The sequence below is a fragment of the Vigna unguiculata genome, chromosome 7 (genome assembly GCF_004118075.2).
Source record: "Vigna unguiculata cultivar IT97K-499-35 chromosome 7, ASM411807v1, whole genome shotgun sequence".
Taxonomy (NCBI): domain Eukaryota; kingdom Viridiplantae; phylum Streptophyta; class Magnoliopsida; order Fabales; family Fabaceae; genus Vigna; species Vigna unguiculata.
This window is the reverse complement of record NC_040285.1, coordinates 2,042,715-2,114,803: the sequence shown is the minus strand read 5'-3', so window position 1 is coordinate 2,114,803 and position 72,089 is coordinate 2,042,715. Positions and strand designations below refer to the sequence as shown.

At 30.3% G+C, this 72,089-nt stretch overlaps 4 protein-coding genes across 10 annotated transcripts in view; 2 read left to right on the top strand and 2 right to left on the bottom strand.

Moving 5' to 3' along the window:
* Nucleotides 1–1,889, bottom strand: part of LOC114191577 (activator of 90 kDa heat shock protein ATPase homolog) — a 2,652-nt gene extending 763 nt beyond the window's left edge. The window contains exon 1 of the mRNA XM_028080827.1: nucleotides 788–1,889. Within this exon, the coding sequence (XP_027936628.1) occupies nucleotides 788–1,666 (879 nt within the window). The 5' untranslated portion in view covers nucleotides 1,667–1,889. The remainder of the gene's footprint in view (nucleotides 1–787) is intronic.
* Nucleotides 1,890–4,132: 2,243 nt separating this feature from the next.
* Nucleotides 4,133–7,668, top strand: LOC114192500 (probable protein kinase At2g41970). 2 transcript variants are annotated; one of them, XM_028082240.1, is made up of 8 exons: nucleotides 4,133–4,280; nucleotides 4,853–4,962; nucleotides 5,285–5,538; nucleotides 5,637–5,763; nucleotides 5,851–6,124; nucleotides 6,606–6,738; nucleotides 6,864–6,950; nucleotides 7,216–7,667. In XM_028082240.1, the coding sequence occupies exons 2-8, from the start codon at nucleotides 4,866–4,868 to the stop codon at nucleotides 7,357–7,359; spliced, it is 1,116 nt and encodes a 371-aa protein (XP_027938041.1). In that variant the 5' UTR covers nucleotides 4,133–4,280; nucleotides 4,853–4,865; the 3' UTR covers nucleotides 7,360–7,667. The 2 variants fall into 2 exon arrangements, with proteins under 2 accessions (XP_027938041.1, XP_027938042.1); XM_028082241.1 differs by having other exon boundaries at nucleotides 4,139–4,294; nucleotides 7,216–7,668.
* Nucleotides 7,669–27,312: 19,644 nt separating this feature from the next.
* On the top strand, nucleotides 27,313–35,052 carry LOC114190853. 2 transcript variants are annotated; one of them, XM_028079905.1, is made up of 8 exons: nucleotides 27,313–27,670; nucleotides 28,524–28,892; nucleotides 28,968–29,221; nucleotides 30,587–30,728; nucleotides 30,864–31,235; nucleotides 31,330–31,461; nucleotides 32,273–32,401; nucleotides 32,502–35,052. In XM_028079905.1, exons 1-8 carry the CDS (start codon nucleotides 27,578–27,580, stop codon nucleotides 34,728–34,730), a joined length of 3,720 nt encoding a protein of 1,239 aa, XP_027935706.1. In that variant the 5' UTR covers nucleotides 27,313–27,577; the 3' UTR covers nucleotides 34,731–35,052. The 2 variants fall into 2 exon arrangements, with proteins under 2 accessions (XP_027935706.1, XP_027935705.1); XM_028079904.1 differs by having other exon boundaries at nucleotides 27,314–27,670; nucleotides 28,968–29,227.
* A 1,486-nt stretch (nucleotides 35,053–36,538) lies between these two features.
* LOC114190972 (kinesin-like protein KIN-7K, chloroplastic) lies at nucleotides 36,539–56,221 on the bottom strand. Of its 5 annotated transcripts, XM_028080074.1 has the most exons (25): nucleotides 56,093–56,221; nucleotides 55,901–55,979; nucleotides 53,421–53,688; nucleotides 53,236–53,333; nucleotides 51,075–51,164; nucleotides 50,227–50,279; nucleotides 48,983–49,048; nucleotides 48,845–48,898; nucleotides 48,639–48,698; nucleotides 46,388–46,466; nucleotides 45,576–45,643; nucleotides 45,155–45,217; nucleotides 44,894–44,998; nucleotides 43,332–43,436; nucleotides 43,091–43,198; nucleotides 42,107–42,250; nucleotides 41,615–41,797; nucleotides 41,306–41,464; nucleotides 39,667–39,894; nucleotides 38,832–38,972; nucleotides 38,602–38,724; nucleotides 38,472–38,522; nucleotides 38,101–38,148; nucleotides 37,814–38,014; nucleotides 36,539–37,213 (listed from the first exon to the last, which is right to left on the bottom strand). In XM_028080074.1, the coding sequence occupies exons 3-25, from the start codon at nucleotides 53,657–53,659 to the stop codon at nucleotides 36,692–36,694; spliced, it is 2,988 nt and encodes a 995-aa protein (XP_027935875.1). In that variant the 5' UTR covers nucleotides 53,660–53,688; nucleotides 55,901–55,979; nucleotides 56,093–56,221; the 3' UTR covers nucleotides 36,539–36,691. The 5 variants fall into 5 exon arrangements, with proteins under 5 accessions (XP_027935875.1, XP_027935876.1, XP_027935874.1 ...); XM_028080075.1 differs by lacking the exons at nucleotides 55,901–55,979; nucleotides 56,093–56,221 and adding an exon at nucleotides 53,802–54,253 and having other exon boundaries at nucleotides 38,611–38,724; XM_028080073.1 differs by lacking the exons at nucleotides 55,901–55,979; nucleotides 56,093–56,221 and adding an exon at nucleotides 53,802–54,252.
* Between the last annotated feature and the right edge of the window lie 15,868 nt (nucleotides 56,222–72,089).

Sequence of the window (72,089 nt, the reverse complement as noted above, 5' to 3'; positions counted from 1 at the left end):
TTCATTAGATCTCATGTCCAAATATGACAAGAGTTTATCATAAGCAATAAAAATCTAGCATCATAAGCTCAATCTTCTCCAAAGAGTAATGATATCTAAACGTCCCTCTATTACAAAGACTTCATTAAAACACATCATTTTCCTCCATTGGTCTCCTCTCATCCCATCACGTCATCATCATAATACCTACACACCTCTCAATTCTTTCTCTATTTCTTTGTCTGATAGCATTTCAGCGTCCATCCCTCATTTTCTTTTTTTTTTCCTTATAATAAAGAGAGCTATTTTGGTAAGAGATTTTGTAAAATTCATTGACACTTTTGAAATATCCTGCCCAGATTCATAAGAAAGCTCATCAAAATCGAATTTAATTGGACTTCTAATATAGTTATTTTAAATATCATATCTCACTGATGTCAGACCAATCACCATTAAACTGGCTGTGGCAGGCAGAAAAACTGTAGAAAAGGTTACTCAACGGGTGGATCAAAATTGAACTCACTAGAAAAGCATTTTTAGGATTCCCTACATATATTCTAATTCAGAGACATTTGTACATGACAGGAATTAGAACCTTAATTCCAAGTGATATGAATATCTAATCCCTTCCCCTAAGTCTACCTTCCGAAGGTTTTAACTATCAAACTTAGCTTTAGAATATGTTCTTATACCATTCTTACTATAAAATTCTGATTCCACGAAAATTAAATCACACTCTAAAACCAATCCTAAAAAAATAAAAAACAACCCTAAACTCAAATAAATCCACTTATTTCATAAAACTTACCGTGGATTGAATCCCATCAAGCCAGCTCCCGAACCTCCACCTCTGCACGATCAACTTCCCTTCCTGCAACTCCAAATTTCTTCCAGTCACAGACCCATCGAAAATACTAAATTCGCCCCCAACCTCCTTGCTAATCTTCGCATTGCTGTGTGTGAAACCCCTCCACCTATTCTCATCCATCAAAATCTCAAACAAATCCTTCGCCCTACAATTAAACCTCTCTGTCAAACTGATCGTTTTAAACCCCTTCTTCCCTTCACTCTTCTCATTCTTCTTCGAATCATTCTCATTATTACCATTAATATTAACATTACCATTACTATTAACACTACTAACGCTCTTCTGTAGCACCGCTTTCTTCGCTTCAAGGTCATCCTTCACGGGCCCACCCTTCGCCATGCTCTCCACCCAAACCCTAACCTTCTCCAAAATCACCGGTTTCACCTTCTCCACCACCACCTGCTTCAACCTCTTCCCAACCTCTCCGCTATCCTTCACCGTAACCCTAACCTCGGGATCCTCGTCGGCGTTCTCATCGGAGATGTATGGGATCTCGACGCCGCCATCGACCTTCTGCAGGAGCTTCCCGTCGGCGCCACGCACCTCGCCCTCCCACGCGAGCGTCACGCCGATCTCGTACCCGGGAATCACCTTCCCCTTGCGCACGTTAACGTAGGCCTCGCCGTCGAGTTTGTCCACCTTCTTGACGGTGACGGAGACGTCACCGTCAGCGACGTTGACGTTGGTGAAAAGCTTTCGGAAGAAGGTTCTGGACCATTCGAGACAGTTGGTCTCAGCCCAGTGCCAGTTGTGAACGTTGGTGCCGTCAACGCGGTCCGCCACGATCCAACGTTTATCACCCTCGCCGAACTTCGCCATCGTAACGGATGTACAAATAACGGAGTGTTGTTGCGTTGAAGGGAGGAGAACGGTGGTTTTAATAATAACGGTGGTGTTGGGTTCGGATCTAGAGGGTTCGGGTGTTGGAAGGATCTAGAATGCGATGGTGTTGAATGTGTTGAATTCCACCGAAGTGGGAAAAAAAAAAGGAAGAAAGGTAGAAATGAAAACTGAGATTGTTAAGACAGAAGAAGGATCTAGAAGACAGCGGAGACACGGGTTTGCAGTTAGAGGCCAGACAAGCCGCCAAAGGCCCACAACTTTCGGCCATCCACGTAAAAATACGAAAAAATGTATGTGATTTATAATATTTAAAATTTAAACAAAATATATATTTTTTAACATTAAATAAACCATGAGTGATGAATTAAATAATTAAAATTTTAATTTAACACATAATTTAATTTAAAATTTTTTAGATAGGTTAAAAGCTCAATCTAACACATTTCTTTAAGTTTTAGGTGAGTCAAAAAATTTATTTATTCTAAAATTTAGGTTAATTAGTTTTTTTATTTATTTTTATTATTATGATATTTTTTAATTTTTCGTATTATTTTCATTTTTCTTATTTTTTTAAAGATAAATTTGTATAGTCTTTGTCATGATAACAATGTTTCAAAAATAATATTTGACATAAACCATAAATAATATGCAAGTAACAAATGAGATTATATTGACTCAATTTTAGAAAGACTAAGACCAATTTGAAAACGTTGAAAATAGTAAGATGAAATTAAAAAAAAAAAACTAATCATCACAATATTAAAATAATTAAGGTTATTTAATTTTTTTTCTTCTTTCAATCTAGTGTAATCCAAACTTGTGATGCTCAAAATTGATTGATCTAAAAGCTATTTTGAGTATATATATTATTTATTTATAGATAATATATAAATACACACGTCGATTTGTCATTTATACAGATGATCACTTTCATAATTTCAACTTGTATCTTCAATAAGTCAAGATATACTCAAATCTTCGTAAATATTTATAAGTTATTTCTTTATTTCCTCTAAAAAAAGTTAATCTTTTCATTTCAGTATTTATGAAACGAACACATGTTTCTATTTTTTTAATATAAATTTTATAACTATATTTTGAATGGCAATAACCATAATTTTTTCAAAATATTTATTTAGTTTTTCATTCTTTTAGACTTCTAATTTAGAAAAAAAAACATTAAAGTTAAAATTATATTTATTTTCATTAGAAAAAGGCAGTTTCACTAGTTAGATTAATTCTTCAATATTTTAAATTTTTTGAAAGTATTCTAAAATAATAATTTATAATTTTAATTTATATAAATATAACTAATTTTGGTTACATTAACTCATTATTTATTAATAGTTTGATAAAAATAATATATTTTATCGAAAACGTTATTGACATTACTAGATTTATATATCACTAGGTTATTTTTTAAACCTCGACCTAATTTAATTCAATTATTTTGAGTTGATTTTATTTATGATTATTAAATCCAATTCAATCCATTTTTATATAGGTTGGGTGGGTGATGGTTTAGTATACCCAATTTGAATCATAATATATGACTTTTCTTATTACTACTAGAATTTTTTATGTTTAGGAAGATTTTTCTTGTAAATTTATTATAAAATTTTATAAAAAAAAACTCTTTTTTATATTTTTTTTATGAATTTTAATTGACAGATAATTTTTTGTAAATAATTATTTCATACAAATTTATAAAATTCATTCACAAGTATATTTTACAGAATTTTTTGCAAAAAATATTTTGTACAAAATATTTTTCAAAAAAATTAATAGCAAATTCTTGCAAACCCATTATTCATAATAAAATTTGCAAATATTTCTTAAAAAAAGTTTTAAAAAGAATTAGCAAAATATATATATATATATATATATATATATATATATATATATATATATATATTTATATTAATTCGTGTATGCTTATTTCTTTAACCATTTATAATCTTTTATTTCAAATTTAAAAGATAGAGTATGTGTACATGTACCTAAAACTTCAAAAGTAAATACTGTACCTTTTATTAAAAGAAATAAATATATATTTATCGTCACAAATTTCTTTTCGTTTTTTTAACATTATTATTGACTTGATCTAAAAGGAAAGAAATTAGCATGGATAAAGTAAGTCAATAGAAATTATAGTTTTATATCTATGTAAGAAATATGTTATGTTGCATTGCATGAAAATGAGGATATTACCTTTTGATTTGTGGTGTGATGGGAAAAAATCATAGAGTTGTGCATTAAAATAGTAACAAACGAACTAAGTGCATCGTGGTGGTATATACACAAACTTCGGAATGTTAAGGTTAAAGACAACACTTGGTTCAAGTTATGGTTTTTTTGGCTAAGAGCCGACTATTTCGGGAGACATACCAACATGTCCTTTTTGTTCAGAGTGGAGATTCATTTGATTTGGAAGAAGTTGAAAGAAAAACAACATATTATGTTTTTTTTTTCTTCTTCTTCCCACCCACCTTTTCATTGTACATAATTTTCTCTATATAATCCTCTAGGTTTCATCATCGACCCATATTGTCTCCTTGGCATTTCTGGCTTGTCCAAGAACAAGTCAGAGGTAATGCCTTTGGTGTATGCTTTCTTCATCTTTTTTCTTTCTATAGATTTTAATTTTGTTTACGTTTTTTGCATGTTTTTTTTTTGCATGAACGCTTATGTAATGTTACAATGATAAGATAGATCTATAACAACATAATTTCTCCATCTTTCCCTTATACTTTTTTCACATGTTCTTGATAATTGAGAATCTTGCTTTTCTCATTTAGATCAATATATTTCAATGTTATGATCAGAACCTAAACAAGGAGCAAAAGTTTCAAATAAAAAAGACATAAATTAACATTCTAAGACGTGGTTTATATTTGAAATTGTTAAACACCATTTTTTTCTTTATGAAACCACACCTTTTACTCTTCTTGAATCTTACGTACGAGGAATTATGACAATTTGTGATATTATTTTACAGTAACACTCAATTCCAGGTATCTTGAATTTGAATTTCAAAGACAATAGCTCCCTCCTTTAACATAAACTATTTGGAAAATGAAAATTTGGGCTACAATAATTCCATATAATTGATTACACATGATTTAATTTCAGTGGCTTATTGAGAAACATTGTTTTTGGCAGACTATTTTAAGCTATGTCGTGTTGTGGAGGTGCTGAAGAGGATTTTGGCATTCCACCTGCAAACCAAAACAATGCATCACTCGACAAGGGTAGTGTATATGGTGGTGGAGGTATCACATTTATTACACCCTTTATAACATAAACAAGTTTTTTTTATAATAAAATTTTTACAATAATAAGTATAAGAAAATAATTGTTCTCGAAACTTGTTTGAGGTTGTTATTGGCACTCACATATTGATTAGTTTTTTTTTTCTTTCACAATTTATCTTAAAATAAACTATAATGTTATAATTTGATATCTTAATTGTTTAATATTATTATTTATCTTGATGAAATAATAACATATATTTCATAGTTTATGGATGATTCATAAACCTATGGCTTACTAATTATTTACATTATAGTGAGTTATTAACCTCTTTGAATATAGGAGGAGATAGAGGAGAGCCAAGGGGCAATATAGTCAAAAGTGGTGCTCCAAAGAAAGAATTACCAATTGAGATACCAGCCATCTCATTGGATGAGTTAAATCAATTAACAGACAACTTTGGTACAAATGCTTTGATAGGAGAAGGTTCATATGGAAGGGTTTACTTTGCAAAGATGAATGATGATAACGAAGTGGCAATCAAAAAGCTAGATACTACTTCTTCTCCAGAACCTGACTCTGATTTTGCAGCACAAGTAGGCCTTTTTTCATTCTAAATTTTGAAATTCAACGAGACATTGTTTTGGGTAGTGAAATTTTGGTAGTTTACATCATGTCATTATTGATCATGCAGTTATCAGTTGTTTCAAGATTGAAAAGTGACCATTTTGTGGAATTGTTGGGATATTGTTTAGAGGAAAATAACAGAATTTTGGTTTATCAATATGCGAGTTTGGGTTCTTTGCACGACATATTACATGGTAGGCCAAACAATACTAATAAAGAGGTCTTGTATTGGTGAAAACTTCTCTCTACCTTAATTAAACACTATGATTCTGGTGTTGTAGGAAGAAAAGGAGTACAAGGTGCTGAACCCGGTCCAGTTTTAAATTGGAGCCAAAGAGTAAAAATTGCATTTGGTGCAGCAAAAGGACTTGAGTTTCTTCATGAAAAGTGTCAACCTTCTATAGTTCATCGCGATGTTAGATCTAGCAATGTCTTACTCTTTAATGACTATGAATCCAAGATTGCAGATTTCAACTTGACAAACCAATCTTCTGACACTGCAGCTCGATTACACTCAACAAGAGTCTTAGGAACATTTGGTTATCATGCTCCAGAGTATGTTTCTACTCTTGGCCTTTCGTTTTATAAAATATTTAGTTATGTTAAGCCATGCATGTTAAATATTTTATAAGACACTAGTATTTTGACACCATACTTTTTTTATTATCATGTGAGAGTATCCTTTGTTATTCTAGAAATATAAAAGTTAACTTTTGTTAAGACTATTTTACTCTTATAAGAGTTGTCAGATGGTAATCAAATGGTGTCAAAAAACCTTTTTCCTATTTTATATAACATTAAGAACATTGAATATAGTCTTATAACATGAAGTAAGCTTAAGTAATCTTAATGCAATAAAAGAAAGTTATATAAACTCTAGTGAAAGTATTATTAAGTTTTATATAGATATCATAAATCATAAGTAGAACACAGTAACTTCTTAATCAATATTTAGGTTTGTGGTATTTTAAGTGAAACTCATCTTTTGTGTTAAAAATAATTTCACGTTTCCAAAAGGAATTAATTTCACTTTCAGGTATGCAATGACAGGACAAATAACCCAAAAAAGTGATGTTTATAGTTTTGGGGTTGTGCTTTTGGAACTTTTAACTGGAAGAAAACCTGTTGACCATACAATGCCTAAAGGGCAACAAAGTCTTGTAACTTGGGTATGTCTTGTTCTTCAACATATAATTATGGTTTGATGAATATACCCCTAATTTATTTATTTGACTTTGAATTTTATTTCCATTATTACATATTCTTATAGTGATGTGATTCTCAATTATTATAGGCAACTCCAAGATTGAGTGAGGACAAAGTGAAACAATGCGTGGATCCTAAATTGAATAACGAATACCCTCCTAAGGCAATTGCGAAGGTTAGCTCTTTTGTTCTTTCTCTTCATCAACAAAAAAGTTGAAAACAATAATAAATAGTTTGTTTCTAGCATTCATCCAATACAAATAATATTTTTCTATGATTTTGTAGTTTTCAAAAAATTTAAACTAATAATAAAGAGTTTGTTTCTAACATTCATCCAATACAAAGTTATTGATTAAGTGTTTTAAGTTGTCTTCAATCAAGTGTACTCCATGTTCAATATAATATGAGGTTTCTAACTAATGGTTAATATGGTTATGTAGTTAGCAGCGGTTGCAGCACTTTGTGTGCAATACGAGGCTGATTTCAGGCCAAACATGACAATTGTTGTCAAAGCTCTCCAACCACTTCTCAATTCTAAACCGACTGGTCCTGATCCTAACTCTAACTCTAACCCTAACGCTTAGCATTCTAACCATACTCAATTGAGTCTTGGAGACTAATCAAAATTTTGTGCTACTTGATACACGATGAAGCTAATCATAATCCAGTTTCCCTACTTCAAAGGTTGTACTAAGGCTAAAACAATATTGATTTTGTCTTATTGATCTCTTGTACAATTGGAAACATAGTATTGTGATCATAATGCATGAAAAAAAACCATAGGTTTTCTTTTGAGAAAAAAAAAATCAAAGTTACAACAATGGACAAATGAAGATCCTTAAAAAGGAAATCGAGAACTCAATTTATGTTCATTTTAGTCATGATAACTATTACATATTATGTGCGGGTTTTAATAATGAAGGTTTTATTTATGAATATAAAAAGAAGGACAATTTTATTATTTAAGGGTAATATATTTTCTTTTATAATTTAATTTTAAAAAATAGAAAATTATATTGATGATTTTTTTCAATTGATCTTCAAAAGTTGAAGTCTATGTTGTATATCGATTTTGGTATTTAGGAGTAACTAAACAAGGTATACAACCTTGTGAGGAAACAAGACATTTAATTTCATAAATATATTTTTTCTATCTTGTGTCAAACACAAAAACAGTTGTTGTATCTTGTTTTATTTGATATGAGTGGAAATGAGATAGTAAATAAAGAGAAGTTCTTTTAAGAACATATGGTATGAAATTAGAAGGAGGAGAGATATCTCAAGAGGTCCTTAGTCTAAATATGATCAAAAAAAAAAGAAACATAAAAAGGCTAACAAAGGAAACACGATTAGAGAAAGGAAAAATAAAGTTTAAAGAAGAAATTAATAAACATATATTATTTTGTAAATTAATATGAATTCATTGTATTTAAGTATGTATGAATTTTTTTCTCCTAGAATGTGTTAACACATAAGGGATTAAAGATGCAAATCTTTATTTGAAATATCTTATCTAAAACTTCCAATGATTTTGATCATAATAAATAATATAAAATTTTTACTATCTAACAAAGTTTGTTAATGTGAAATAATAGATAAAAGTTCACATGCGAGTAATACTAAACAAAGTTCTAAGATAAAAATACTACACGAAATCTAATAAAAACTTTGAATGTAAACATCAGACCTAATTTAACAAGACTAGACAAGTATGAAGATGTGCTAAATGCTAGTTATCAATATTAGATGAGTTTCAAGATGCATTAGATGCAAGCTATCAATATAGCATGAATCTCAAGGTGAGTTAGATGAAATCCAGACATTTATAATTTCACAAGATAGCATTCAAATGTAATATCTTTACATACATTCTACATACATGATTGTCTTATCCCTAAAAAGAATGACACTCTACAAATAAATTTTTAATGGATGCATATGTGAAGTTTGTATGCACACTTTAGTGTTGTTATAATATGTCAAAAGTAGTTATAAAGAAAAAAAGTATCCTTCACTAGATAAAACGATTTCAATGATGAAAAATGTTAGCACAAAGTGTGATATATACTCTAAAAGACTTTGACATAAATGACAAACAAAGGGATTGTGTCACCAATTTTACTTTTGTGGCATCTATACATAAATGGAACCCCATGTGCAAAACAAAATTATTGAAAGTGTTGAAAAACAAACTTCAAATGAACTATACATGTCTTATATGATTCATATTTCCAACTTGTAAGTGTTGTAAAAGTTCATATTCTAAACAACATAGAAAGAGATTGTTCTATGTAAATTTTTCGTAAAGCAAGGAGAGTCACCATTTCATATCTTCTATGTTAAGAGTGAATCTTGTATTCTAAACAATCTTTGTTGTATAGCTCGGAGAAGTTTGAAATACTTGACTTTGACGAATATTATATACTTAGATATTTAATCTTAGAGAAAATTATAACATATAGTTAGAAGTGGTTTGTTGTACTCAACAATTTATAATTGTCAATTAAAAAACTTATAATAATTTATTAATTAATGAAATCCTTTATACCATGAAGATTTATGTGTCATTAATTTTAATTAACTTCTTTTATTAATTTTAAAAATCTAAACTATTTTCAAATATAAGATTTTTTTATTGTTTTTGTTGATTTTTTTTAAATTACGTGTTGGACGACATGAAAGTTTATTTAAAAGCTTGCCTTATATTAATTTTTATTAATAAACTCTACCCTAATCAAATTAATAGCCTCAACTAGTATAACTTTATTGGCTTGAGTTTTAGTTAGAACAATAAAAATAGAAAATCAAAGAAACCTTTCTAAAAGAAAGTCATTTTTAATTTATCCTATATAATCTTTACGGTAATTATTTTCATGATCACAATTTCCTCTACGACCCTCCATGAAAACCTAATGAAGCCTCCAAAGTAGTGTTAAGCATGATTATAAATTTTGAAATTTTAACTATGTCGACATGACAAAATTTATTAATAATTTGTTATCATATTAAAATTTATTATAAAAAAAACCTAATGAAGCCTCGTAAATGGATCGAATGAGCTTGGCACCAATATTAAAACCTATTTTACACAAGCTAAACTAATTTTATGAGAGCTAAACTAATACAAAAAGATATATTATGCATTTTTTTTATTAATTTGCAATTGTACGTTACCAAAAACATAATTTACCCCATATATATATATATATATATATATATATATATATATATATATATATAATATAGTGATGATATTTTCTCCTTAAATGTTAGGACATTCTTATAATTTCATAACTATAATTTACAATTTTCATGAGAACATAATTAATGTTCGGCTAATAGGATTCATCAATTGAGCTTGATGAGCAACAATTGTGTTTATATATAGACACATCATATTTTGAAACTAAATACACAAGTGAATGGGAAAGAATACATAATCTATTTAAATATAGACACATATTATTGGAAACTAAATACACACTTCAATTGAGTGAATATGAAAGAATATTTTTAATCTATTTAAATAGAAGCAAACCTATTGCATCATCTTTCTATGTATTGAGTCATGATTTATTCCTCACCTTTTATGTCTTTACTTCAACATTATGTAATAATTGAATTATTGATTTTATTTTTCTCTTTAATGAATCTATTTTGATGTAGAAATAGGATGAGATCTTTTTCAATATGTATTATGTTTGTATTTTGCACCACACCTCTCATCCTTCCTTTCAAACTCTCCAAACCAACTTTCTATCTCCTAAATATTAGAGAGAGCTGAACCCAAAACCACTTTCACCCTCCTTTCCAACTTTTACCACTCGATCAACTTTATAATGATTTTATGAAGTGGATAAACTCTTATATTTTAAGCATTGTGTTCTTTCATATTAGAGAGTCATGAATAAATTCATATTTTAGTCATTGTCGTTCTTCGATGACACTACTTTTAAGCTTCCAAATTCTTAAAACAATAAATTTATCGATCTTTCTATTTATACATGGTTCATCTTACACAATTTTTAACCAAATTGAGACTTTTCATTTCTCTCGAATTCTAAAATTCAATATATGACTAAAAGTTTTTACATTAATTTTTGGTATCTCTATATATATAGGCACGTAAATTTAAGAAAACTTGAGAACGGTACAAGCACTGGCGGAACTAGGATGTGACAGGGGGGAGCCGTGGCTCCCCCATTTTTTTTTTTGAATTTTTTTTATATATATTTATATATTTTTTAAAATTATATTATATATTATTTATATTAAAATTATATTATGGAAAATTATAATAAAAGATAAAATAAAAAATTTTAATAGAGACATTAATTTATAAAAGAGATTAGAATTTTGTTCTGACTATAAGATCTTTCCATCATGTAAATTATCATGAAAGTCTGTGAAGAGAGATAAATACAAAGGTTGGGAAATAGAGGTTGGAAACACATAGATTGAGATTCATGTATACATTCTTGCATGATCTATCACAAATCAAGGTTAGTATCTTATTATGATTTATGTATGTTAGTTTATGATTCTTTTTAGGATGTTTCTTCCAAATTAAGTTTATCCCAAATTAATATAACCCCTAATTATGATTTTAGGGATTCTTTTATGAAATTGGTATGAACCCTAATTATAATTTTTCCTAAATTATTATAATCCTTAATTATGAAATTTAGAGATTTTGTGTTTTTCGCTACCTATGGTATTTTATTTTTTAAGTTTTGAATTTATACAGTATTGCTTATTTAATTAAAGTAGTATGAGTTTTGTTATGTTTTGCATTGTGATAATTGTGATTTGTGAATATAAATTTTATTTTTTCTAAATAGGTAAGAGGTGATAAATTTATATTAGAAAGATTATGATAAAAAGTAAAAAAATTGATTCCTTTTTTTCAAAGAGAAAGGTTTGTGATGAAGATGAAAAAGAAATGCATTTACGTTAACTAAGCTTGAGAAATTTAATAAGAACCAAGAATTTAAGACAATTTAAAACAAATATCTAAAGTTATCATAGTTACATATAATGAATTTAACAATTCAATAGAACGTGATCTGGAAAAAACGACATCAAATCTGACAATACCACAAAATCAAATTGATGAGATACGAATGCCTTATCTAAAATGGTATTCATAAATTGGTATCATGATATAATAGCGAATGATAATAATATTTTTTTGAATTCTACTATTATATGTGTTTGTTATAAGAAGAGGAAATGAAGAGAAAAAAATGAATAGTTTTTCTTCTAAAAAAAATTATATATAACAAATCTAATTTGGCCTCCCTACAATTTTAGTCCAAGTTCCGCCACTGGGTACAAGAGAGGCTCGAACCTAAAAACATAAACTAATTTATAAAAGAAAACCCAAAGTCAAAAAACATAGAGACATAACTAATTTCTAAAAAAAAACTCAAAGTTCAAAAACATAAATTAATTTTTCTTAAAAACTATCTTTCAAATGTGCTCCAAGCCATGATGATCTTCATATCCTTTAAAGTTTCAGTTGCTTGTAGTATCAAAAGTCTTGAATAGATTTGATATTTCAATCTCATGGTCTTTACCCTTGTCATAGGTCTTTTAAACAGTAAAAGTTTATCTTTTGAAGTTCTTTTTATTTTGAATCTAAGGATAATCCTTCGTCACAAATTCTACGATCTGTTTGATGCTTTCCTCGTCCCCTTTTCTCCTCCTTAAGTTGGTGAAAGTAGATCAAGTAAGAGCTGAACTTCTTTAGACAAGTAGACTGATTTTCATGACTTTGATATGATTTTTCCTTCTCTTTCGTAGTTATGATATTCCACTTTAACTACCGAAGAGTTCTTTCTTTTCTCTGTTCCTTTCTGCGATTTTTGTGGAATAATATATGTACTAGTTCACCACTTTCTGATAGATTTTCTTCCTCTACTGTGCACAAGAAGGTGCTCTTTTCTTTCGCATTCTGTTGTTATATTTTCCTTTCAAGATAAGAAGGATTGAACCATTGCTCATCCAAACAGTCACACATTGCAATTGATAATAACTCGTTGATGAAATATGCAAAGAACTTTGTTAGCCACTGCTATAATATTCTGTTTTGTGTTCATCATTTTTTAAGTATTCAAGGTTTCCAATGTAATTATTATTGACCAAGTGTTATTTTTATATATAACTCACAATGATTTTAAATACTTAAATATTTTAAAAACATGTGGTCAAGAAGACTATAACTTTAACACAAGTAGTTTTTTTAATGAAAATTAATTTTATTCATTCCATTACTATTCTTTGGTCAACACTCAAAACTTTCTCATCTCATAAATAAACACTTACAAGTGTCATTATATGTTGTTAGATTATTACCTACCTTTTTTCTTAAATCATTCTCATCTCAATGCTATTTAATGAAGGAACAAAAAGAATCTAAGCACAATTAGTTTTCTACATATTTGAATTTTCATGCATGTTGATGGCATATAAACCACTGTTTCCACATCAATTGCTTGTGTGGTTGTGTGGAATTCTAAATTGTGATCTATGGAAGGGGAACTTCTATTATGATTGCAGGCAAATTTCGTCCAAATTATTTTCCTTTTTTACTTTCTGTACAATATTTATGTTCATTAAAAATTTGCATTCCTTTTCTCATATTATTTATATTGTATTTGTTTATATTCATTCATGGATTTAAGTATCTTCTTGTTGTTCATGTATTTTTACTTTGTTTTTCCCTTTTGGAAGGAATTAGATTCATCTTCATTGAATCGAAACAATGTAGAATGGTTCCAAACCAAACCAAGATCTCAATCTAAACTATAATCTGACAACACTTCCAATTGATGAGAGTATGGGTAGTGCAGTATCTTTGGGCATGAAGATTTAAGAGAGCCTATCTGCTTCAAAGATAATCAACATTTGGTTGATCATAAGTCAATTATTGAAATAACAAATGACTAAGTGTTGTAATGAGTTAAAACCAGTAGATGAAAATGACATTTCAGCAGAACCAACACCAGATAATTTTGAATGTTGAACGAGGATAGTTTTGAGTTTGATTTAAGTTTGTACTTTTGGAAATACAGCCATTTTGATTAGTTGTGTTTTAAAATAGGTTTTTTCATTAATTTCGCATAAATAAATATCAAAATTTTAGAATTTTTGTTTTCTATTTCATATGTTTTAGAAATTATGTGTACTAAAAAAGTGCTGACAAATAAAATTAAGATGATTTAAAATATTAAATAAAAACATCAATAAAGAAGGAATTGTATTGTAGGCGTAAAAAAAAATACTTAAAATAGATTTTCATTCTGTCATACAATACTAGGGATTTAAAATCTCTGGCAACTATTTCATCTAAATATTCTCTACTACTTTGAGTATTTGGATCTTATTCTTCACTTTAAATTATGTTTATGTTTGCATGATTAAAATAATTTAAAAATTATATTTTAGTTTACCATTTTCCTTACTTATTAATTGTATTTGAGTTTTAAAGAAGAATTTATCATCTTTATTTATATCAATATACAATTCTTAAAATTTATATTATATATAATTCTCAATATTTGTCATTTTTTAAATATCTATAATATATTATATTATGAGTTGGTAATATTTATATTCTTAATATTTGTAGTATTTACTTATTCTTCTTTAAATTTTGTATGAATTATATATTATCATAAAATTATAAATATTATCGACTCATAATATACTATATTATTGATATTTAAAAAATACAAATAGACACACTATCACTCATAATATAATATATTATAGATAAATTATAAAGATTATCGAGTCAAAATATAATATATTATATATATTAAAAAATGTAGATACACAAACACGATCACTCATAATATAATTTATTGTATCTATTAAAAAAATATCGATATATTTGAGACTTTGATACATTTTAGTCTTCAAACTTAAAAAATGAGTAGATATAGTCCTTTCAACCAAATTACGTTACATTTTTTTGTGTCAAACACGTTGTATGCTAGCATTGAGTTGTCTACACCGTTTGACACATTATCGCTTTAATATCAGGTGAAAAACGTGTTTGACATGTAAAAAAAAATATAATTGCATTAAAAAAACTAGGGAAAAATATGTTTTTGTCCCTCAAGTTTGACCCAAATTTGAAAATGGTTCATAGTCAAAACTTGATCACTGTTTGGTCCCTAGTCGAAACTTGGTCACTGTTTGATCTATGTACTTTCAAAATCATTGTTTTTTGTCCATATTTTTGGACGACGTTAAAAATAACAAACGGCATAGCACATGTTATTTAATTTTTTATATAAAAAATAAAACTAGCGTCAGCTTAGCCGACGCTTTTCACAAAAACTGGAAAAAAATATGTTTTTAGTCCCTGAAGTTTGAACTTAATTTAGAAATGGTACCTGGTTGAAAGTTGGTCAATGTTTAGTCCCTACATATTGAATAATAATTATATAATAACAATAATACTATACTAATAATAATATTATACAATAATAATATATAATTAAATATTAATTATTATATTAGTGACATTTTTCAACTATAAATAGATATATTATATCTTTTACTTTTATTTAAAAAATCATAAAAAATCAATACTTATTAATCTTTAATTTATGATAATGTAAAAGGAAATGCACAAATTTTATCCTTACTGACATGAATAACCTCTTCTTTGTGATTTTTAATAGAATCACATGAAAAACCAACATTAAACCATGTGATTATATATATATATATATATATATATATATATATATATATATATATATATATATATATATATATATATATATATATATATATATATTTTCCTTATAAATCCTAAAGTTAAGAATGATTATGAACTATTAATGTAAAGTATTTTATTTATAATAAAATAGTGGTTGATATAAAATTTAAAATAATTGGAAAAATAAAGTAAAAAGTAACTAATATGAATGGTGGTTTGTGATTAATATAAAAAATTATTTACGTTGTCATTACATAGTTTATGTATTAATACTCTACCTTTTTCAAATTTTATAATAAATATTAATGTATTTTGAAATCAATGCATTACATAATATCCATTAAATATTTAATTAATTATTAAAACAATAAATCTTAAAAGCTATTAAAATCTCATTTATTACTTATAAATAATTTTATATCATCATTTGATTATAAGTAAAAACATTTAAACGCTAATTTATTTTTATGATCATTTATTATCATAGTTAAATTATGAACAATAACTTTTATAGCATTGTAAGAACTATTATTTATGCTTTAATTATGATAATAAATATCTGATATTCATAATCTAAATAAAATTCATAGTAATCTATAGGTATATATAAAGGATTTTTCTTTTTTATGTTTATGTTTGCTTTTTAATTTACCTTTTAAATATATATGTTTTTAATTAAAATAATTATTTTATAACTTTTATCTTTAATTTTATTTCAATTTAACCTTTTTGTTGTTTGATATTTTTTTAAATTCAACTATTTTTTTTAAATTATGAAACTATCTTCAAAATAAATAATATTTTACTTTTAAAAATGATTAAATTTTAAAAAAGGTCAAATAAGAAGAAAAAAAACTATTAAATTAAAAAAATAATAATTAAAACAAATACTTAAGAGTAAAATTGGAAAAATGTGTTTTCACCAAAATTTATAATATATATATATATATATATATATATATATATATATATATATATATATATATATATATAAAATTTTATTATAATTATATCATTCTATAAAGAGGGATTCTCATTTTGACGTATATTTTCCTTTTCCAATTTTAAAAAATTAAAAAATTATCTATATTTATTTTTACAATTATAATAATAAGAATAATAATTTTATTATTCTTTATTATCATAAAAAAAGACGAGGGTAAAAACATGCATATATCTTTATATAATAAAATTACTATTATTATATAGATAAATAATTTTAAAAAAAATTATTGTAAAAGGTTTTTTATTTATTTTGAAAGTAGTTTTATAATTAAAAAATATTAAGTTCAAAAAAATTCAATAAAAAAGGTCAAATTTACATAAACTTAAAAATAAAAATGATAAAATAATTATTTTAATTTAAAAATATAAGTGAAATTAAAAAAAACAAATATAAACATAAAAAAGGAAAATTCCTTTACATATAACTTGATTACCATTTAATTATATGGTAGTACTTATCAGGTATTTATTATAATAATTAAAGTATAAATAATAATTTTTAGTGTAACATCCCAATTTCAGCAGCTTAAAACTAATAAATATAGGGAGTTTCATCATAGTTCCAAAATAGATAATCCAGTGTACCAAATATATTAATACAGTCTTACAAAAGGTATGACTATAAAAATATATCACTTATACACTTAAACTAAACTAATAAACTCTATACTAGTGACCACTGCTAAAGCTCCCACTGCAAACCTCCTCTTCAACACTAACACGATGGCTCTTCATCCTCCAGAAGTGCCTTTGACACTGCAACCGCATCTGCTCCCACCGAATAGGTGATCATCGCAAAAGGAAAACGTACAACACGAGACAAACACACAACAAACAAGGGTAAGCTAATCTGATTAAAAGAATCATACAGTTCAATTATAAACAGAAATCATGCAATCTTTCTCATTTTCACAAGAATCACATAGACCACCACAACCACAATGCAAATATATTACTCTAGACTCGATATCCGGATTATATAAGCGACATTGGATCTCTGGGTGGCTTGCACCTGTGACGGTTCCCAAACTCTGCAGAGTTGGACACAAGGAGTTATCACCCGACCGCTCACAGGGTAAGTCCCCTTCGCGTCTAAGACTTGATCAAGTCCAAAGACTAGGACCTCCTGCTACTCCTCACGACATAATCCATTATGCTCTATCTGAGCGTGAATGATTATTGGAGTTTCAGGATACCAACCCATACGGAGTCCTTATGTCCTTACATACACTAAAACATTCCTCTTAGAATTTCCCTTGAAATCCTAATTCAACCACATCTTCTCATATTCCAACTTCATGCAATTTCACTCCACATATTACCAGTCATAACAATTCATGCATATCATAACTAAGTTCACATTTTAACATTTAAACATAGCTTCATCCATTAGAAACAGAGAAATAACACTCAGTTGCAGAGGTTCTCGCCCAAGCTAGAAGGTCTCGCCCAGGCGAAAAGGGCTCTCTCGCTTAAGCGAGTCATTCTCGCCTAAGCGAGGCTCGAAACAGAGAACAACCCAAACTCTGGGCGAATTCTCGCTCAGGCTAAGCTGTCTCGCTTAGACGAGAGTGACTCTCGCTCAAGCGAGACTGGCTCGCCTAGGCGAGATCTCGCGCAGAAATAGGAGATGAATTTCTGGTGTTTTCGCTCAGGCGAGAGCTGCTCGCTTAGGCGAAAATACCAGATTCCCAATCTGTTCTCACATGCAACAGTAAAGAAATCTAGCACAATCCAAGCATACACTCAATTACACAGTTCAAGCACTCATACAACAATCAATCATGCAATTCAAAGTCATCAGAATGATTTCTATACGAAATTCAAGTAAAACAGTTAGCTTCCCTTACCTGTTATCTTGTTTAGACAACTTTATAAACATCAACGCCTTAAAAACGTCAACACCTCTAACTCCACAGGATGCTCTATCTACACATAGAAACATCACAAGAACGATCAGGACATACCGTTATGATCACTGATCAACAGAGACTCATACTGATGATTAAAACGTCGCATGTAAGCGGAAGAGGGCCTGCATGCAACAGAAAACAGAAAAAGACTAAAATAAAGAGTGAAAACTCAACTTACGCGAACGGAGAAACTGATCGGTCCAATTTGAAGAGCTCGACGAGAGGATCAATCCTACGGTCTCGGTTCTTCAATCAGATGACCAGAGAGACAGAACCTCTAGAGAGAAGTCAGAGAACTCTAGAAAAGTGGTTTCTAGAGAGATGGTGTGTTTTAAAATAATGAAACTCGTTTATAACAATTCTATTTATACTAAAACCTTTTAATATTAAAATAATCGAGTCTCACTATTTTTAAACCACTATCACTTTTAAAACGCCATTTTCTAGGGTCTTACATTTACAATCCTATAAAAGTTATTATTCATAATTTAACTATGATAATAAGTGATGACATAAAATAAATTAGAGTTTAAATGTTTTTACTTATAATTAAATGATGATATAAAATTATTTATAAGTAATAAATGAGATTTTAAGAGTTTTTAAATTTTTATTGTTTTAATAATTAATTGAATATTTAATGGATATTATGTAATGCATTGATTTCAAAATACATCCATATTTATTATGAAATTTGAAAAACAGAGAATATTAATACATAAACTATGTAATGACAACGTACATAATTTTTTATATTAATCACACACCACTATTCATATCAGTTACTTTTTACTTTTATTTTTCCAATTATTTTAAAATTTATATCAACCACTATGTTATTAATAAAATAAAATAATTTACGTTAATAGTGCATAATCATACTTAAATTTAACCGTCATATTATATTTATAAGATTTATAAGGAAAAAAATTTATATAAATATATATTTATTTCAATCACATGGTTTAGTGTTCGTTTTTCATATGCGATTCTATTAAAAATCACAAAAAAGAGGTTATTCATGTTAGTAAAGATAAAATTTGTGCATTTCCTATTGATTTTTAATGAATTTTTTAAACAAAAATAAAAGATATAATATATCTATATCTAGTTGAAAAATGTCACCTACATTATAATTAATAATTTAGTAGCAGATATTTCGAAATATTAAAATCTCCTTTTTCTTTTTTCTTTTGTTAAATATGATTTTAGTCTTCAAATTTTAATATGAAAATAATGTTTAAAATTTTGATATATTTTTTTTCCACATTTTAACCACGAATAAATATAGTCTTTTTTTTCTTTTGACATGTGGGATGTGTTTTTTATTTGACACAGAAACAAAAATGTGTTAAACGATGTAAATAATTCAAATATTAATATACATAGTTTCTGACACGTCAAAAAATTTAACATATTTGGATTAATAATATATTCATTAATTTTGTAAGTTTGAACTAAAATATATCAATGTTTCGCAAATATACTAATTATAATTCCATATCAAAGTTTAGAGACTTAAAAGAAATTTAACTCAAATAAATTCACGATTAGGGACATTAAAATAAGTTAAATATTAATATTTATCATATATTAAAAATTATAATTAAATTAATTTTTTATTCTTTAATTTTAATTAAAAATTAAAATTAGTTTATTTTTAAAATCTTTCTCCAATTTAGTTTTTAACTTTAAAAATACAAGAATTTAGTTATTTTAATTCAATTTTATTAAGTTTATTTAAAATTTAAGATACCTTTAATATATTTCCATTTAAAATTTAAAATACTGTTAGTTTTTTTTATAATAATTTTTTACAAAATAAAAAAATTTGGTTACCTTAATTCCAAAATAATGAACCCAATGTTATCAAAACCAATATTCTCTTCGTAATAAAAAAAAATCATATTGAAGATTTGATGATAACATTAACATGAAAATAAATGCAGAAAAATAATTAATTAATTAATATTTTACATTTTATATTTTTATTGATCTTAATGATGTGAAATTATTGAATATGTAGGAGAATTTGTTAATGTTTCAACCGACAATATCGTTAGGATCAACCACCGTATCTTGGAGGTATTATCTGTTTTGAAGTGTGAAGTTTTGTCACAATTTTTCTTTAAGATGCATATCAAAATATAGAAAAAAAAAAAGATATTTAAACCACCTTATGCGTTGACAATTATGCAACGTAGAACTATTAAACATGATAAGAAATATACATATATATATATATATATATATATATAAATTAAATTAATATTATAAACTTTAAAGTAAATACAAAATCTTTTAAAATATACAACGGCTTGATAAATATTAGCGTTATTTCTTTCTTAAAACTATTACAACTTTTAAATTAAATTATTGCATTTATGTTGAAAAGAGAGATAAACATTTTAGAATATATAATGAATAAAAAGATGTTATAAAAAGATATTCTGACAGCTTTGTGTGAGTTCATCTTCCTTTTCCCAATGTAAGAGGTTTAAATTTAAGACTTTCACATGTTCATTTAAAAATATATTTAATGCTAAAAATTAATTTAATGAATAAATTTAATAGCCATGTAACCGTAATAAAAAATAAATTTTATAAAAATACATGGAGGTTCAATCAGAAGGAAGTAAGAGTATGTAATGTGTAGAAATTCTTTTGTAAAATGAATGCAGTTTTTGTGGACCTGCTGAGAATTAAAATTCAATAAAAGATCTTTGAATTAGAATGCCACATCTCTCCATAGAAATATTCATTCTACCTACTCTAATAATTGTTTTGACAAAAAATAAATATACAACTTGTTACTTTTTTTTTTTTTTACAAGGAGTAGTTTTGCAAAACCAAAGAACATTTTCTCTTGTTTTTATCAAACAATTTATAACTTTTAAAAAAGTTGTAGATGGATACAGGTCTATAGATAAGTCATATGATCCTAAGACCGAATTTTGAAGCATTAACTTTTTCTATAAACTAAAATTTTGATCAAGTTTGTGCATTAGGTTTTACTATTTATCATATTAATATTTAATTTAATAAAAAATTCATCATTTAAAAAGTAAATAATTAATAATTTATGTATTTAAAAAATATATTACAACATTATAGTTAAAATCGATATATAATTGTGAAATTATATTTAGATTTTAAGTATTAAAACAATTTCTAACTTATACTAATGAAATAGGTATATGTTTATCTATATAAATACTACATAAACTACTGATATATATATATATATATATATATATATATATATATATATATATATATATATATATATATATATATATATATATATATATATATATATATATATATATATATATATATATACCAATAAAATATATTATATAACAATGTATTCAAAAATTAAAAATATTTTTCTAATTTTATTTACCTACTAATAAATATACACACTAATATAAACTAATTATTTTAAACTCAATATACAATATAATAAAGAAAAATAATAAAGATTTATAATTTTATATTTTTTATAATTTAAAATTTATTTCCACTAAAATTTTCATATCTTATAGGAAAACTTAGTCATCAAGTAATCAAATAAATCCTTATGTTTTTATGTATACATATATGGCAATATATTACATTATTTTCTTAAGAAAACCAACCAATAATTTTTTTTTATATATAATGAATATAGATAAATAAAATTCTAGTTGAACTTAGATTATACATCATTAATAAGTTTAACTGGTCTATATATGTAAAATGTTTAACTTATAAATTAAAATTTTCAATTAACATAACCAATATATAAGGTAGAAGATTTAGCTTATATGTTGAATATTGAATAATAACATCCATATTTGATATTTGATATGTTCAAGTCATACTATAAATCAGAGAGAAGAATCTTATGTTTAAATTATTTACTTTTCTTAAAGAAAATCTAGGGTATTAACTTGTATGAATCCATGATACCGTAGAGAATAGGGTGTGTATATTATATGTTTCTCTTTTTCATGGAAATAAAATAATAGAAAACCTAGTTGTGATAACAATATTGAAGTAAGCACAATAATAAACATTGAGTTAATAGTGAATATTTTCAATTCCTAATTAATGTTTATAATAGAGTTTATAGAAGATAGAGGATTGATAAAAGTTCTATTTATAGAAGACAAAAATTACATGTCACTAATGTTAGTAATGTTGCTTCATCTTCTAGAATATAATAGAAAGAAATTATTTATAAGTTATCGAGGTAGACAAAAATATGAGTAGAGACGAATAGGAGGACTTATCTCTCACTTATCTATATATATTTTCTTTTTTATTCTCTATCATGTAACATAAAAAAGAAAAAAAAATAAGAAGGTTTTTTTTTTTTTTGCCTCACTAAAATTAAACCTATTGGGTTCAAAAGTATAAAATTGAAATGTAAGAAAAAAAGGAAGAAACTACTTAGTTATAGAAGACTATATACACAAATGACATACATGTATTATTATGTATTGTAAAAAGTTTAGCATGACTTCATATATAAGAACAAAAAATTCATCAAAACAAATAAGATTATGAATAAACATCGTGTGAAAGTTTATAAAAGGTAGACAATCTAGTCATTAGATGTGCTAGATAATAATAATAAAGTGTTTTAGTTAGCTAGATGATAGACCATTATATAATTTTAATACTGACACATTTTAGTATATGATTTTTGTGCTCTTCATAAAATGATTAAGATTTTAAAGTTAAAAGATTACAATTCTCTATCTTAAACTCTAAACAATAAAAGAACTCATGCTTCTTTATTCTTAAACAAATGTATGATTTTCCAAGGTAAAAGAGCTCTTGACCAATTAGAAACAAAAATAAATAGAAACAAAGTTCCAATAAAAGGAATCCACGGACCATATTCTTCTCCAATATAAGTTTTGCTCACGTCTCGAATGAATTCAAGAACATATTCAAATAAATTCTGACCGAAAGTGGGAATGGTTTGCAGATTTAGAATAACTAGAATGGCTGAAACCAATAAGATAGCAATTACAACCCAAGAAGTAATAAGTACTTGGACATGTACTAGGAAACCCCCTATTTGCCAATAGAAATGTTGACCTTCAAACAATGTTTGAATTTTAATCTTATCAAATACTCTATAAATACATATGCATAGCATTATTTAAGTTGGTATGAAAGAGTGAATTTTTTTAATGTAATAAATTGAAGTTAGTTTGGTTATGGTTAACTAGTTTTATTATAAGTATAGTTAAAATTTAAATACTAAACTAGAAAATGGTGCAATTTAGCTTTTAAAAAAAGTTCATTTATTTTATAACAATTTAGTTTAGTGTAGTATTAACTAATCTTAATTTCAATCTATTTGAACGACTAGAATTCCAATTATTTGTTTCACAATACTTACATTTTTTGTTTATAGCTTAATCTTTTAGTCATTTTATCTCAACTTTATACTAGTTGACTATAAGGATATTGTCTACATACAAAAATAAGAACAACATTATCTCTAAAGTTATTACGTTTTGAACCTTTTATCTCTCCAACTGTACTAAAGATATATCAAATGAGATAAACAAACTTTTTTGTTGGTTTTACCATCATCTCTCCTCATCAAGTGTAAATTGATAGTTGAAGCTCAAGTTTGTATGTTTAAACCTTTTCAGTGTCATTTAACTCCTTTAGATGATCCAATCCATAGCTAGGAGACTTCACTTCAATTTGAGTTTTCTTTTTGTTTTTCTCTAGATTTTTACACATTATAGTCATTTGAGTTTTATTAATGTGGTATCTCTACTTATGAAATATCTAAATTATCTAGGTTTCAACCTCCACAACTTATATCTTTACATTCCTTCAACATATCCAATGAAGGTACAATTATTTATTCATGCTTCCAATTTATCATTCTTAAGATGTGCAAATGTTGATGAAGCCAACATCTTAAAATTAGCATAAACCATTGCATTCCACTTCACATCTACATGAGAGTTTTAAAATTTAAAGCAAATGATGGATACCTATCTATCCAATACATGACAATATTTTTAGCTTCACCCTAAAAGGATTAACCTATATCTTACTCCTTCAAAATAGTTATATTTATCCTTTAATGAAGACCATTTTGTTGAGGTGTATTAGAAATCGTTTTATGCATCTTTTTCTTTTTTCCTTATATAATACAAAATTCAATTCATTGTTAAGTGTAAGCACTTTAAGTTTGGTTTCCTACTAATTCTTGATTACTTATGCCATTGCTTAAATACGTGAAAAGCTTATGTCCTACTTTTCAATATATAAATCCATACTCTTGTTCAGTAATCATTTGTGATATTAAGGAAATAAAACTTTTCACTCAAAGTCTAAGCTTGTGTTAGATTCCAAGATTTGCATGAACATATTCGAACAATATATTATATTATTATACATATATGTACAACTTCAAGCTAACCTATGAGACTTTCCTAATATGCATTGATAAAAAAACTCCAACTTCTCTATATTATTTTCTCTTAACATGTTTTGATTACACAACTCCACCATCTGGAATGTAAAAACTATTCCCTGTCAACCCTCAATAATTATAGATGGTCCTTTTAAATTATTTTTAGTACAATTTTCAATCTTAGTTATCAAATCCAATATATTAAACTTACTATAATAGACAACAATTTTTTTTTTTAAGTTCTAAAGGATACCTCACATCTTACAATAACATCTCTTGGTTGCAAAACATTTTCATTCTGATAAACTTCATACCCTACACTTCTTTTAGTTTTAAAGGATCAAATACCTATTTTATATGACACATGTGGTAAGTGTAACCTAAGTTTGTGACCAACTCATGTATATATAAAAATGAGGTTACCAACACTTTAGCAGACTCGTAATTATCATATGTAACTACAACATTTGCATATTCTCTTTGAAAACGGAAATTCCTTTACCTTTCATTTCTTTCCTTTTACATGTAATCTTTCTTGTAGTGACGTCTCTTATGAAAATTGTAACACACTGATACCTCTTTTCTACCATATTGTTTGATGAATGTTTGGACTTCTTCCTTCTTGTTCCCCTTGTTTTATTATTCTTTGACATTGAGACAATTAAACTTGGCCCATTTTCATATGTCTTATAACCTTGAAACTTTTAAAACCCTAACGATAAGATGTCTTTAAAATGCTCAAACATCTAGTGCAAAACATTAAGAAACAATAAAACCTGATCTCTATCTAACATCATCTAAATGTTTTCAAGACCATCAGAAATCTTATTAAAACATATTAGTTGGTCCACCATTGTGCTTTGCTATGTCCTTCTAAAATAATATAACTACTATTTCAAACAAAGTCTATGTGCAAAAGATTTTGTCATATGCAATGATTCAAGTTTCTTCCACATTATTGATTCAATACTCTTCTCTTTTGCAACTTTCCTAAATGCCTTATCTCCAAGACATATAATTATATCACTTATGGGTTTGTTGATCATGTAAATTTTCTTCTTCTGAGAAAAAAATGTTCACATGTTCGTCTACCCCCTTTGTCATTGCAATACATCCTTGTTGTATCAAGATAACTTTCATCTTGATTTTCTATAATTTGAAGTCATTCTCATCAGAGAATTTCTCAATATAAAACTTGGTGGTCATGTCTTGAAAAGAAACACAAGAACACAAGAAAGAGCTGAGCTATTGAAGATTCTATACACAAAGAACATATACTGTACAATGTTCTTCAGATACATGATATAGTACTGATACAATAGAAAAAATGTTTAAACAATTAAAATAAACATCATCTAGGAGTTCACATAGAGGTATATAATTTAACTATTAGGTGTGTTCTACTATAACGACAAACACACAGTAACTAAATAGACATGTTATAATCCATTTTTAATGCTACTAAACCCATTCTAATAAACAATCTTCTATACTCATGATCAAATGACCATGACTTTAGAGAACCAAAACATCACAAAATCATTGTTATTCGACAACATTGATTTTATATGTTGAGGTGGATATATATACAAGGTCTATCTCCCTCTAGTTTTAGTAAATGAAGACAATTCTCTTCTAACATATCATACTTTACCATTACCAAGTTCACATTGTTGTCACCTTTGTAAATAAAATTATCTATCAAATCAATATAAGTTCCATCTTCTTCAAACAGGTAGAAATTACATATCACTTGTTGACACTCATTTGTAAGATTTGTTAATATGATGATTTTTTTGAAAATAATAAATAGACACAAAATTGAATTTAAAATGGAGAAAAGAATTAAGATTAAATATTTTATATTGGCACAAAATATAACTTATCTAAAATTTACTTTCTAGATCCTTCTTCTTTTTTTAATTGATTTACTTTCTTTTACCTAAGTTATTTTACAAGCAATATAAAAACTACAAATAATTGTTAGATAAATAAAACTGACTATTATTCTTTAACCTAAAAATCTTTTCCAACCTACTAGAATCGTGCCATTAGGTTAACCTTGTCGCTTCCATGGAAAAACAATAATATATAGTTTAATGCTAAAGAAAATACATTCATTTTGACACAATAATAATAAATATCTTAGGATAGAAAAAAAAAATTATAACAGTATTATATTATAATTAATATTAATTGAGATTTGGTGGCATTTGTTTTGTATGAGAAGTGAATGAAGAAAGCAAAGAAAGAGGCCTGGTTAAGTTTTAAAGGTGTGAAGCCTAGTGCTATTGGTACCACACCACACTTTCATTCATTTCATTACCATTACCGTTTTGCAATTCTCATCCTCCTCCAAGTGTGTTTCTTCTCTCTTTCTCTACAATTTTTATATATATTTATATATATATATATATATATATATGTGTATATATATATATATATATCTCACACACATATACACACATGACACAGCACAAACACAGGTCTCACATAACACCAAATCTCATCACCATCATCATCATCATCGTGGTCACAATCATCATCAACCATAACCCCCTCTCTCTCTAAATCTCTTCCAATTCGCTCTCCCTCGATCTGTGAATTGTTAATCCGTTTCGGATAAACGAAATTCAATCGACCAGGTCGGATCCTAAGGGAATGAGAGCGTGGTTAGTGGATGAATCTTGTAGAGTCTGAACGGGAAAATGCCTGCGTTACCGAACGGGAATCACCAATTCTGTGCGAATGGATTCTGGTCGAAGAATCGAGACGATGTTGGCTACAATCAACTCCTCAAGGTACTGGATCCAATTTTTATTTTATTTTATTTTTATGTTAATGTTCTTTTTAATTGGTTTCGAGGTTTTTGTTTGTTTTGTTAATTGGTGCTGGATCACTGTTTTGATATTGGTTGAGTTGTGAGTGTGGTGTTGTTAATGGGGAATGGCTAGACCGTGTATTGGATCTTGCGGGCGAAACATTTCGGTGATTGAATTTATTTTTTTGGGGTTGGGATGTGTTATGACTGTTGGATGCAATTGTTTTGTTTTTTCTGATTCGGTTGTTGGTGTTTGACGAGTGGAAATTTGTTTTGATTCTTTATTCACATCACTGTGTGTGAGCGTCTCTTTGCTTTGTGGAGGTATATAAAAAAATTAAAATGATGTTATGTTACTTGTGTTTGATGTTTCGAGTTGAGCAATATTCTAATATGTGCCACTTTGTAAACATGCATTGGCTTGGCCGTGGTTGAGATTCCTGATACTTTTTAAACTGATGAAATGACGTATGAATGAGTGTACGCAATCACTGAAATTGTGGGAACAAAGGGAGGAAGCAATGAGTGTCCACTAGAACTAGATACTCTTGTTTTGATAATTTCTTTTAACTTATTCATCGGAGAAGGTAGAAAGAATTGAGTTTCTTACACAAGTTCATTTGTACTTATGAGAGGAACTCAATTTTACTTTCTTGTTTTTTCTTAACAGAAATTCTCATGGAGAAATTTATTCAAACACGACCTTAATTAAAGAGGGAATTTGGCCTGAGGATTTTTTGTGCATGTTATCAGTTTTATTTTCTTTATTTTATTTTAGGGTTAAATTGCAATTTGTAATGATCTGGATGTGTTTTTGCTTTCTTGTGATGTAGTTTTGGTGTGAGCTGTCACCGCAAGCTCGGCTGGAGCTCTTGAGGATAGACAAGCAAACCCTTTTTGAGCATGCACGAAAAAATATGTACTGCTCCAGGTGCAATGGGTTACTTCTTGAAGGATTTCTACAGATTATTACATATGGGAAATCTTTGCAGCAAGAGGGAGCAGTCGTTCATTTTCCTTGTAGCAGAGCTGGAGGTTTGAAAAATCAAAACAATGGTGGATCATCCATCTGTAATGTGGTCCAGGATGAAATCCAAGATCCAAGTGTCCATCCTTGGGGTGGTTTGACCACAACGCGTGAGGGTGCACTAACACTCCTGGACTGCTACTTGTATTCAAAGTCTCTGAAAGGACTGCAAATTGTAAGTGTTGTTACTTTGTATTTTGTTCTCATGCAGTCCTTTTCCCTATCTGGTAGATTAACTTTTCTTCATTAGGTATTTGATGGAGCACGGGCTAGGGAGCGGGAAAGAGAACTTCTTTATCCGGACGCGTGTGGTGGGGGCGGCCGTGGTTGGATAAGCCAAGGAATTGTGAGTTATGGTAGAGGGCATGGGACAAGGGAAACATGTGCCTTGCACACTGCCAGACTCTCATGTGATACACTAGTGGATTTTTGGGCAGCACTAGGAGATGAGACAAGGCAATCTCTTCTAAGGATGAAGGAAGAGGATTTTATCGAGAGACTAATGTACAGGTGTTTTTGTTTACTCCTCATTCTGTGTTAGACTTAGATAAGTGATAGCTTGTTATCAGTGGATTAATAGTAAAAATTCTTGTATTAGAGGTAGTGATACAGTTGGAAGTGAGATACAAGTGATGAAAATATGATACATGCATCAGAAAGGGCTTAAATATCCTGAACATGGCATCTTCATCACAATCAAATATTGTGTTCGCCCGAAAATTCGGGGAAGAAATTCTTGCCATTGGTACGCAATTGATTTGTAACGGATTAGCTGTCTGCTAGATGTTAAAAGGTTGAATTGTGAAACACTATCCCAGACATGGAGTTGAGTTAGGATAGATTAGAAGCTTAGATCAAATTGGTCCTCGAGCTCACCATCAAGGGGGCAGCCAGTGGCTGGATCAGTGTTTCATTAGTTATCTAAGCCTGTCTCCATTTGAAGGTTTTGTCCTGAATCTTGATTAGGACAGATTAGTCAATAGACAATTGTAAAATGAAGCCATTACCGCCAATGATTATAGTGCAAGCTAGAATTTTGAGCTTGACTTCAAGAACTCTCAATGAAGAATGATTTAGATTGTTTTAAGGAAAGCCATCATTTATGATATAACTGAAGGTATTCAGTTGGATTCTAGGGATTTTCTGGACTGTATAAATGAGTGATTGGGTAAGAAATGTGACTTTGTTAAACACTTACAAATCTAGAAAAGTATTAAGTAAACTCTAGTGGGTTAGGTGAGGAAACCTTGACCTTAAAATCAAGGGGGATTAATTGGGGATTGATTCTTTAGAATATATTGGAGCTTGGATGACAAAATATGCTTGTAATATTCCTCTAGTTTTAGTATAAGTTGACGTGTAGGCCAGGATAGTGTGTCATCTAACAGCCTTTTTGCACCGTCTCTCTTGTATGTCTAAACTTCCTACTCTTCCTGAATTCTTATAATTCTAACCAACTTTTCATCATGATGTTAGTGTTTCTATGACCAATCAGTTCGGAATTCATGCCTTTCTTCCATTGTTCCTCATACCTAAGTTGACTACGTGCATACGAATGAGTGGATTTCTTTTTTTCCTAATAACCTGTCTTCGACATCCATAATTTAATCAGAATATTAATAATTCCTTAGAAAACTTGTCACCTCATGGGTTCTTCATGCTATTAGACTTAGAAAAAAATAAAATTTTTATTCTTGAGTGAGCTCTTTCCCATCTGTTCTCTCATACTAATTAAAATACATATTAGCAATGCTTCCTTAATCCTGGATTGAGTTTATTTTAAGCTATTTATGATGCATGCTTTAGGGCTTTGTCTGTGTAGCAAGTCATATATTAGATTTGACTAAAAGGTTACTCTCTGTCTGGCAGGTTTGATAGCAAGAGATTTTGCAGAGATTGTAGAAGAAATGTTATTCGAGAATTTAAGGAACTAAAAGAATTGAAGCGCATGCGAAGAGAACCTCGATGCACTAACTGGTTTTGTGTTGCTGATACTGCTTTTCAGTACGAGGTGAGACTTCTATATTTATGTGTCGTGAATTCTGTTATATTTGGGATTTCAATGAGAGTTTATACCGACATTCTTTTGAAAATGTTAGTTTTCAAGTTATTTGAGGGCTAAACTCAATACATTTGTTCTTGTCAGGTATCTGATGACTCAATTCAAGCTGATTGGCGCCAGACATTTGCTGATACTGTGGGATTGTATCATCACTTTGAGTGGGCTGTGGGGACAACTGAAGGAAAATCTGACATTTTGGAATTTGAAAATGTTGGAATGAATGGATGTGTACAAGTTAGTGGCCTAGATCTTGGTGGTTTGAGTGCATGCTTCATCACCCTCCGAGCATGGAAGCTAGATGGACGCTGTACTGAACATTCTGTTAAAGCTCATGCCTTAAAGGGTCAAAGGTGTGTACATTGCAGGCTTATTGTTGGGGATGGCTATGTTACAATTACAAAAGGGGAAAGTATTAGAAGATTTTTTGAACATGCCGAAGAGGCAGAAGAAGAAGAGGTAATTAAGGATTCACTAGGGAAGCTCATTTTAAAATCATGTATGAGGGATTGTGTCAAAGTTCATTTGTTAATTATGCAACATTTGTCTCTAGGATGACGATCTCATTGATGAAGATGGAAACGAGCTTGATGGAGAATGCTCCCGACCCCAAAAACATGCAAAGAGTCCTGAACTTGCTCGAGAATTTCTTCTAGATGCCGCTACTGTTATATTTAAAGAGCAGGCATGTTTTGCTTTATTGTTGCTGCTTAATAGTCTGTCTTGATTTCTCCTGCTTGTGATATCTTTATATTAATTACTTAAGGATAATATGGTGTTTTTAGTCGTCTGGCACATAATAGTATGATTGGTGCAGGGAGGTGGGGGGAATTAGAAGTCAATATGACAAATGAATGAAATGTCTGTATTGGTGGAGTAATAGGATGGTGTTAAGTGTGTTTAACTTACTATTGGACTCTTATCTTTTTGTCTCCATAACGTGGAAAAAAAGTTAATGCTTTCCATACACAATGTTTTCTTTTCTTCTTAATTTTATGGTCTGATATTTTAGCTTAAGTAACAAACGTATATAGTGACAGAAAATTTGAGTATTCACTAGTTAATGTTCCGGAGATTTTCTTCTATAACTCCCGGTAGAAGTGGAGAATTGTGGAATAGTGAACGTTGAAGTCCCATTGATTTTGCTTTGCTGTGCATAAGTATTGTTTGGCTAAATTTCCCATGGAGATAATTTGGTACCCCAACTCTAAATATAGAAAATGAACTTGCCATTTAATGAGATAAATGTTTAGATTAATTAATTACAACGAAAGGATGTGTGGTAGGGTTTTGAGGGATCTTGGGTTTAAAATCTGTGATGGCAATGCTTGAAATTTAGCAGTCTACCCGAGAAGGCTATTTGGAACTGTGAAAGTATATTCTTTGGTTGTTTGGATTATTTTGCAATTTGCGGTGACTTTGGTTGTCAAACATGTGCTGTATGTGTGTGTTTCTGTCTATCTTGTTTAATTGCTAACCAGGGCTTATCCTTTCAGGTTGAAAAGGCTTTCAGAGAAGGAACAGCACGTCAAAATGCACACAGCATATTCGTTTGTCTTGCTTTGAAACTGCTGGAAGAACGAGTTCATGTAGCATGCAAAGAAATCATTACATTAGAAAAACAGGTCTTAATTATTATGCTTTTATTAGGAACAGGCTTTGATAAACTGAACTACATTTTGAGATTTTTACTTCCAAAATCGTAAACACACAATATCTTTGCAGATGAAACTTCTTGAAGAAGAAGAAAAGGAAAAACGTGAAGAAGAAGAACGAAAGGAGAGGAAAAGGACAAAAGACAGGGAGAAAAAACTTAGGAGAAAGGAAAGACTTAAAGGAAAGGAGAAAGATCCAGAAAGGAAGTATTCTGAATCAATTGATGTTCCTGGATCTCCTGAACTCTCAAAGGAAGAATTGTCTCCTGCTGCTGATGTAGAGCAAAATAATTCTATTATAGGCAGTAATTCACTCATTGTAACAGGGGATGATTATCCTAAAATCCAAGATGAAGACTTCACTCGAGAGGGTAGTAATTTGAGAGTACAAGACTGCTCTTACGATGACTGTGAGGGCGACATTGAAAATGTGCAACACCACTCTTACGATGATTGTGATGGAGATATTGCAACTGCACAAGACAGGAATGATACTTCTACCGTTGAGCAATCAAAGTTTTATTGTCAAAGACTTAGATATAGGAAAGAATTTCGACTGGATCCGACAACAAAGTGGTCTGACAGACGCTCTAATACAGTTGTTTCAGAAAATGGTGTGGTGGTTGGAAGATCAGAGCCAGTACACTGTGAAGATAATTTTGGGATGCATTTCAGAGGAGTCAATGGATTGAACAGGCAATCTAGAATAAGTGCTGCAAAATCCAATGGTCGAAATATTGGCCATAAGTGTAGTGAGAGGTTTTATAGTTCCAACAGCTGGGTGAACGACAGATATGATTTTCATTCATGCAGTTGTAATAATAGAATGAATAGGGTTAGTTGGGAGACAAAACTTGTTAGTAAGTCTGAATCCACAGTAGATTCATCTAAGCAATTTTACCGTGGTAGCAAGTATAATCATGTAGACTTCATGTCCGAGAGTAATGGAAGAACCAAAAGCAGGGTCATCTCTGGGAACTATTCTAGTAGGGATTTGCCTCACTCAAAGAAAGTTTGGGAGCCTATGGAGTCCCACAAGAAGTATGCTCGTAGTAATTCAGACTCTAATGTTACTCTGGGGTCCACAGGTCAAGTATTTCAGTTCGATATGGTAAGGTCATCTATCGATGAAATTGGTGGTACAGGTGAAGTTGATTATGTGGATTGTAGTTTGAAAAGAAGCGGAGTGGATGAAGGCTATCAGAATGATCTTGATGCTGAAGCTGGAGGATCTTGCAGTTCCACCGAAATTACGTCTGAGGAACCTGGAACATCTCTGATGGGTGGGTCTTCTTTGAATAATTCTTCTGATCCCAATCAAGGTAGCACTTCTAGTTCTGATAACTGTTCATCATGCCTAAGTGAGGGTGATAACAATACCACCTCTTCAAACCGTGAGAATACAGAATCCTCAACATCTGATTCAGAAGATGCCAGCCAACAATATGAAGTAAGAGAAAGTTCAACCTGCATTGACAATGGATTGTCTGGTTCTCATGAAGCTGGAATGGAGAAAATTCATAATGCAAATGATGAGGGCTTGACCAGCATGTCAGCATTTGGTCCATCCTTGGATGCAGCAAGAGGTGATGTATTGGGGAATCCTGTGGTTAGAATGGCCCATAATTTTGATAATTGTTTTTCCCCTCTTAATGTGTGTTCTCAATCTCAAAGCATGCTCCCTCCAGTGCCAAACCAAAACATACAATTTCCAGTGTTTCAGACTCCTTCGGCAGTGGGCTATTACCATCACAATCCAGTTTCATGGCCAGCTGCTCCCACAAATGGGTTGGTGCCTATCCCGCACCCAAACCCCTACTTATATAGTGGCCCTTTTGGATACGGCTTAAACGAAGATCCAAGATTCTGCTTGCAATATGGTGGCTTACAGCAACCAACACCCTTATTTAACCCTGTTTCTGTTCCAGTTTATCAGGCAGTTGCCAGAGCTAAAGGCTTAAATAATGAGGAAGCGGCGATTCGAATGTCTAAGCCAACATCGATGATGCAAGAACATCTTAATCTATCTGCAGTGGGAAGGGTTTCACAAAAAGCAGCAATGAATGGTAATTCTGGTAACTCACAAGACACTGGTTTCTCCCTGTTTCATTTTGGTGGCCCTGCAGACCTTTCAAGTAGTCATAAATTGGCTAATGCATCTTCAAATGACGGCGACAATGTAGGAGATTTCAACACAAAGAGTTGTGTAGATCAAGTTCACAATGAAAACGAGACGACTGTGATGGAGGAGTACAACTTGTTTGCGGCAAGTAAATCCTTGAGGTTTTCAATTTTCTAAAAGGAAATTTGAACTACAAGAAGGTGGCCGTTGAGGAATTCACTGAACAATAAGCTTCCTTCAGCAACTTCTTTTTAGCCCATAGTTTTATTAGTCGATTGTTACCAAATTTGTGCTTTTCTTTGATGTAGAGAAAGATTGCGAGTGCTGGTTTCTTCAAGGGTTTTTTCGCCCTTGCTTGAGATCACAAAATTTCCCCTTCCCCAAATACCTTTCAACCAAACCTGCTTCATAATGGAAGCTGTAATGGGAATTTTGAGTGGACATCATGAATGTTGATTCGACTTTGTTAAATGCTCTTTCTGTATCATCTTTGCTTTTATATTTTAAACTTTCCCCTCTTTTAACTATCTATTGGACGGATCATGTTTTCTAAATCATCTTTTTAAATTTTACAAATTATTTTTAACTAACCCAGAAAAATTTATCCTACACTATACATCTCATTGTAAATGGCTATAAAATCGACTCTTTTTTTTTTTTTTTTCATCCAGAAGCTCTTTCACTTGAACATAATCAACACTTGAACACTATACATCTCTACATCTTCACCTTTTTACTCTTTACAAACTTTTTTTTTTATAATTTAGTCAAGGAAGAGAGTGAAAAAAATTGTGATCATGTAAGAAAATGTTAATAATGCACTCTTCTATTAATCAAAGTGTAGTAAAAATCCCATTTTCTTTTCACAAATCTAACTTTATATATAGTGATTGTCTCTATGATTTTATAGTTTATAAGATAATTTTAATTAATGGGTAATTGTTTATATATATGACAATGTTTATGCAAATTTAATGGCATATTCTCCATTAGCAACATTGAGCTCATCAACAACACTATTTCTTATATCGTCATAGTCACTTCCAATGAGGAGACATTTCATCGCAGTTCTTGCGAAACTTGACGCAAACCACAACACCAAAGAGATAAAGGGTGAAAAGTAGTTCAGAAGAACGCAAATCCACCAAGTAAAATTAGTTTTAAGCACACGTCAACACCGATCTATGTTATATCACCACTTCCGTCTTATGCAACTCAACGGTATCGTGGTCAATCAGCCAAAAGGCACCACATTAATACGTTCTAGAAAAAAGATGGACCTAATAAAGCATTTTAAAAACAATGGGACAAATTAAAACCACATCAATAATAGTAGTGGAACAAATTACTATCATACTAAATTCATATAAAAAACAACATAGAAAGTAATCACGCCATGAAAATTTGAGCATGCACATATCACTTATTTCTAATTTTTCGCCTTTTTTCAAAGAAAAAAATTTAAGTTTAAAATGTTCATTGTTTAAATCTTTAAGTATCTCTTTTAGACTAGGTTGAAGGATCCTGAACGTCTTAGCTAGTGATGCCACGTGATAAAGGATTGTTCTTTCTCTGACAAATCTTTACTTATATGTGTGCTATGATTGTCTTTTAGACATTGATATAAGATATTCCCTTCAAACCCTAATGAGCATTTTCCGAAAATAACATTTAATCATTGATAAAAAAATAATTCTGACATTATCAATTACAAAATATCCTCTATTAATATTGATTGACAACTCAAATTTGCTTAAACTAGAAATGAAAAACAGTAGCATCAATAAAAAGAAAATCAACATTGACTAAAATATATTTTACCATCATTAGTGGAGCTATATTGGTAAATAAAAACTTTGATAACATGAACTAAGAAATATATTTTATCACGAAACATTTTAAATTTTAAATCATTAAAGTTCTTTTTTTTTTTTTTATGAAAACGCAGGCTACAATGTGCCAAAAAGAAATTATGGAGATGAAAGTAAAACAATTGCTTTTGTTTTAAGAATGGTGGAAAATCATTAAGATAGCTAGGAGGGAAGCAATCATCATTCGTATACACAAACTGGGTTGGAGACTTTCCTGATTCCAATCATTGCGCACCTCACTCACTCTCTCTCACTCTCTAATCCCTCTCAAACATCAGTTTCAGCTCCCTGTGACTTTTTTAGCTTAGCTACAAGAACCCACATGTTGGCAAGTTCATTTTCCAGGTATGCTTCTCTTTGCTTTGATTCTTCAATCGTCCTTTGAAGCTCGGCTTCTTTATGATCCCTCTCTAAAAGAGCAGCTTCGTATGAAAGTTCCCTTTCTTTACTTAACTCCAGTTCTCTCTTTATAACAGAGTTTAATCCACCACCCTGATCATTTCTTCTAACATGACTTTCTCTTTTTACACTTCGGACTGTTCCACTTCCACTATTTCTACGTTGGGCAGCAGAGTTCTTCAATACAGCCTGCTCACCCAATAATCTCTCATTCTGGTTCATTAGTTTCGCAACTTCTTCTGACAACGCCTTAAGCTCAACGGCAGCAGCAGAAGCTAGTTCTTTAGCATATGAACTCTCTTCTGCCAGTTTCTGATTCCCAGCTTCTAGCTGTTCTTTTAATTCTGTTAGTTCCGCCAACTTCTGCTTCAGCTCTTCTATCTCGCTTGCCTAACCAATTGTACAGTTAAGTGGAAATAATAGCTTGAGTATATCACAAATACTAAATGTAAATGTTAGTTGATTTTCATATAGTAGACGCTTCCTATCTGCCTAATTGTATTTTCTTCTCCTTCACTGTAAGGAAGTTCGAAGTGAAAATTTTAAATCAAGTCACGAGTTTAGTTTGCTCTTTGATGTTAAAATTCCTTTGGATCAGATGACTCGCAAACAAGGAAGTAGTTCCGCAAGTATAGCGGTTCAATGATAACTAAAACTGTGGGATGAATTTCATTACCAAAAACGGAAAGAGGAAAGAAAACTGAAATGGTATATAATAACTAACACACGCATATTTTGCGTGGAAGGTTTTAGGAAACCTAAACAAGATTGGGTGCTCACTACATGGTCAATATTTCCATTCAAAAACACATTTATGCTAGTTTTAAGATGCTTATGGAATGACAAATGGTTTTGGAATAAGGTTAAATTATAGTGCTAATTATCACACTCCCAGAGTGGAATGTGACACTAAGAAATCTAATGGGATTAGCCTGTCCAAACTATAATAGCACCACTCAATGTAGATCCCACAAGGAAGTAAATATATACCTGCTGTTGCAAAAGAATTTTTTCATTAGAACTGGTTATCGTGGCAGTTTCCTTTTCAAGGTAAGGTTCAAGGTAGCCTTTGGTTACAGAGAAATGTTGAGAATGATTGGATATAGGCCTTAAGTTTCTCAACTCCAGTGCATCTGCAAGCTGCTGTTTCAGAGAGCCAACTGTTTCTTGAAGGCTTTCACATTCACGGATCTGAGAATGCCAAATTTTTTGCTTAGCTAATAACACAAAAAGAAGACTGCAAGAAATTTCGTACAAATTTATATAGGCATTTTCACCTTCTGATTAAGCTGTTCTTGGATTATATGGTTATCTGCTGTTTTGACCTGAATTAGCAAAAGGTTAGGTGACGCAAGACTAATGAGAAAACAATGTATGCTCATTGTGGAAGTTACACTGCATATGCTAATACTATAATCAGAGCAACGCCTTCTTGTGTGATCAGACCATGGCTTTTACAAAAACAATTATAACAATTAACTTAATTATATCTACTTTTTGTTCTGATTTGAACAACACTAACTCTGGTTACATACCAAAAACTGATTTAAATTTATACTATCAAAAAGCTCCACAAGAAGACATATTGATGCTGAATACTTGAATTTCAATTAAAGACTAAAATATAGCAAGATTTATATATGGTCACCTCCAGTTCAAAGGATTTTTCATTTAATTGTGTCATTAGCTCGGTGAGATTCTGCAGCACAAAACAACCAGCATTGAATTGGAGAAGTAACAAGTGAAACAAAAGCAACAATGATGTCACAAGAACATACTAGCGATACCCCTGATTCATCCAACTTATCTGAGGCAATGATAGAATCAGCAATTTGCTTTTGCAGAAAATTTATTTGTTCCTTCTTAGCCTTAATTTCATCTTTTAACCTTTCCATCTCCACCTTGGCATAAATTAACCACAAAAAGATCAACTCTCAGATATACTGCCATATTAGTGAAAGCTATCATACTAGTCAAGACAAACATTGATTTTGAAATAGTAACGTACATGAATCTGATCCATTTGAGGGTTTCTTGCAGCTTCCTGAGACAATCTCTTCAAAGTGCTTGAATGAAGAGCTACTTCTTCTGACAGAATCTTTTGTTGCTCCCTCAACAGATCAATCTCATCAATTGATTTAACGCTTATCTAGAAAATAGAAGAAAACAACTAGAATAAAAAGTATATATGGCCATAGCATACAAAAACTGATCACATCTCTAGCAAGAACTTCAATAACTTAAATGTACATATCCATATTTCATCAATTTGGATTACGACAAAAAAGGGACAGGTTCCCACAAACAAAAGAAGTACTTTAAGAAAGATTCATCAAACTGGACTTAACAAATGACTACTATACTACTCTTTTAGCTAAGTCTAGCACTTGCCCAGATATGCAAAAGGATCAATAGATAAAAATCATTACAATACTAGAATCTGGCCACAAACCAAATAAACAATATTTGACAATACTCAACACTCAGGAATAGAAAATAATAATTTACTTTCTTTCTTAGTTATATAATAACATTTTAACAGAGTAAGAAGTTGGATACTAAAAATATGTGATTCTGCCTCTATATGTGCGTGTGCGCATTGCTACCAAAACTGAGATATGTTTAGGTGATTTCAAATGACTTATAAATAGCTTAATGGGTTTTGGCAAAACAAAGAGAATGTGAGATTTTTCAAATGCCTGTTCTGTTAGCATTAATTTTTTTAGATTATAACGAAAATCTCACATCAATTATTTCACCAAAATAATCAAATTCAAATGACATAGGAAATAGCATTTTTCTCAAGATGCAGAAAGAAACAATAAAAGCAGTCAAGAAAATACCAAAGGTGTCTCTTGTCCCAATACTCTATCCTCATGAATTTCTTTGTCCTCTCTTGTTGCTGATACAAAATCTACCGATGGAGAGCTTTGTGCAGGTAGAGAATGGGAATGTCTGGACTCCGCACGATTACTACTTTCTGCAAGAGGAGTAGAAGGTGTGCTAACAGATTTTGTTCCACATGATTTATCACTGGTGCCTGAAAAGGCACTTAACCCAGTATCTCGTTTCTGAATAAAAGAAAAAATAGTGAAATGCAGGAACTTGAAGAAACAGGACTTTAACATATAAGAATACAACAAAATAAATCCATCATACCACTTTGAGAAATATCAGTTGCACAAAGAACTTCCAAATGTAACAAAGAAAAGTTATATTGGTTAAATCATGATTAAAATATTTGCTAGAAAGTTAAACTCAGGTTACAAATGCATGGCTGCACAGAAGACTTAAACTCTTGCATGATTATATGCAGCCAAGAAAGTTCAGGAATGATGATTAAAATTCTCAATTGTGAAGTATAACCGATAAAATGAACTTCAAACAAATTCCTGATAAAGAAAAAAGAGCTTCCAAAATTTTAATTAGAATGAGAAAAAACAAACATGAAACTAAGGCAAAAATGATAAATTTGAGAAGACCCAATGATGATTTCACAACTAAGGGGAAACCAAAGTAAAAATGGATAGGAGAGTATTATTACCTAAAGTAAAGAAATAATAAATCTAACTGAATCTGATTTAAAACTGTTGGATATAATGACTTATTAATATTTCTATGATATCCTCATACAAACCCTAAACTATATTTAGTTAATAAATATTTGTTACAATTTTACAAATACTACTCCAACTCATTCACAATTAACAATTATATTTCCCAAATTTTTTCAAAACAAAAATCACGCACCTTAAAAATGAATTAAAAAAAGACACATTCAAACTCGTGCCAGCACTGCTCGATTTTAGGCACATATGAATCAGTGAAGTCCTGTGATGATCTCACGACTTCAGTACAAAATTAATCACCAAAGTCATCTCATCCATGAACAACTTCAACTACATGAAAAATACACTAAAGTCGTCAGGACCTCCATGACTTCAGTATTACTCAAGTTTTGAAGAATTTGCCATGACTTTAGGTCAAACAAAGATGCACCGAAGTTGTTCACATCTTGCACGACTTTACTTAATCGTAATTAATTATAATTGAATATGTCGTTGACCTTCACAACTACAGTTTCCCAAGTCAAAAGTCGTGTCATTTGTTGTCACGACTTGCTTTTGTCTGTAATTTTTTTAAAAAGTGACCCATATTCGTAATTTACAGAACGAATTGCCCCATATCCGTAAAACAACCGTATCAATTTAGGCACCCTGCCAGATATCTTTCTAGCAATACACATCTATCATACTCTAATATTGACTTTTCTTTTCATCATGTTTTATGAAGCCACTTTATAGTTCTTTATTTTCCTTTAAGAGCGCTAATTTTTCATTAGTCACAAGCTTAAAGCTTAGTAAGCGTGAGAATCAGAATATTCACCACAGATTAAGATAATTCTTTATTATTTTCTTTATTTAGTCTTTACATAGCATATATAGGTGGTTAAGTTAACATAGGAATCAAAAGACAACTTACCCGCATCTTCAACCAATTTAGTAACCCATGTTTCTTTGTCCTTTTCTCCTCCTTATAAGAATCATCAGCTGTTTCCACATTCCCCTCTAAATTAACATGCAGATCAGTGTTCTCGTCATCTGAGATTAAATCCCTTCTTTTGTATGGAAGGTATGCCAACTATAGACAGAGTTGATAATTAGAAAAATGTATATACAAGTAAAGAAGTAAGCAGCATATCGTCTTCTTATGTTAATTGTAAAACAACAATTTAAATTCTTGGTATTAGAGAAGAAAAAGTTGATAAAGCTAATCTATAAAGAGAAATACCTCTTCTTCCCCAAAAGAATGTCTTCTACGATGACCAGGACGGTTAGAAAATCTAGTTGAGTGAGATGATTTAGTGGAGACCAAAATTAACTTAGTCAAGCGTTGAATTCTTCCTAATAAAGCAGCTTTAGCATCTTCTTCTTCCTCCAATCTTGATTGCAACTTGACTTGACCATCTTCTAGCTTTATACATCACACAAGAATTGGTAACTATTTAAATTCAGAATGTTGAATTTCGTAGAATAATAATGAACTCAATATGAAGGAAGTTTACTTCAAAATAATTTCCATAGTTAATTACAGCCATTTCCAATTCCACCTATAATTATGATATCATTTAGAGCAAAAACAATTTAAAAATTAACTACCTATATTACCTTTATGATTAATATCTAGAAAATATTTATAGAAAAATCACATTCTGAAAACCATCTTTAAGCCAAAAAAAGATACCAAAAAAAAAACAAAGTCTGATAATATAACATCATCTACCTTTTGTTTTAGGAGCACAAAGTCAACTTCACCAGTTTCTTTCGGCTGAATAGAGACAACACCCCGCTTCATTTGTTCCAATTCATCCTTTAAGCGTTGAATTTCATGCTGGTATTTCTTGATAAGTGACTTTTCATCAATTATCTGTAGACTCAATTTAACATGTAAATTAGTTAAGGGAGCAGAGATGCTACGAGATTACAGGATGTGATTCCCAGATAGAAGGATTTCATTAAAAGAAAAACATCAAATAAAAGACACTTCTAATCTTTTTAAATATTTACAGCGTATAATTCCTCAAGAAATGCCAGAGGCAGGTCAACAAAGTGAAAAGTCAAGAAAATGTTGTTTCAAAACTACATGAAATGGCTTACGACTGAATTTAAAGCGTCTCATTCCAACTAGATACTCCTTTCAACAACATAGAAAATCTTCTAAAATACCATCCCACATAAATTCTTCATGTTCAAATTACTTGCAACCAGTTTCAATTAAGCATTCTGGGATGCAGCTAAACAGGTCTAGAATGGATAAGGTTCCCTGGACATGTGCCCACAGCACAGTAGGTAATAATACAGGTAATATTCAAGTAATCCACTACTAGGGGATAGCCTAGGTAAACTTTAATATTCGACTTGACAGAAACTTAATGAAATTATTTTCCTATTCTCAAGAATAACTTCATCTTAAGGTTGGCTTTGATTCAAAGATTGACCACCACGGGGAGAGATCACACCAACAGGTTTACAAGTGGAGCGTTGCATGTGTGAGTGTTTTACTTAGTAGGCTGATTGCAGGTTTACGAGTGGAGTGTTGCATGTGTGAGTGTTTTACTTAGTAGGCTGATTGAATAGAGTGCATATTGTACTTTGCATTGTACAAAGGGAGCGTGGTAATAATACCCTGATTAGGAGCAGCATTTGTATTTTGTACTGTGCAGTTATATAGAAATAAAATTCTAAAAAAAAAAAACCTTCAATATACCGTGTTTTGAGCTGCTTGTATTTCAATGTGCTTTGCCCGGTGAGCAAACTTCAAAGTATTATGTGTCTCTTCAGCATTACTTGATGAAGGTGTTACCGTGCAAATGAGCTGTATTTTAAATGACAGTAAAATGTAAGAATAGCCATGTTTCATATTTTGTGCCACAAAAGATCAGCATAGTAATATTTATTTTAATAAAATAATCACATTTCTGAATATCTATACAAAAGTAAAGCCTTACAGATATACGTCCATGACCACTGAGAGAAGACTGAAGTAGTCTAGTCAATTTGGAGTCCCTGTAAGGTATATGACTAGGTCTGCCTTCAGTCAATTTTGAAATAACCTGCACAACGAAATTAATCACACTTCACAAAGCTATAATGAAGTGCACATTCAGGAAAACCATATATATATGTACAGGTTTTGGATGAGAAACATGTACAGAGTAAATTTGTTGAAAGGATGAGAGACAAAACAACCATGGAGGATGATATTGCTCTAGTACCATGTTGATAAGAGAGAAACTAAGAAGGAATGTAATGAATTTCGTGTCTTAGATACAGACATGAGTATTCTCATTTATAATGAAGAAGTGATACAGTAAGGAACAAAATCAATATCTAATGATGCAAAATAGTTGGTAAGATATTTCCCTATCAAATCATATCACATCTTCCTATTTAATGTAATCAAATCATATTTCTAATACATCAATGCAAAGAAGAAGTCCAAATTCTAGTAGAATATAGAAAAGGGAAGTGTATGAAGGTAACCGGACCAATGGTAAAAGAAAGAAAGGAGGATGTATGATACATCATCTGATGAACTACACACACAAGAATCCAAGCAAAAAAAGGTAAAGAAATAGGGTAAATGAAAATAGAGTAAACGCGAGAAAGATAGAAAGAGCAACATAAATAAGGGAGTAAGAGAGTGCAAAAGTACTGGTTGGGGGGCACTCATTTATTCATTCTCTCCTATGTATCTCTATCCTACCCAGCAAACCCATTTAATTCCATCATCCTTAATTACATCCCCTCCCCTTAAACCAAACAGACCATTGTTGTTGCTCCAGATTTCCTCTCCATATTTGCAATCAATCCAATCGAATCTTGAGGATATTGTTTGGGAAAACAGGATCAAATGATGCTCATGGTTGCAATCATCTTTGTCATCTAAGATTCTCATGCATTTTAGGTTGCATGCACACCTACGAACTTTGAGAAAAATTTCATGACCGTTTTCAGAAGTGAACTCCTCAGCAAACACAACAACTGCAAACATGATGATGACCTAATAGCCTAATCTTGAGAGAGTTAGTTCAAGACATGGTCTCAAATCCTTAATGTCGAGGCGATCTAGACTTCAATACTCACTTTCCTTGTTCTTCTAATGAAAACTTAAATTTCAGCATAAGTTAGGTGAGCCTATGCATTATCAATTTTCAAGTCCAACAAGTATGTGTTAGAGATGTAATAAAAAGCCATTCAAGTATTTTCACCCAACTGCTTAAAGGGGTAGTTGATTCTAGACACGTTATCTTTAAAATTGTCAAGTTTTGGTGGATTAGATATTTAAACATATGGCTGATTTAACTTAAATTCTGATATTTTTCTATCCCCTTTCAGTACATTGTAGTCTAGTTCATGATTGACAATAACAAATGAATAACTAGACAACAACAATAAAGAAAGAAATCTAACAGATACAGAACATGCAAAATTTGGTGAAAAAACACAGGTATCTCAAATAAAACAGAGAGAATCTGATAGGACCAGCTAACAGATTTTGAGATCTCACACTTCCGAGAGTTAGAAGACTTTTATTGATGTAAGATCCTTCTCTCCTTCTCATGCCAGTTGTTTCAGCCCTTGAGCTCTCAGAACCTGCCAGATCGATGAGGTTCTGCATATATAAGTAAAATATATTTTTCAAAAGAAAAGTAAGTTACAGTAGCAAATTGTAAAGCATGAATAATAAAAAGGTTAAATATTGCAATATAACATCTCTGCAATGAGAAGGAATTGGAAAATATTTTTTAAAACACAATTCAATAATTACCAATTGAGACAGTGCTACTGCTTCTCCTTCACTATTTTCACCACATGGACTACTCTCTACAGTCTGTCACAAGACAGCCAAAAGTTAAAACAGTAAAATTATCTCTTCATAAAAACAACTCTTAACATATGAAGGAAAAGCAAATGTCAAGAATAAGGAGGATTATAAAAAGGCTTTCGAACTTGGATGAAAGATGGTCATCAAGACTTGCTCCAATGTAACTCGATCAAGTAATATGTGCAGGAACGGAATACTAATTACAGGGCTGCATTATATGCTTACATGAAAGTATGTGTCAAGATGTGAACACACACAGAACATGTATCAATCTCAATATAGCTAGGACACTATAAAAGAAATTTGATACCAATTAAATAAAAAAATTATATATTATCAACCCTTTAATGTATCACAAACTCACCAGGGAAAATATTGTATGGCTCCTGCTGCTGAGTAGGTTGAAGTTTGTGGACCCAACATGTCTGTGCTCTGTTATCAAATTAAATAACATAACTCAGCAGTGGCACACCAAGTAGTGTTATAGAGGAATCCAATTCACAAGATCATTAACAGGAAAGGTTAAACATGTTTGTTTAGGATTTACAAACCACCCATCCATAAGCCTCGTGTGTTGTATGCAGCTACTTTGTGTTAAGTGAGAATATCATATTAAAAATCGTCCATCAATATGCTTAGTATTTTAAATGCATAACAAATTTTCCAAAAGAAAACTTCCAAACAAAGTGATGGAACAGAATTTACCATGGAATATTAATAGGGAAAATTAGAGAAAAGTGTTCTGGTTACAAAGGGAAAATGCAGTAGATAGAGAGCTAGGAATAAAGATGTAGAAGAGAAATTCGTTTGCCCATTTGCAAAAACAACCCAAAACTACCCGCATTGATTGCCTACCTCTCATTTTCCCCCTCTTCCCATTAACCATCAGTCAGCCTCTAGCTTTACTTCAATGCCTCCCACACTTCTCGCCACATGAAAATTTGTTACAGCCTGTGTAAGTCTCTCTAGTGCCCTTACCCATATTTTTGTCTATGACAGAGCAATGAAAATGTGTTCTCTCTTATGGGTCTTAACAGTGATAATTCAAAAATTACATAAACTCCAAAAACTATCCACTAAAGAAACAAGCAGAAAACAAAATATGACTTCTATATATTATGCAAACCAACAAACAAACTAGAACAATTCAGAAGAAAAAATAGCTGGCATATATACCTTCTCCGGCTGCTATAAGGGACAGTGCATGAGCAGGGGAGAGTACAACCTCTTCCTTTATTCCCTCAACAAAGGTTCCCTACATTTAATCAACATGTCGAACTTAGAGGGGGAAATTTAGAGAAAGAGAGAACAGAATCTTTCTAGAGAGAATATGCTGCAGCTAAATGTTTCTCATTTGCTCTTATAATCAAAGTAGCACAAACAACATTGAAAAAGAAAACTTCAACGACCAACAATTATTTATAAGATCAAGAGAAACCTTTCCTGGAATTCATTACTGCATGCACTACTAAATCAGAAAGATACAGTGATATGGTATCCCTCTAATATCAAGGAGAGATATAGAGAGGGAGAGAGACGATAAGATATTTAGAGAGTATTTAAGGAATGCTATATTATTCAGTAAAATGTAGTGCACAAGTAATGCAAGACATCCATATACATAGGTTCTTAACTTAATGGACTATTTCCTATGCTACTATTAATTAAGTGCAACTTCCTGAACACTAATACCAATGAGTACTAAATGCATCATGTGCAGCATGGACATACTATTTTCTATGTGAATTAACAGAACATGTAAATGTCACAAGGTCTCTTTCAAAATACTCCAGTTTTGTATTTTGCATAACTTCTACTAAGCATTTTAATAGCCATATGATTGACTAGTCTTAATATTATGATGATTCATGTTAGAAAGTAGATTTTAAGTTTAACTCAACCTCTAGCTTGTAAAATAAAGTTTGCATCCACTTATATACAATAATTTGGCAATATTTCAAGTTGATGTGGAACCTACAACACACTCGCTCATGCTGAGAAATGAACACCTCGAGCACGAGAGTAGATATTCATAGGTGGTCAAATAGTGACCCATAGCAAGTAGCATGATAGAACCTTGTTAGTATAGGCCCTAATAACATCTAACTCAACCTTTTAACTTCCCCCTCAGATTCGAGTAGGGTAATAATGTCTCCTTCTCTCACGGATTCTTTCACTCTCCTCATGATGTGAGGATCTTAATCATCCAAAAACTTCACTTTCCAATAATTAGCAACAAGAGTATGCTTCACATGAGACTCCATCCTCATATAGATGAGGAGTGAAGAAAGTAGATTCGGGTCTTAAAAAGTGTACCTACTTATATATCATAATTTAATCATATATCTAGTCGATGTGGGATCTCCAACACATCCTCTCATGCCAAGGACGGTACATCTTGAGTGTGGGACCAAACACTTGTAGGTGGTCTGATAACGGCTCGATGGCAAGAGATACAATAAGTCTGACAAACTTTGCTAAGATATACTTTGGTATCATATTAAGAAGTGAACTTCACATCTAACTCAACCTCACAAAATTTTGGTTACTTCATTTCTTCCAAATATAGAGAAGATATGGACAACTTCTGACTCAACAATTATGCTCATTACTATTTTAGTCCCTAAACCTTTATCTACCATGAATATACAACTTTTATGGCAGTTCATGGAAGAAAAACAAAAATCTGTCACACAATATGATAGACAACACTGCAGACAAATATGTAAGCATACAATGTAAATTGAAAAAATAAAACAGAAAAAAATTGCCAAACATATTAAGAAAAGTTAATAACATAAAGATAACAAATTAGAAATATATTATATCAATGAGATTCATCAATGTGCTTAATAAAGTAAGCATAAAGTCTCATAACAACACTAAAAAGAAAGATACAAGCTACAAAGCTGAAATGTCAAGACATGACATAATAATAAGTTAAGATCTGCTCCTTCTCCTCCCCATCCTCCCGGTAATGATGATGTTTGGAGATGATTACCAAAGTTTAAATCAAATTCCATAACGTAAGTTTATTGAAATTCTTTAGTAACAAACAATCAAAAAAAGAATATCAGTGTCTAATCACTGAAGTTATGCAAGGGAATTATATGACAACAAAACAAACCACCGATATTCAATGCACAGTGAAACACTTATCTACCCGCCTAATGCCCATGATGCTATATAGAATCCATCTACATAACAAATTGATGTCACTGCCACAATTTGAAGTCACTGATTCACATGAATGGACCCTAACTCATTTATGGTTAATATACTTGATTATAAAAATTTTGGACTAGAGATCACAAACAATCAATCAAAGGAAATCAAAATAACCTAATCCATCCTTTAATCTCAATTAGTTATCAAGAATAAAGACAGAATATGTTAAAATTAGGTAAGAAAAAAATAAAATCAGCACCTGAGCATCCTCTCTGATTCTTAAGTTCTGTCCAGCTGGATTTAATAAATCATTAACCACCTGAAATCAAACCAAAGCTTTAGGGGTAGAAGTAACATTTCATTAAATTTCATTTTATGCACAGCACAGAATAAAATAACTAAGTTTGAGGAAGTCAATATCAACATGAAGACAAGCAAGAAGATAGAGAACAAGAAGCAGCCTACCTCATTGTAGATCTCCAGATATGAAACTCGAAGAAGAAACTCTCTGTTTGGAGTCTGGTGAAAGGATCATCCGATTTATAATGTATAGAATAAGAAGCACAATAAACAGAAGCAACAGAAAACTGGCATTCAACATACCTCTTGGATAATGCTAAAAGCATCCTTCACAGCAAGAGGTATAATTCCCGGAGATCTTTGATCACCCTGGGAAAATACGAGTTTATAAGCATATTGGGTGCTTTTAGGACATACTTTGGTACAACATCGGCATTTAAGTTTTAGAACAAATTTCTATCTTGTGCATCATTTGATGAACAATGGACGGCACAAGCAAAATAATGTAAAATACCATAATTCACTTGTTTTCTTTTAATACAATTTATACTATTGTTCAATATTATAAAATAGTATATTATTATATATTTAATTATTCATTATAAAATAATATAGCATTACATATTTTAAGTAGTAATACAGAGCTGTTTTATGTTTGTTGATCAATTATCATATATAATAGAGGAGTGAGAGTGAGGGAGAGAATGCATAATTTTTTCTTTTAAGGATCTAGCACTTGGAGCAAAAGGTTGCCCCTTTTTTACAGAATAACAAAAAGTTTTTGTTCTGTCATCTCCAACGCCTGTTGTCTTGTCCCAAAACTCTTAAAATTCAAAGGTTAATCAAGTACTTTTAGGTTTGTCTTTTTGTGTAAATCAAATGGACCCAGAGTTATACACTGTATCCCAAATTCCTATCTTACTAAGTGCTATCATCGTGTAACACAATAGCCAATAAGATCAATCAAATTATTTATTCTTATTTCAAAAGATAAAAATTAAATTATATCCAAAATTGTATTGTGATATATTATTAAGAGGCTACGAAGGAATACAAAAAACTTATCTTGGTTTTAACTTTTAAGTGTACTATGATGTTACCAGTCTAATTGTAACGTACATATACTAGTTGTACTACACTAGAGACTGATGAGATTATTAATGCAAGCACTAGTGATGATGATGCGTGCTTACCACAGACAATCACCATTGTAAATTATGTCTGTTATATAGTCATAGTGATATGGGATTTAAGTGGGAAAGAGGGTGAAAGTTCCCGCAATTAATATTGGTCATCATCAATTTCTATACACCATATGCAAATACCTTGCCATGGAAAGGCCATATAGAAATAAGCATATAAATAAATTTATTATACATTTCTTTTTTTTATTTTGGTAGAGACCACATGTATCCTCCACTGGAAACAATTCCAGATAGTGGTTTTACCTGACTCAGTTAGGATTTCTCCAATGCAAAATATATTTGATCTCTACCAATAAAAGATCAAAAAGATGAGGGAAGAAAACTTTTGAAGTGTGATCTTACATGCATTGTATGAGTCTTCCCACTACTTGTTACACCATATGCAAATATTGTACCTGCAACAAAATCGAAGAATGGTTCAATTGTAAGTTACTCAATAAGCCAATATGCAATTGAAAAATTCTAGTTCCTTGGAGACATAAGTCACTATGCGTGATTGCTTTTAATTGAAATGACCAACTTAAAGAAGAAAGAATCACTATAAAGAGGTTGTCATACAAATGAAATTGCATGTGTATCACCCATAGGGGGAATGCTCCATGGTCCAAATGATCAAGTTACCTACCTCACTTTCTTTCTGCATTGATCGTGTGAAGGTCCAAGCCAACTGGTTATTGTATGCAACGACAACAATATGTGAAACCAGTTGCTAAGATCTTGAATCTCAAACCTCTAGAGGTTACATCATGATCTGGCCTACCTCCCTAAGCAAGCATTTGAGCAGTTCGCAATCTTATTTTATCAACAATCATAAGGTAAGTGAACAGTTGAAGCCAGAAAATATATGGCTTCTACACATATTGATCAAATTCTTATGGATGGCAATTCTTAGTAAACTTTTGTCAATGGTCCATCAAGTGTCAATACCATTGACACAGTTCCAAAGTCAAAATATCAAACTTGATTTTTAAAGAGCATTAGTATCAAACAAACAGCTGATTGCAAATATCAAACTAAACAAATCAAATTATAGACTCTAAATTAGTTGACATAACAGTGTTTAGTGTTATTCTACAGCATACATTCGCAAACTAATCTGCATAACAAGGATAATTTGATCATAGCAAGACCATATTTATAGTTTAATCTAGCCAATCAAATAGAAGCAATAGGTTCAATCTGCCAATTACCATTGATGCCCTCCATAGCACCACTAATAATATGTTGAGCAGCAACATCATAGACCTGCCTAGTTGTAGTTGTGGGACCAAAGACACGATCTACAAGTAACAGGAAAAACTTAAATAAATACATAGGATTGACATATGAAATAAAGAGAGGGAGAGAAAGATAATTTCCCAAGAAAAAATCCATATGATAAATTATTTTATTTGCAAAAATTGTACAATATCATGATATTTAGAATCTTTTCTCAGAGGATCATGAGAGGTTTATTATATCATTAACCTTCAAATTACGTCAACTATTCTTACTTGAAATTAACAAAACCAAAAGTGGGTCAGTTAGAAATAAAGTAGGGAATCAGTTTCTCAATTCCATGACTACTATGGTCAGGTGGTTCCCACTGCTAAGTCCTCAGTTGGACTCATTTTCTTATTTCAGGATACTTCTAAGGAAGAAAATCCTCAAGTGACACTATTTTAAGACCCTACGATCAAAATAAAAGATCTAAAAGAGAAAAATAATGGATAGGTGCCTTTGTTTTTCATTAGGAAGTCAGATTAAGATGATTCAGGCTTGTTGTGCAGTCCCCCCTTCTCTTTCTAACGTCTTTTGATAATTCCAGAAAGGATAACACGGGATTAAGCTTAGGTAACAGTTTCTTTGGTTGGGCGACAAATATAAAGGAAGGTTAGGGCAAGTTTGGTTTTTCTGTTTAAAAAAACAATTTTGCTTTTCGTTAGAAAAAATCTACTTGTTTCCCACATTCAATAATTAGTACAAAAATAAAGAAGAGTAGGAATCAGTGAAACTGCAATAGATTTTGGAAGAATTGACGTAGAGCATATTTATTTCTCATGTTTTTCCTTGCCTCTCCGGTATTGCTTCATTTGATCATCACCATATCATTGCAGTCACAGTAGTCAGGTCCCCATCATTTCTAGGAAATGTATTTATCTAGGATACAGCAGAAGGCTTCTGAATTTGAGTCCTTTATGAGTTTATTGATCCCCCAACCAATATCGCACATCTCAAGACCTAGAAGAAAGAAAGAAAAAATCTCTTTCTTGACATACCCTTTAGAAGCCCAACTCCTTAGATCAAGTCCTTTATTCAGCAGGCACTCGACAAGATAAATGCTAAAGTTATGTTACAGACTACCATGTGTCTGATTTTAGTAAAAGTCTCGAAAGAAATAGCAATAAAAAACAATATTTATTGGAAAAATGGGAAGATCTCCCTTTGAGACTCCAGATATTTTAAGAGGTCTGGTCTACTCCTCACAGCTTTCTATTTCTAAGAAGTCCCGTGACAGTATTCCATTATTCCCTTTCTATAAAGTAAATGGCTACAGTTCATAACAGAAAAATACCCCAAAATGGGCCCTTCCAGCTGAAGCCCAACTACTTCCTTTTAAAATACACTTGCTTGATCCCAGGTTTGCAATCAAATGTCTTGTTCTAATTCGAAAAAGTGGAAAATATTTACTACATTGCCTAACAGCATGCTAAATTTGGAGGCTTGCTTGGGAGCATATACTGATAATTGGGCATGTGATGTGTCCTGAAAAATTGTCATTTCCTAATCATTAATTTCGGATGTCTCAGTAGTACAAGCTCACTGTACTTTGGTACCTGTCGTTAATAACCAAAGCTTAGAATGTTAATGTATCATATATTTTATCTGCTTAGCCTTTCTTTGGTGTTCAATACACAGATTCTTCCCAGGAGTTCCCATCATACATTTCGAAAGGAATTGGAGAGCTATTGTGTATGACTAGTTGTTTTGCTTATGTATAGTGTCTTGCTTTCCTATTAGTTTTGCCATACGATGAGTCTCATCCTTCCTCTCTTAATACTAATATTCCTTTCTTTCTTCTTATAAAAGTTTATTCCTCTTATCCCAAAAAAGATACTAATACTTCTAGCTTTGGTTTCATCAATTAAACCAACGTGTCCGCAATAACCTCACCATTCATTCCTGCTACCACCTTCAAAAGCTTATATTCTAGAAAATAAATCGAAGAGAAGTTGAATACCAAATGATGTACAATATTTTCAACTTCCCAAATTACAAACACATAACATTATAATTTCACAGTCCATACCAATCAAACGAGAGAAAACAACAAAAATCATATTCATGAACGTCAAATTTGCATATATTTACCGTAAGCATACGCTAGGGACGGGTTATACTCGTTCCGCACCACGGTTTCTCCATCAGCATACCACGCTATCTCCTCTCCCTGACGAATTTCCCTGGGACTAACACTCCACAAACAAACCACAATCAAGCTAAAACCCAAACAAACTCAAAACCACGACGCACAACTCCGAAACGCAAACACTTACTTCAGAGGACGAAACCGCACCGTAACGGTCACATTCTCCTTCGCGTCCGAAGGCACGCTCTCGGAAAACGAATACGGCGTCTTGCTCCGAGCGGAAGAAGACGCCGGCGAGCTCAGACCATCCACGGAAGTTTCTAGAAACTGTTTTGAAGACGACGTCGTTGAAGACGTCGGCGAATTACCAGCTCTGGAGCCGCTCAATCGTAATCCCTTGGACTTCGCGCTTCGTTTCGACGCCATCGCTATAACTCCAAGCCACAATTCACAAACTGCGCAAAAACAAGAAGTTAGCTCAATGAAAGCATTGATTTCATTCTAATTTGTAAGGAGAGCAGAAAACGCAGAAACGATAAAGAAAAAAATAGGAGAATTAGTGAATTACTTCAAGCTGTTGTCAGTTACAGTCAGAAGACGAAGACGCAGCAGAAAATCCAGAGAAACGATTTCGCGGAATTCTCGAAAGAGAGAGAAAATCAGAAGCGCATTGATCGGAGACGGATCCGAGAGGGGAATAAATAGGAAAAGTGCTCTGAAGGAATTCAGAGAGTGGAGAACAAAAAATCGAGCATCAACTTCTTAAACAAAAGGAAAGAGAGAGAGAGTGTGTGAAACGGTGAGTTTTATTTAAGAATGGGTTAAGCTACATTAGTCTTGGCTTGGAAGTGATGAAGCGAAAAGGGCATTGACATTGGGTTAAGGTTGGGAGGTAGGATAGGAAGTCAACGTCAAAGATGGATTATAAGAAATGGTTCTTTTTCTGTGACAGATAGGAAATGAGTGTTTAGTAGCCGATAAAGTGTGGTGGCGAACTTGCAGCACAATAGAAAGTGGGAACTGGAAATATGAGACTGGTGGGGCTTTGTTTTGTCTGGGTTCTATGTAGAAAATGATGGGGCTTTTCTTTTTTTCTAATGGTACATAGAACGTGTGGGTCGAGACATATGTTTACTAATAATTAATTAATTAACTAACTCAGTTCCTTAAATTTCTCATAATTAAGTCAACTAAAATGGAGAAAAAAAATATATGTATATATATTACACACATAAACTTACATGAAATTCCAAAAAAACATATAGTTTCATTTAAATTTTTATTAGATTCAAGTAGTGACGATAAGAAATTACTACTTACCAATTTTAGTGATTAAAAATATATCTAAAGATCAATTGTGACATTTCACTTAGTAGAAAATTTCTAATAAACAAAACATTACATTTTACAATAAAATAAAATGAATGACAGAAAGTATATTAGGATTAACCATTACAATTATCCAAAATATACTCGAATAGAAATATCCTGGGAACATAACAATGTCATAAACACATCTTAAGACATAAAACAGTTTGGCAGAAGATTGTTCAATGGAGCAAAGAAATATATAAGACAAGTTTTTCAAAAGATGCTCTAAAGTAACTAGTATGCCTAATTTAAAGAGCATATCTCCATTATCTTAACGATTACCAAGGGCTCCCTCATCTCTCCACACCAAAATTGGTGATCATTGCAAAAAGAAAACACCACAAGAAAACAGAGCACAAACAGTAAAAGGGTAAGCTAGTGAAAAGAATTTTTAACTAAGCAAGTTACAAAGCATAAATAACATGTGATAGAAAACAATAGATGACCCTTTAACTCAATTATCTTAATACATATAATGAGATCGGATTCATTAGAAAATTGCACTTTTGGTGGTCTCTACTGCTCTGTAGAGCCATTGTCAATGGATCTCACCCTACCACGCACAAGGTTAATCCATGATCATCTAAAACCATTATCCTGCTAGAGACTAGGACTTCATACTACTCTCACCACATGAACCAGTCTACTCTATGTGGGTCTGACTGACGGATCCATTAGAGTGTCGAAATGTAACCTTACTTAAATCCTTAAATCATTACATACACTACTTTATCACCAAAGGAATTTTTCAATGAAATTCCCACATATTCCACATTTTATCTCATGATAATTCATCATCCCAAGTTAAAACACATCGTATACAGTTCAACACATACATGGATAATTACATACATCATGCTTTTAAAAGGAATTCAACCAACCACAAATTTAGAAGACCTCGCTCAAGTGGCAGGGTTCACTCACTCAAGCTAGAACCTTCTTCCCTAAGTGAGACCTCAAACAGAAAGCACAGTGCACCTCTGTGAGTTCTCGCTTAAGCTAGACTTTCTCGCTTGGCGAGAATTCTCGCTTAAGTGACAACTCACGCACCAACAAATGGGAGTTTTCTACTATTCTTACTTGGGCTAGAGGTTTCTCGCCTGTGCGAGAACAACAAATACTCACTTTCTCGACAAATACTCACTTTCTCGTGCATGCAACAACAGACATTGATACCAAACAACACACAACTCATTTCTATGCGAGCACAAACATCAAACAAGCATTTAAAACATTAATCAGGACCAAAAATAGGCAAGGTAATTCAAAAGTTTTACAAACTCTGACTTCCCTTACCTCAAAACAGATATTGCTCTAGACGGGAAGAAAGTCCTAGGTGGAGATGAGCACCACAACCCCAATACAGCTTAAGAAACTGAAATCCAAGGGCACATGGAGACAAAAAGTGAGCTTCTAAACAAGAACAACGAGGAACCATAGCTCCAGAACAGGAGAACAGAAATAAAACGAAGGTTGGAAATCACTTACATGAAGGAGTGATATGTTCAGTTTGATTAGTGGAGTATGTCGCAGAGATCCCAGTTTTCGCCTCTGTTTCACAAAATGGTTGTAATTGAGTTAGAGGGGGAGAAAAAAAGTGGCTTAGAGTAGGAGAGTTGGGAGAAAAGTGGAGTGGAAAAGGGAGGATTTTTGTAAAAAGTGGACAAGTGAGCTGGCTTGTCTTTTTTATTGAAGTGACCATTTAAAATTTAAAAAAAAAATTATTTTTACTTCAATTTTCTAATTAAAGATTAATTTAAATATCAATTATACTTGTAATCTTATTGATTTTTTTAACTAAAATATTGATAATTAATATTAGTAATTAAGTTAGAAATTAATTCATAATAAAAATATTGATCAATTCTAATTTTTTGAAATTATTTTAGTTAGCAATAATTTTTAAATTTTAAATTGATATCTAAATTAGTGACTATTTTGTCACTAAAAATTGTCATTATATAAAAAGTTGTCGTGAATAGTTTTTTAAAAGAGAAAATTAACTCTTTAACTTGATTAATTTAGTAGTTAAGGTTCATCTATATCAATAAAATATATATATATATATATATATATATAAATATATATATATATATATATATATATATATATATATCAGTCAAACAAAGAGATTTTTTAATATGTTTTTTTGTTCTCTCAAATTTAAAATTATATTTTAGTTTCATAATTTAGAAATAACTTATTGTATTAATCACAATTGATGTCACTAGAAATTTAGATAATGTGGGTAAAGATGATTTAAAAAATATGATCTGTAGTAGTGGTTTTGAAGTCCAAATTTTCGATTCACAACCTAGTAATAAAATAAAATATAATGTGCATTGGATCTCTAAATTCCCGTTCAAATACTACTATATTATCTGCAAAAGGATGGTATGAAGTAACAATGTTTTAGAAATGTATAATATCCCTAAATTTAAAACAATGTTTGTTCTCATATATACAGTAAGTTTGGATTTCAAAATTAATTCAGTCAAATCACGTCTTGTTTTATATTGTAGCCGGAATCTTCATTTACATTAAAGGGAACGACAAAACATAAATGAAGTGTTGTCCGTTTAGATATAATAGATGCTAAACGAGTCTTTCCATATAAATATTTTAGGTGTCCTGTAGAACCAGTGGCGGACCTTAAAAGGATGGAGGGCATGGCACCCTCAACTTTTTAATTTTTTAAAAAAGTATATGTTATTTTTCTAAAAACAAATTTTAAATTTTTTATATAGAAATATTTCTTTTATAAAATATAATATTTAATATTAATAAATAATTAAATATAATGAGAGTAATAAATTGTGTTGAAATTATTTTTTTCTCTGTCATTATCTTTTAAGTTTCTTATATATTATATTCATCTTCTAGCATAATTTTTTGTTTTTGAGAAAAAATAAATAAAAGGTTACACACGAATGTATTATTTATGCTCTCAATTCAGTTTTCTTCCATTTAAAAGAAAAAAAAAGTAACTCTTTGTTGTCTAGCGATAATAATTAGTTTGATATTTTTAGTATTTTTCTTTGCATTTTATGAATTTTTTGTATATATTTTGTTTAATATAGAAGAAAAATTATGTCCTATATATTTGTTCATAATATTTTTTAATATATATTCTTCTTTTAGTAATTACTCTCTCAATTTTTGATTAAATTTTGATAAATTATATTTTATTTATTTTTTAAATAGGTATTTTGATGAAGAATAAAATAATACATTCATTTCTTTTTAAGCATAATAATAAGGATCCAATTGTTGAATCGGATAAATGCTTACTTAAGATTCAAAGAACTATAGGTAGGAAGTTTCAATGTTAATTCTTTGAAACTTATTTAAAACGAATATGTTCTCAAATATGGAAATATCCAATGAGAATAAAAGATCAAATTATAGTAATAGTGTGTTCTTTTGGAGGTGATATAAGGTGATGTGAGGAGATGATCAGAGGGATGAACTGAAAATTCAATCTCATGTGACATTAGAAGGTGACACAATTGTATTTACCAAATTACCCTTCATTATTTAATTTTTGTTACATGTGATTTAGGGGTTAAAATCAATACACGCAGTGATTTTAGTTCACTTTCTTAATTCTATGTTAATGGTAATAATAATTTATTATGGTTATAATAAAAAATTATTACTTCTAAAATTACTATTAAAAAGAAAAAAAGTTTTTATGTTAATTAATTATTTTTCACCTTATATATTAAATTTATTTTTATACAAAATATATTGTATTATTAATTTTTTATAAATATTTTTTATATTTTCAATCATTCAATAAATTTTATAAAAGAATTTTAAATTATTTGTATATAATTTTATATTACCTATAACAATAGGACATTTTGGTAATCTAACTTTTTTTCTATTAAAAGTTTTTAATATATCACATCAGTCGATCCAGTCACAAACTTTCACATACTTCACTCTCTAATCCACTCTAAAATCACATATGAATCACTTAAAAGAAACAACATTAACTTCACCCTCTAATCCTTTCGATATCTTCCTCTTCCTCTCCCTCTAATCCTTCTTCTCAAAAGAACATAACCTAAAACTTATTTAAAATGAGTTTCACATCAAATATAATTTCAAAACTATTATTTTTCTAAAGAGAAACATACAAAGAGAATTTAATAATAAATTATATATACTCTTGTTATATAAGTAATATGATTAAATATATAAATTGAGTATATTGTTTTCAGTATATTTTATTCTATCAAAATAAAATTTGAGCCAATTTATATATGCAAATGTTAGAAAAGTACTTTTCAAAAACAAGCATCCTTACCTAGTGTTCAAAAAGTACTTTGCAAATTCCAAATATTAATACAATCATCCTTACCTAGTGTTCAAAAAGTACTTTTCAAAAACAAACATCACATGCCTCCTTAATACCATTCCAAATTGAGGACGAATTAAATAACATATATTTATGTTACTTAGACTTAAAAAATGGAATACGCACGAGTTCAATCCAAATTATTTTGTCTTAAGCAAACTCTCAAGCTTAATGTAACAAATAAGTTCTATTTTTCAGCTAAATATTATAGTAACCTGCAAACCATTGGCGGACCTTCTACGTGACATAAGGGAGTCAAAAACTCCCCCAACAAAATTTCATTTAATTTTTCATATATTTTTTAAAATTATATTTATATATTATTATATTATTTATATTACCTTTTTTTAATTTTCTTTTAAAACCTCATACACAGTCCTTCCTTTTCTGCTTTTTTCTTTCGTTTCTCTCTCCCGTATAGGGATGGCAACGGGGCGGGGCGGGGACGGGTTTCGCTATCCCATACCCATCCCCGCATAAAAAATTCATCCCCATCCCCATACCCAAACTCAACGGGTATCAAACTTTTTTCCCATCTCCATCCTCACCGGGTAACGGGTATAATCTCGTACCCATACCTGTACCCGTGTTCTAACTACTTCAATATTAATTTTTATAAAAGAAAAAAATTACGGTAAAGAAAACATAATATTATGAAATATTCAATATTAGGAGGATTTTCTTCGATGCCAAATACCTTAAAATAAATTATAATTGTTTACATTTTATATTAGAATACCAAATAAAATTTCATGTGAACCAAAACATTTATTAAATTTGCAAACTACAACATTGATGAACTTAGTTGATAAAATTAAAAAATATTTCAAAAAAATATAAAAGGAAAACAAATATTCAAATTAAAATATATTTTAAATGTTTGTTTACTTCAATTTTTTAAATTCTAATGAATCTCTTTTTTATACACTAATAAAAGTTATAATATATCACTTAATCAAAATGATACAAAGAACAAATAATAAACATAATAATAAAAGGAAAACAAATATTCAGATTAAAATATATTTTAAATGTTTTTTACTTCATAATAAACATAATAATAAAATTTTGACATAGATTTTGTATCTTTTGAACTTCAATATATGTTGGATAGTGACAAAAAAATATTCATAGCAATTACATTAAATTTTTATATTGTAGTAAATAAAAGTTATTTATACAATTAAAGTGAAAAAAATTACAGTATGATTAATAGTGAGTTATAAAATAACAAATAATTAGATATAATATATCGAAATATTATTCTACATAATGAAAATAAGTAATAAATAAAAATATTAAAAAACTAACAAATGTGTGTTTTAAAAATAATTTGAGAGACTATCAAAAGAAATCGCACAAAGGAAATCAAATGTATAATTAAGGTATGATAAAATGAAAAATACCTTAGAGAACTAATTATTAAATTATGTTTGAAGTGGTTAAAATTAAATAGAAATATCATTAGTGACCAAAAAATTTGTCATTAAATTATAAATAAATTAGTAATTAAATTGGTCACTAAATCAAGTACCGATTCAATCATTGAATCGGTCACTAATTTAGTCACTGATTCAGACAATAAATCAACTACTACCACCAATGACGAAAAATAGTGACTGATATGGGTTACTGACTAAATCAGTCACCATTTCATGTTTTTCTTGTAGTGAATTATTATATATTATTCCTAAATATCATTATATATATATATATATATATATATATAATTTTAACCATTTCAAACAGAATTTAAAGTGAAAAAATTACATTATGATTAATAATGAGTTATAAAATAAAAAATAATTAGATAGAATATATTGATATATTATTCTACATGATGAAAATAAAAACAATAAATAAAAATATTAAAAAACTAACAAATGTGTGTTTTAGAAATAATTTAAGAGACTATCGAAAAAAATCAAATCAAATGTATAACTAAGATATGATAAGACGAAAAATATCTTAGAGAATTAAGAAAACTTTTCAAATATCAACATATATACTTAATGGTTGAAAAATAACGAAAATTATTTTAATGAAACAAAAGAGTTCTTCAAATTAAACAAAAATTAATAATATTAATAAGTAAATAAATTTTTTATATTACCTTAAATTAAGAGTATAAACATTCTCATGTGAAAGAAAAATTTATAATAAATAAAAATATTAAAAAATAATATAAATATTCAATTGTGAGGCATAATTTTTTTTTAATTAACATACATCATTTTAATATAATTACATAAAGATTATGATAAGATAAAAAATATATTGGAGATGAGAATGAGTTTCATGACAAATGAAATAATTAAAAGAAATAAAAGATAGAAAAAAAAAAATATATATATATATATATATATATATATATATATATATATATATATATATATATATATATATATATAGGGGTTACTTGATTAATTGTGAATATTTTAATAATTTAAACGAGAATGGAGATATGGCGGGGACGGATATTATGGCGGGTATATGTACATCCCCATACCCATACCCATACTCAGTCAATGCGGGGATTCCCCGTCAAAACGGGGACGGGTTTGGGCAATACCCACGGGGACGGGTTTATTTGCCATCTCTACTCCCGTACCTTCATCTATTTGTCACCTCTCCCTTTCTATTTCAATCTTCACATTCAATCTTCCATCCTTTTCAAAATAAAATTTTATCACGGTGAAATTGAGGAGTTAAAGAACATTTTGAACCGACCAATTTCTTTTTTTGAATAAGTTCATGTTCTACTTTTTTTAAATAATCTATTTTTCTCTTGTATGTGATAAATTTGTCTATTGTGTATCACTAGACGATGATAAATTTCTCCTTTTCTATATAGGTGAGAGGTGATAAATTTATATTAGAAAAATTATAATAAAGACTAAAAGAATTGATTTTTTGTTTAAGAGGAAGGTTTGTAATGAAAATAAAAATAATGTATATACGTCAATTAAACTTGAGAAATTTCATGAGAATCCAAAAATTAAAGACAATGAAAATTAACTCTCTAAAGTTCCTAGACTTACACATAATGAATTTGAAAAAAATCTAATTTGACACCTTTTAATTTTTTTTCCAAGTTCTACAAACTACCATTTCACCTTAGAACCACACAAGATAGACCATTAATAGTGAACATTCCTTATTTTTGTGTATCCCTAATTCAAACAAAATTTTGAATCATTGTTCCACTTTAAGAAGAAACTTAATAGGCCATTTATAAACCTAAAAACTATTAGACAACAAGTTAACGATCATTGAATTTACTAGCTGAGTTTTCCCCATCATAAACCTTATTTTCTAAGAAGCAAGCTTATTACAAATCTTATCAATCAAATATTCAAAAAACATGTCTTAGGAAATAAATAAAAGATATCCTTGATTATAAGAGAGAAATCTATTAAAACATCTAACAAAAGAAAAAGAAATATCAATAGTGTAAAAGTGACTTTTAGCGGTATTCACCACCACCTTAAAAAAAATGTCAACTTATTTTTATAATCTCAAATTTTAGCATCTCATTTCCAAAAAAAAAAAATATATCACTAGTACATATAATATAATATGAGAAGGAATTTACATTCCCTAAAACCAATCATGAAAAACATAAACTTTTTATAAATAAGATTTGAAATATTCATTCAAAACCTCAAAAAAAAGATAGAAATGTTCTTCCTATACTCTGTCAAATTTCTTCCTACATCCTATGTAAATTTCCGATTTTGCTTTCCAAAACATATTAGATCAATTCTGAAAATATCTTTTTGGAAGACACTCTACAATTTCCTTTTCTGGAAAATATATATTGTTCTGGATATGAAATTTCCACCACCCACCTCTACTCTGGAAGGCCTATATTTCTATAATGGGGGTGCATGAAGAAATGTGATGAATAATGGGTTGGATATAACTATGGTCTAGCCCAGTAACACCAATACAAAACCCAAATCAATAACACATTCATTCAATAGTTAAATATTTAGTTAATTACTTAACTCTACACTATGGTGCAGACCAGGTTGTGCATGAACAAAAGTATAAACTTTATCTACCAGATATATATTTCTTTAGACTAATATAAGGATTTGGGCATTTCCTTTTATAATATTTCTATAAGAGAGAAAAATATGAAGAAAAAAATTAACTTTATTTATCTCCTTTTCCAAACTAGCCTAATATTTCTTTTTTTTAGATTATAAAACTTCTAATTATTTTAACAATATCACGATAATTTTTTTATAAATTACACAAATCATTTTAATTATTTGAAAAATATTATATTTAATTATAAAAGGCTTATTTTTATTGTTTTAATATTTATTATAATAATAAATACTAAATTATAATCATTAACTTTATCAAATCAACTATTATACCAAACAATAATATAAACAAGTTAAAAAAAATGACAAAGTTATCGAAATTGTATTAGCAATAAATATAATATATGAAATCTTGTACTATATTGGTAAAGAAAAAGACATTATTTAGAAAAATAAGGGAAGTGTGAATGAAACAGGAAAGATGCATGTAAAAAGGGCCTTATGGTTGTGTAGCCCAGTTATGTACATTAAGATGGTGTTTACTTCCTGCAACCCATAATTTCTTCGCGCACCATCGTTTTGAAAATAAACATTTTACTTTTCTTAAAAAGTAACTTTCCATTACATGTTTTAAAATTTTTTTGGAACAAAATTATCAGAATTTTCAAAATAAAAATTAGATTTCTGAAACAAAATATTCTAAATGCGTTAAATATATATCGGAAAAAACTTTCCAAAATAGGGCTTTTGGAACAAATTAAGGGTTAGCTTTCTTTTGTATTTCTTCTCTTCTTTTTCTACAATATTTTTTTTTTCTCTTTCTCTTCCTTTGCGGCAACGATGATGATGAAAGTGACGACAATACCACAATGATGATGTATATTACAATGGCGAAAGATAGTTTGGTTATTTCTATTAGAGAGGGAGTGCAATTAATGATTGTGGAAGTGCGGAAGCAATAACCTAAGCTTGTTTTAGTTATTAAGAACACAATTAATTTTGCTTTATATAATGTTCATAAATCCTTTGTTCAAACCTAAACTAGACTTAATCACTATAAATTAATAACTAACCAAAATATTAAACATTTTACATCAATAACATAATCAAGAAAACCCTTTCATATATATAACTTGTGAACTTGAAATATACCATAAATATCTCTTCAATTTATAGCAAATTATCTTATGGCTCATGAACCATGTAATAACTCTATCCTTTTTCATCATGCCAAGAACAAATTATTATATCTTAAAAGATGGAAATGGTACTATATATATTACACAACAACCTTATTTACCTCATGCTGAGATTTAACTCGTTATCAGAATTAAGAAAAGAGGAGACAAAAACAAACTCAGGACCACCATTTGAACTGTTTTTGTTCATGTCAATAATTAGGTTTCCCAAAGAATGAGTATAGAAAAGTTATAGATACAGTTCAAGAACTCGTTATACTTTTTCCTCAAACTCACCCATGATAGGAACTTCATCATAATTTTCTCTAATTGGTTTAATGAAGTTGTAATTAAGCATATTTGGAGAATCTGTTAGCTAGCTCTTCTGTCTCCCATTTCTGAATTTCTTCCAAAAAGTCCTTCTCAAACCAAAACTTACACTCATAGTTCATTCGACTTGGAGTAATATGAATTAATTACTAGTGTGAAGTGTACACAATGGGTTAATTGAAATGTTAGAACTCAGAAAATTCTAACCAATTATACCACCCGAGTTTGGAAAATCTTAATTAAAACCTATATTTGGATAATCACAAGGAAGGGCTTAACCTTTGGTTAGATAGTTTTATAATTTATGGGAAATTATAATTTATAGGAAATTCAAATACACTCTTTAATTTCAAATATCAAATTTAATGAATTTTAGCTTTTTTTACAAAGTATTTCAATTATCATCAAACATAAATAACAAAATGACCAATACGATATAGAAAATTTGATTAATATTCACCGAAAAATAATATCATTAACAATGATTAAGAAAACTCTAATAAGCATCAATTAAAAAATATAATGATGATGCTTTAATGTCTTATTGATATAGTGTGATTAAAAAAATAGATTTACTGAATTGTTTTGTATTGTTAACATTGATATTGGTATATTATAATTTTTTTAATATATTTTAGAACATAAAAATCAATGTTAATAAATATATTTTGGAAGCATATATTGGAGAGAGAGAAAAAAAAAACAAACCCCATCAAGCATTCAAATTCAAAAAAGTATGAGAAAAAGAATTCAAATTTAAATAAAAAGAGAGACTCAAAGTTATTATTACTTTTTAGATAAAATTTAAAGTGATTCAATTTAAATATTCAAACTACACTATAAATTTATTTTAAAATTCTTTATGCTATTTTTTCATCATAAAACATTACTTTTTTTTTTTTTATAAAAACTAAAAAAATGTTGATTGAAATACATGGTGAAAAAAAGTCACATGAGGATGTTATTAAGAGAAAGTGAATGAGGGGATTATTGAGAGAATGAAAAGGAAGGATTGGAAGTTGCGACCTGGTCATAGGTATACCCCCCACCTTTTTGAAACAAAGAATGGAGACATACATTTGATGCAAGTGTTTGTCCCGAAATGCAAAAGAGAAAGAGATTATATAAAAGAAAGGGTTAGAAGACATAGGTGAAGACAGAATATATGTTTAGTCTTCCATAACTAGTTATGATTGCTTTCATGGTTTGTCCTCAACCTAGCTTTACAGTTTTGGACTATGCGTGTGTGGTGCATGTTATCCTTTTCCGATCATCATATATGGAACCTTTTGTTTCACCCATTTCACATCAAACCCTACCTACCCCACATCATTAACAATTCAACAAAAGGTCAAGTAGCTTAGTGTGTGGACGAAACCAATGCAAAACAAGATAAAACCTCCAGGACCACAATTCTTTCACAATACCCTTCCTTTTTAACTCCAATTAACCCTACTCTTTATTGTTATATGTATGTCTACTGTAAAAATACGTACACTATATATCTATATATACTACTGCAGGGAGAAAGAAAATTTCAAGGTTGGACAACACATGCAGCTCTGATCCACTGGATTCTTGCTCAGAAGGGAAAATGGCTAGGTTAAACCTGCAAATAAGTTGACAGTTCTTGTCATTACACAGTTCACACGAGTTTCATTAAAGTTCAAATACAGAGTAAAATGACTTAGAACAGCTGCATCCACTGTGCCTGAATGCATTGTTAAATGAACTAGCTCTAGGGTTTTCACACATTTCTATTCACAGGTGTAGGTAAAACCCAATATAAAAACATTTCGAGTTCAGATTCTCTACTACTTTTTTTGGGTTATCCTATGCTGAGCATTAAAAATATACTGTATTGGTATTTTAAATATATTTTAAAACGTCAAAATTAGTGGTAGTCAGTGTATTATGAAGGCATAATAGATAAACAGCACAAAAAAACCCAGAGAATCCAAATTCAAACATTTCTTTCTAGTAGACCAAGATTCTTCCCTAATCCAATAAATAACATGTGTGACTCATGTAATCATGATCATTATATAATAAGTGTCGGAGATCTCACGTCAATTATAAGTAGATGCAAGTCTTATTTTACAAGTTAATTAGGAGTAATAAGGTGATTTAGTCATTAGATGGAAGGAAAAGAAAGAAAAAGTCGTGAGTTTGATCTCCTACCTGTAATTTGGAGAAATAATGTTGATTTGGGTGGTTTAGAAGGGAGGATAGAGAAGTTGTGAGTTCAACTTCTCTCATTAACAAAAAAATCTAAAGTTTATTTTAACAAGATCTATTACTTGTTGGATCTATTGTATTTGCCGCTATCGAAAAATTCAACCATCCATTTATATTTATTATATATCTTAGTCAAATTCACCGTGTATATACTAAGTTAAACTTAAATTTCATACTTTAATAATTAGAGAAGGTATTTGCCCTCAAAACCACCAAAATGATTACTGCATATTTTCTTATACACACCACCTAAAAAAATTCTCATGATGATAATGCTAAAGGGATCCATCCACCAATTCCTAACTATGGTTTTTGTGGGTATAGTTGGAAAGTAAAAGATGTTGTATGATTTTCTCATTATCTAACAATAAATCAAGGCTATGCTATTTCAGAATAACGAGTGAATTAGAGAGTACTAATGAAATGAAAACTAGTTTTCGTAAACTACTAAATTGGTGACAAAAAGTAAAAAATAGAAAATAATGATTAAGAAGGAGGAGGTTGAAGCATTAGGTAAGAATGCATAAATCCACTAAAGCTTGAGTTAGACGCACTTTATGGAATAGAGAGAGCAGTGTCAAGTGTCACCATCTGGATTTATGAATGTGGACCAATGTTCAGTGATTGAAGTAAATGAAGGGAACATTATTCATGTGAACGTCGTTAACTTACAACTACCAAATGCAGATACTATACTGTACTGCTTTTAATGTCAAACTCAAAACAACATACAAATGTGAATGAATTTCCACCTCACATGATTCTCTGTCCCTAACAGCGACAGGTAAATCAAAGTTACTACTATGAAAAAAAAAAAATGTTACAGACAGTTAAATTTGGTAGCATTTTTGTTTGAGGTAAAACTTATGATTCAGTAACAGTGTGGTTGCTTTTGAATATCAAATCATGTCATTAATGGAAGACAAAGATATAATTAATGATTTGTGGTTTGTCCGACCCACTTCTTTTCACATTGTAATCATGTGTGGAATTATGTCTCGGGAACCACGAATCTATATTGATGGACTCTGCAGATGATCAACCACTCGTTATCCATCGCAGCGAATCCATTAAAATCTATGGAAAATGATAAGATGATGGAAACACATGTGGAAGATTAACAAACGGTGGTCAACCAGACATTTCAAAAGGGTCCACCTTTCTTTTTCTTCTTTAACTCAACAAACCAAAATTTCCCACTGCACTCCATTTTTATCTCTTGGTAGGATCAAATTAAGTTTTACAATGTTTATGTTGTCGGAAGCTCACTCCGACCAGAGACAAGGTTAGAAACTTTTACATCTATTATTTCACAGCGGTTATCGAATTACCAGTTAATATTAACCGATGAACTTGTATTGTAGATATGAATATTACACTCGTCTAAATCGATTTTAATCATCGGTTTTAATATCACTTGTTAGGTTTCAGAGAGGTTTATTGAGGAGATACAATACCAATGAGATCTGAATTCAACCATACAAGACATTGACACCACTTTCGGTCCAAAATCTTAAAACGATGTGTTTATGAGTTTTTATTTTTATATAAGAAAATGATAATGATGATTAAATAAAAAGAAAAGAAAAGCATAGAAATCACGTAATATAATAGATGATGGCCCCCACAATGGTAATTGAACATCTGAAAAGATGCCTCCATTGTGGTCCATGGCCTCTAGTTTCAGAAAACAATGATATCATAGCCATGAAGCTTTTTAAGTTGAGGAATTCAAAGAAGTATCGATTTATTTGACAGTTAAGGGTGTTGGTTGTAGAAAAAACCCACAATGCATCATGATCACTATGTTAGGTCCATGCATATACATGTTATTACCTTGTTTTTTTGATTGATGGTGCTATCTAGCTATAGCTTTTATCCTTCAAGTCCACAAATGGTGGGTTCTCATGTTTTCTCTGCCACTCCCATCACTTTTCCATCATCCACATTCTTCCTTTCTGTTTTCTTCTATCACCAAATATCCATTAATCACTTTTATTTTTATTTTCTTCTCAATTTCCAAACTCTAAACATTTATTTGGTTTCCCACTAAAACAAATATGTACATAACCTCGGATTTAAGTTAAATATTACTCTTGAAGCAAGAACAAAAAAGTCAACCAGGGAGTACTATTTAGTTTGTAACATATTAAGACTATTTTTGGATAGTATTTTTAACAAAAAGAAAAATATAAATAAAAATTAATGAAGTTTTTTTATTTAATCTTATAAACATACAATTTTAATTTTTACATATAGGCTAATTTTACCTTGTGTTCGTAAAGGGTATTTTACAATTTCTAAAACATTTAAATTCATTGAATTTAAGTTGAACTATTCTAATTATTTCTGTTTTTGATTTTGTTTGGATAAGACAATTCAAATATAATAAATTTAAAATTTCTTATTTAGATAAAGTATTTCAATTATTACCAAATTAAAAAAATATTTAAATATCAAAAACATTATTAAATATTAAAAATATTAATATTAATTAATAATCTTTTGTAGTTGATTTTGAGGTTATTTTTGTCCAAAGTTCTTCAAGATTTTTTTGTTTTATAATTGTAATACTTTACCCAATTTACATTAAATAACATCATTTTCAAGTTATAAGATAACACTAGGTCGGTGATAAGTGCCAAAAATTCAGAAAATTTCATACAGAATTCTGGCACTATTGCTTATAATTTGTGTTTAGATAATATTGATTTTCCCTAATCTAAGACAAATGAGCTTCAATCACATGTTTCTAAGTTTTTATTTAAGAAAAATCATTTGATCTCTATTTTGTGTATTTTTCAGGTTAATTAAGGTAGGAGGAGGAAAGAACATAAGAGAAGAAAAAGAAAGCAAGAAACATAGAAGAAGTCCTGCTACTATTCGCTCAAACCAAAGCAATCTCTCCCAAGCGAGATCTCTTGTCGTCAGTCTTGCCTAAGCGAGACAGACCTCGCCTTGCGAGAGTTCGTGCAGAGGGAGCATTTAAGTTACGCATTTCTCGCCTAAGCGAGAATATTTCAGCTCAAACGAGATGAGCTTTCTTTAGCATGAAGTGCCTTCTCGCTTAAGCGAGAGTTAGCTGGCTGAAGCGAAAATTCGTGCAATGTATATATATATATATATATATATATATATATATATATATATATATATATATATATATATATATATATATATATATATGTTACTGGAGGCAGAGAACCAAGAGGGGAACGAATATGGGAAATACACATCTTGGCCGAGCTATGGAAGGACGAACATCACAAGATTTAGAGTTTCTTGAGTTTCTTCTTAGCTCTTAGGAATTCAATGGCTGCCATGAGTAGCTAAACTCTTCTCTTGGGATTGAATGTAATCAAATCAAACTTGGATGTAATCTTCTGATATTTATATATAGCATTTATGTTTCTACTCAATATTGGTATTATTGTTCTGTTCTTAATGCATGATTTTATCTGATCAATAGATTTGTGATTGTGATTTTTAGATTTGACTAGAAAGTATTTTTGAAAATCTGATCTGAACAATGATACTTGATGTATTGTGATGCTAGGAATATATTTCAATATATCAGTTGCTTATAACACTTGATTATAATGCTGGATTAATCTATTGAATATGTGAGGAATAAATATTCAGGGGATTAATCTTATGAATTTTATATGTGAGGAATCAATATAAATGACTTTTGGGTGTTGCATCAATATTGGTAAATTCAAATGTTGTATATTTATATTTATCCAAAATAAAGACAAGTGAGATAGATGAAATTCAATCCCAGTTTCTTTTACTGAATTTTTCTAAACTTTTCCTCTTTTACTATATTATTTATATGCAACAGTCAATGATAAATCAAATGAATATTTTTGTATATATGTTGATTGAGATGATTATCTATTTTTAACTAAATCCATTCCTCGTGGGATTGACACTCTTACTTAAAAAATCATTATACTACAATTGATTTTTGGTACGCTTGCCAGGAGATCAACAATTGGATTCATGTAAGGTTGGGTTGAGTTAGCTCGGGTTAGAACCTAGCCAACTAAACCTAAGCCTGGATTAAAGTCAAGTCAAGTAGACCTGAGTCTAGGTCAAGTTGAACCGGTTTGGGCCCAACTTGAACTAAGTTGACTTGGGCCTCGATAAAGTTGAGTTGGCCCTAGTATGTACAACCATGTTAGCTAGGGTCTTATTGAACTGAGTTGGCTCGAGTTCAGGTCGAGTTGAGTTGACCCAAGTCAAACAAAGTTGGTTCAGGTCCAGGTTCAACCTAGACTAGGTCAAGTTAGGTTGAATTGAGTGTGCTTAGTGCCCATATCGTTGTGCCTTTCGAGTGGGTCAAAACTTATCCAACAGGAAATTTTGCTACCTTAGGACCGTTATAGTTATAGTCGTTGTTTCAATCGTCGGACAAGTCGTTTCAACTTGGGCCCGACTAAGACAAGTTAGCTCGAACGAATCAAATTGACTTAAACGATCTGAGTCGAGCCAAGTCGACTCGGTCACAAGTTGAGAAGAGTTAACTTGCACTCAAGTCGAGCCTAGTCGAGATGACTCCACATCATCCAAGTTAGGACAAATGAACGTTCAACCAAGTTGGGATAGACTCAAGTCAAGCTTAGTCTGATCAAAAGCAAGTCAGACTTGGTTTGACCAAAACCTGATCAAGTCAAGCTGAGTTAGTTGCAATCCAAGTCGAGCTAAGTCAGTCTGAGTCTAGATCAAGCCAAATGCATTTGAGCTAAGTCAAGTTGAGTCAACTTGGATCCTAATCAAGTTAAGTCGGCATGTGTTTAAGTTAAAGGAGTTGGCCTCGAGCCAAACCATTGTATAATAAGTAGTTAAAACCTTCGTAATTAATGTTAGAGACTAACTTAGACTCCAATTCACACATCAATTATATTTTTTTTAAAAATAAAAATGATTTTAACTATAAAATTTTTCGGTTTATAAAATACTGTCTAAATAAATATAATGATTTATTATTTTTTATCTTTAAATCGGTTGCGAATTTAATAATTTTCTTATAATAGTGCTTTTTCTATTAATATTAGCTTGGTAGATAATAAACCAATAGTGATTGTTCATGCCACCTTCAATTCTTACGTATCTTCAACCATTTAGATGTACAAAGTCAAGCCATTTTTCAAGATCTTTCCATCTCCATATATTTTGCTTCTAATATTGAACACCAAATATAATTTTTGTAATGATACATGTTCCATGATCATTTAGCTAAAAATGCCTTATTAAAGTTGTTTACATCCTTCACCCGGAACCTCCTCATTTTTAAGACAACATATATCCTT

Excerpts from the sequence above, each read along its gene's own strand:
- LOC114192500 (XM_028082241.1), top strand. The coding sequence starts at position 4,866 with ATGTCGTGTTGTGGAGGTGCTGAAGAGGATTTTGGCATTCCACCTGCA. Across the intron at positions 5,764-5,850 it reads TTTGCACGACATATTACATG|GAAGAAAAGGAGTACAAGGT; the intron begins GTAGGCCAAACA and ends CTGGTGTTGTAG. Across the intron at positions 6,125-6,605 it reads TTTGGTTATCATGCTCCAGA|GTATGCAATGACAGGACAAA; the intron begins GTATGTTTCTAC and ends TTTCACTTTCAG.
- LOC114190853 (XM_028079904.1), top strand. The coding sequence starts at position 27,578 with ATGCCTGCGTTACCGAACGGGAATCACCAATTCTGTGCGAATGGATTC. Across the intron at positions 30,729-30,863 it reads ATACTGCTTTTCAGTACGAG|GTATCTGATGACTCAATTCA; the intron begins GTGAGACTTCTA and ends TGTTCTTGTCAG. Across the intron at positions 32,402-32,501 it reads TCATTACATTAGAAAAACAG|ATGAAACTTCTTGAAGAAGA; the intron begins GTCTTAATTATT and ends ATATCTTTGCAG.
- LOC114190972 (XM_028080074.1), bottom strand. The coding sequence starts at position 53,659 with ATGGCGTCGAAACGAAGCGCGAAGTCCAAGGGATTACGATTGAGCGGC. Across the intron at positions 38,973-39,666 it reads TGGGACAAGAGACACCTTTG|ATAAGCGTTAAATCAATTGA; the intron begins GTATTTTCTTGA and ends TCTATTTTCTAG. Across the intron at positions 38,725-38,831 it reads CTCAAATGGATCAGATTCAT|GTGGAGATGGAAAGGTTAAA; the intron begins GTACGTTACTAT and ends ATTTATGCCAAG.